Source organism: Lytechinus pictus, chromosome 15, assembly GCF_037042905.1.
Source record: "Lytechinus pictus isolate F3 Inbred chromosome 15, Lp3.0, whole genome shotgun sequence".
Lineage (NCBI taxonomy): Eukaryota > Metazoa > Echinodermata > Echinoidea > Temnopleuroida > Toxopneustidae > Lytechinus > Lytechinus pictus.
This window is the reverse complement of record NC_087259.1, coordinates 3402292-3474380: the sequence shown is the minus strand read 5'-3', so window position 1 is coordinate 3474380 and position 72089 is coordinate 3402292. Positions and strand designations below refer to the sequence as shown.

General features: G+C 36.3%; 2 long non-coding RNA genes across 2 annotated transcripts; one reads left to right on the top strand and one right to left on the bottom strand.

Annotated features, from left to right (window-relative positions):
- Positions 1 to 35951: 35951 nt before the first annotated feature.
- LOC135156813 (uncharacterized) lies at positions 35952 to 43597 on the top strand. The gene is made up of 3 exons (XR_010295859.1): positions 35952 to 36038; positions 41351 to 41534; positions 43311 to 43597. It is a non-coding gene; the product is annotated as an uncharacterized LOC135156813 (long non-coding RNA).
- Positions 43598 to 52004: 8407 nt separating this feature from the next.
- LOC135156889 (uncharacterized) lies at positions 52005 to 54379 on the bottom strand. Its single transcript, XR_010295930.1, has 2 exons — positions 54218 to 54379; positions 52005 to 52383 (listed from the first exon to the last, which is right to left on the bottom strand). It is a non-coding gene; the product is annotated as an uncharacterized LOC135156889 (long non-coding RNA).
- Positions 54380 to 72089: the final 17710 nt, after the last annotated feature.

Sequence of the window (72089 nt, the reverse complement as noted above, 5' to 3'; positions counted from 1 at the left end):
GAGAGGGAGTGAGGTTGTGCGAGCACGCACACGGTTTGTGAGGGTGAGGGTTATGGGTGTGTGAACTTGAGTATTTTGGGCGAAGGTGCATGTATTAACCCGTCTTCCCGACTCATAACAATCGAATGTGCTCGGATAAACACATACGGTATGAAGATAAACCATGAACACATGCACTTCCAATGGCATTCGTCCATTGAGTGAGGCAGAAAGAAAAGAGAAAAGATCGAAGAAGGGAGAGGAGAGTGAAATGAAAAACAGACGACAACTAAACATCATTAATCGTGTTAAAAACGACATAATTTTCCTACGAGACAATAAATGTGATAATTTCAAAGTTATTATGACTATTCAAGTTCAAGTTTATTTCAACCAATCAAAACAAGAGACATTACACAATTTAACAAAAAATGAGAACACATGATAAGTTTGGGGCCCCATAGAAGCAGAGCTTGTGAGAGGGGCCCCTTATACAATACATTACAACAAGAATGAGATAAAGAAATATTTACAATGATAATCTAGAGAGTAAATAAGAAAAATACATACAAAAATACACACACACATATGGTTTATCAAGAATCAGTTTAAGATATTTTGTAACCTTTCAAATAAATATTTTCGACATGAATTTTTAAATATGGGCATTGTTGGACTGGATCTAAAGCTTTGTGGTAACTTATTCCATTCTTTGGTACAAACTATCACAAACGAATTCAAAGCAGTATTTGTTCTTGTAAGTGGATGGTGGATAACAACAATTGAAGGAGACTAAATCATCAAGAGGCAAAATCTTCAATTGCAGAAATAAAGGAATACTTGGACATCTGTAATTCGAATATATTATGAGCCTCATAACTTTCTTCTGAAGAACTAGCAGTTTGTTTAAATAGTTCCTATATGTATTTCCCCATGCAACCATACAATAATTTAAGTGTGGCATAATAATAGCATTGTAAAGAGTTACTAAGGTCTGCTGAGGTAGAGAGAAACGTAACTTATAAATGACACCAACACTCCTTGATACCTTAGTACAAACATAACTGAGGTGATTTTTCCATGATAGGTGATCATCAACTACAACTCCCCGAAACCTTATATCTTGACTTCGATTGATCTGATGGCCTCCTATTGATAATGGATTAGTATCTTCATGGACTCTTTTACCCCTTGTTCTAAAGAAAACATATTTAGTTTTACTAGCATTTAATAAAAGCTTGTTACAGCAAAACCATTTGAATATATTTTTAATTTCATTGTTAGTTGAAAATATGAGAGTATGCATATCTTTGTGATGGGAAAGTAAGCGTCATCTACGAATAGTGAATAAGTAAACAATTTTGATGAATTTATAATGTCATTAACATAAATCAAGAACAATAAGGGACCCAGAACCGAGCATTGGGGTACACCACATTTAACCTCCTTAGATTGTGATTTAACTCCATTAATCATTACATACTGACATCTATTCTTTAAGTAATTTTTAAACCAACTTAAGGCTACCCCACGAACACCATAATGCTCAAGCTTGTACAATAATATATCATGATCGATAGTATCAAATGCCTTCGATAAATCTCGAAACACACCAATACAAAATTGCCCACTATCAATTGCATTTATAATGGTATTTACTAAATTCAAGACGCCCATACTTGTGGAGTACTTCTTTCGAAATCCAGATTGTTGTGGTATCATGATATTATGAAGTTGAAGTAAATCATCAATTCTTTTGTACACTATTTTCTCAAGAATTTTTGATAATATGGGTAACAACGCAATAGGTCTGTAATTTTCAATGCATTTTTAAATCCTGGGACTACTTAAGCTATTTTCAGTTTGTCAGGGACAATACCCTAAAACAAGGACTTATTAAAAATGTCGCATAAGGGATCAACAATGCATTGCATACAATTTTTTATGACCTTGGGAGAAATATCATCTGACCCGCATGCCTTCGATTGTTTCAAAGTCGAAACCAAATTAGAAATTTCACTATATTGCAAAACAAGCTTAAATTTGCTTAAAATCAATCAGAATTGCAATGAACAAAGCATACAAGTGGTCAGTGATGTAAACATGTCCACATAAATTGTAATGGAAAGTAAGATACAAACAGACAAAACTTAGTCTAATGAGTGTCAGAAGTATGCATCATCATGAAATCAAATCTATATGGAGAACAATTAACACCTTAAAAACTGCGGTGTTAAACTGACACCACTCAGGACCACACCCTAGAGATCGATAATGACACCAAAGAGAGTAATAGTAACAATGGGTCATTTCAAGTACGGTGTTGAAATCTGGTGTTGGTGTTGTGACAACACCAACACCAGCCACAACACCGTTCTCGAAATGACGTTGGTGTTGGGATTGACCTCGGAAAATATGACGTATTTCCGGATGTGATGTTGAGCGCTGTCTGCTGAACGACAATCTACGTGTATTCCCCATTCACCAACACCAACCCCTGTTATGGCACATTTTGGTAAATTTACATTTAAAAAGAATAGTTATCATTATTCTGAAAGCTTGTTAGAGTTCTATAAAAATAGACAACATTTGATGTATACGAACTAGATATTAACGAATCCCTCGTTAGTAACTTTACTAATTACAAATTCCATGATTGAAACATATATATATTTAACCCTTTGCGTGCTGATATTGCAATTTTGTACATTCGTACATTATATTTAACAATTAAAATAATTAGTTTTCTCTTCTACAGTCATATTACAGAAGCTTATAATTACAATAGTTCTTGAATAACATCTATATAATAATAAGTATCAATGGTGCAATATGGAAATTTTAAATTGAAGAAGATAACATGGAAACAATCGTCACTGTGGAGCGTTGTGGCCCAGTGGACTAGTCTTCGGACTTTGAAACAGAGGGTCGTGGGTTCGAATCCCAGCCATGGCGTAATTTCCTTCAGCAAGAAACTGATTCACAATGTGCTGCATTCAACCCAGGTGAGGTAAATGGGTACCGGTAGGAAGTAATTCCTTAAAACGATGTGTGCGCTATGAACGCCTAGCTTAGCCGGGTAATATAGGAGCGCCTTGAGCACCTAACAAGGTGGATATGTGCGCAATATAAATACCCTATATTATTATTATTAGTATTATTATCTCCCAAAATTAATTCAGCGTGCAAAGAATTTTAAAGGTTTTAACCTCTTAGTATCCAAGCATACTGCCATTAAAAGTAAAATATTTGAGAGATGGGTTGGACAACATCGCTTAGTATTCTGTTATGTTGACGATGAGGAATTTATTTAGAATGATTGAGCCATCGATTACCCGAAAGTCACATGTTATATTGTTTCGGGCCTCTATCATGTCTATATTCCTGCAAATATGGAAACCCGACTTCAAGTGCGGACCGGATTGTAGCAAGTAGAGGGCGCCATCAAAGTAGTGCATATCCCTTATTCCTGTCTTATTGTGCTTAAAGATTAATGACGTCGATTCCTGGGCACCATCATGGACAAGCCTGAGGTCTTTGTAGATGTAACTCTCTGAGAGATAGTCAGCAATGAAAATATCTGCAATATAACCGGTTTGGAGACATTTGTAAAAAAAAAAAAAAAAAAAAAAAGTAGTGTACTACGTACGCGCGGCACGGCTCTATGCGGCGCGTAATAAGCGCAAGATTTGTACGCGGTGCATCTGCTCGTAATACATGGTGCAATAACCGAGGATGAATAATTCCCTTTAAATACTACATACATTAAATCCTGTATGCTGATTGGTTTTAACAGCATCATAAAAGCATCATAAAATCACTCTTTTTCCCTCGGGGCCTGCCCCTCGTAAAAATAGCAATATCAGTTCAACCTCGGACAAACGGTTCCCGATATTCTTACTCAAAGCATGGTATATTTGTATACTATACTTTCGAAATCAAGGCCTTGTATATTTGTTTTATATCCTACATTAAATTAGAACAATATTTTTTGAGTATCTAGTTCTTGTACAAGTAGTTCATCCTTTTTAAATCTGAACCAAAATAGAGATAATGCGCTGCGCTGACTTTTCTTGAAGCCACGCGCTCAGTGGAATGCTGATTTGTGCCTGCGCCGTCCCAATACGGGACTTGACCGGTAGAATAATGTCACCGACCGGTGGTGCGCCTGAGAAATTTAATTATTGCATCATCTGTGTCAATGATCTGTGACGTCAATTCTATCATTGACGTCACCAAATAATAACTTCTCTTCAGTGTGTGTTTCATTTAATAGTGAGAATACGTTTGGTCACATGATGCTAGTTAGACCAATCAGTATAGGCAGGGTTTAATTCATGTAGGATTTTAAAAAGTTCATACAAAATGATGCATGCACATAAGTTCATATTGTGCGATCATTGATATTTGCGATCTATCCTCAGTCGATTTTAGGGTCTGTTCAATCCATTGCATGCCGTTAGGCTGAGTGCAACGGGTTGAACACAACCTCGACGAGAGTGGATATATCGCATAATGGACGAATGAAGAAATGCATCATTTGGTTTATATAACGCCTTTTCTAGCTCGTGATTTTTTGGACAAAATAGAAAAAAAAAAAAACAGATGGAATTCAAATACATTTTTCTTTGTCCGGCAACTAATTTTCTATGATAACATTATTATCAACCCCCCCCCCCCCTGAATGATATACAAATAATGAATGTTGATGTACACAAACATGCTCAGTGGTACAAAATACACGGTCACTGTGCAATGGAAAATAAAATTTGCACGCAGCATTAAATGGGTCAAATGTGGAGTAGCTTTTAACCAATCAAATTGCAAGAATCTTTATATGAGTGGTATTAAAAAAAAAAAGTATTCAATGTTTTGTCATTCGGTGCAAGTTAAAGCAGTGTATTTAACTATGCTTTGCGTCGTTGAATATCTTGGGATATTCGTCAGATTTCGGTGCTTTGTGTGAGTATGCTCTTGTACTGCAAAAGCAAATGATGCACAGCAAAATGCGCGTTTAAACACCCTATATAAATTTACATGGAGATGATAATGATATTCAGTCAGTCCGCAAGCCCCTGTGTTAATGAGCAAATGAGCAAGATTTATCCAAGTCCTCTCGTGGCTGAATTCATGTCCCTGCAAAATCTCGTGAATTGTGAGACTTTCTTTCTCAAAGAATTTAACCACTTTCTCCTTGAGTAATATTGAATATTTTGTACCATGGGCAAGAGTAAATGTTACTCTTTTATATTGGTCATTTCTTTTGAATGAAATATTTTGATAAATAAGTGAATTTTTTACCTGAAAAGATGCATCAAACATAATTTTCTTCCTCTGTTTTCACTTGCAAATTGTGCAACATTTTGTGTTTTAGGCACCAACATTATTTATATCATCAAAAAGCTCAAACTCTATACTTTCTTACAATGTCACTCTTGATATGTGGCATCTTTTAGATGGGTCAGCAGCCAGCTTTTTCCATCAAGATGCAAGACGAGATTTCTGAAATTTCTGAGTAACATAAAATCCAGAGTTCTGATTGGCTGAATACTGTTTTCAAAACAAACAGGCGCGGGTAATTTGAAGAGATTACCACATGGTGAGTGTGACCTTGCAGAGGCCCAGTGTGGGGAACATTGGAATTTGCGTGGGTGTGTGGTCTCTATGACCAACCAGAGCGCAGTATTCTTGTTTTTGAGCTGCAAAATGTACTTGGCCTATGAAAAGCTGGCTGCTGACCCATCTAAAATACATCTTCTTATTAAAATTATATCATATTAAAGCATAGATCCTTAGCTTTATCATGATCTAAAAATCATTTGTGCCCAAACAGAAATTAAGTGTGAAAACAACAACTTTTGTTGCATGAAAAAAAAATTTTGTTTCATGTTTTAGATCAAAAGTTTTTCCTATATTACAACATTTTTTTAAAAATCCAAACACATGACCTAAGAGAATGATTCTTCTTCTTTACAAAGATACCAAAAACATGAAATTTGGTCTATATTTAGAGCAGCAATGGCCGAATAAAAAGAGGTGTTTTGGTTCGCACCAATCTCATTAACTATACAAAAACCCTCTAGTCATGAATATCACTTGGATAAAAGAAGCTACTTTTTCAGGGCTTGCGGACTGACTGTATTATATTGAATAGCTCAGGATAGAATACCAGAAATATTCCAAGAGTAAGGGCAAATATTCCACGAATCGCAGATGAGTGGAATATTGGCACTAACTAGTTAAATATTTCTGGTATTTCATGAAATAAAGCCATTCAATGGGCCTGTCAGTCATATTTACGTCTTGCTTGTAAAATAAAGACGAGTTAGCCAAAATTACTTTTTTCTCATTCTGATATGATTTGTGTAAAATATTTGCACCACCATCGTGTATATGCACGATTAGAAGGGGGCGTGTCCAGCGTGCGTCTTTGAGCGTGTGATATAGACGGGTCAATATACGACCAAGAAATAGCTTTACCCAGAACAAATTGCAACAAATGATTCTCCAACGGTATTTTGTACTTTTTGATCTCAGGAATAACATACTAAAAATCTACCAAAATCCGCATCCGGGAAAGTGGTTATTTTCAAGATGACGTCCAAGATGGCCGCCATTCAGTGAAAATGGATACAACTGACACATTATCCACTCTAGAATCCTATTTTGGTACATATTCCATGGTCTGGGGGTACAAAAATTGATTTAGGCTAGAATGAATTATAAGTTCTCCAGTGTACCAGGAAAATACAAGATGGCGCCCAAAATGGCTGCAGTAGGCTGAAAATCCACAATTCATCTAAATTTGTTTTTAATCAATGGTTTTAAGGGTGAAATATTACATTGAAACAAGTTACAAGGACAGCAAGTGGTCTGGTGTGTCCAAAAATCCAAGATGGCTTCCAAAAATGGAGTTTAAAATGGCTGTTGATAATTAAAATGTACATAGTTCATTTCATATCCGCCTGGGACATAATGATTTTGGTGTCTAGACCATGATTTCAATGGTCAAATATGACATTGGGACAAGTAACAAGCACAGTGAGTGGTCCAGTATGTTAAAAAATCCAAGATGGCTTCCAAGAATGGAGTCGAAAATTGCTGTTGCAACTTTAAAAAAATCCGGCATAGTGTGCTCAATGTCCAGAAATATGATTTTTGTGTCTTATACCATGGTTAAACGGGTCAAATAATAATGTACATTGGGACGAGTTATAAGGAAAGTCATTGGTCTGGTATATGCAAAAATCCTCGATGGATTCTAAAAATCGATTCTGAAATGGCTGCTAATACTTAAAGCGGACATAGCTCATTTCATTTTGGCCTGGGATATGTGATTTTGATGCCTAAACCACTGGTTTCAAGGGTCAAGCAAAATCTTAGGATAAGTTAAAAGGACAGTCAATGGTCTGGTTCGTCCAAAAATCGAAGATGGCGTCCAAAAATTGGTCTTAAAAATATGCTGAAACCATGGTCTAGACACCAAAATCATATCTCATAGGTGGATTTTAAAGGAACTATGTCCATTTTTAAAGTAACAACAATAATTCTAGACTCCGATTTTTGGAAGCTTTCTTAGATTTTCGACATACTGGATCACTGACTGTCCTTGTAACTAATTTTCCGCCTTTTGAAACCATGATATTGACAACAAAATCATATGCCCTTGACAAATAAAACACGAACTATGTCCATTTTTAAATACCACCGCGGCTGATTGATACTATTTTTTAAGCCACCGTGGACTTTTGGACATATTTGACCACCACTCGTCCTTGTAACTGATCCAATTTATTATTTGACCAATTCAACCATGGTATAGGAAAAAAATCATATTCCCGGATATTGAACAAACTATGTTGGGTTTTTTAGTAGCAACTGCATTTTTTACTCCATTTTTGGAAGCCATCTTGGATTTGTAAACATACCGGACCACTGACTGTCCTTGTCACTTGTCCCAATGTATTATTTGACCATTGTAACCATGGTCTAGACACCAAAATCATATCTCCTTGGTGGATTTTAAATGAACTATGTCCATTTTTAAAGTAACATCAGTCATTCCAGACTCTGATTTTTGGAAGATTTCTTAGATTTTCGACATACTGGACCACTGACTGTCCTTGTAACTAATTTTCCGCCTTTTGAAACCATGATATTGGCAACAAAATCATATTCCCTTGACGAATAAAACACTTACTATGTCCATTTTAAATACCATCGGCTGATTGATACTATTTTTTAAGCCACCGTGGACTTCTGGACATATTTGACCACCACTCGTCCTTGTAACTGATCCCAATGTATTATTTGACCCATTTAACCATGGTATATGAAAAAAATCATATTCCCGGATATTGAACAAACTATGTTGGGTTTTTTAGTAGCAACAGCAATTTTTATGACTGTCCTTGTCACTTGTCCCAATGTATTATTTGACCATTGAAACCATGATCTAGACACCAAAATCATATCTCTCAAGTGGATGTGATATGAGCTATGTCCATTTTAAGGATTAATAGCCATTTTAAACTCAATTTTTGTAAGCCATCTTGTATTTTTGGACACACCAGACCACTGGCTGTCCTTGTAACTTGTCCCGACGTACTACTTCATCATTAAAACAATCGAATGGAAACCACATTAAAGCCACTTAAGTAAGTAATAGATTAATTGTGGATTTTTTTAGACTACGGCAGCCATTTTGGGCGCCATCTTGGATTTTCCTGGTACCCTGGAGTGCTAATATTCAATCTAACTTGTATTTATAAATTATTTTACCCATTGGACCATGGAATATGAACCCAAATAGGATTCTAGGGTGGATAGTGAGTGAGTTATATCCATTTTTTAGTGATTGGCGGCCATCTTGGACGCCATCTTGAAAATAACAATTTTTCCGGATGCAGATTTTGGTAGATTTTTAGTATGTTATTCCTGAGGTCATATAGTACAAAATATTGTTGAAAAATCAATTGTTTTGCAATTTGTTCCGGGTCAAACCATATATTGACCCGTAAAATATCAGAAACGCCACTCATTTACATCGAGAAAAAAAATAGTTACTTACCGCGAATGCCAATGGTTATATCCAACTTTTGATAACCCAATCGGTTGTAAAGACTTTCATCAATGTCTGCTTCTCCCAAACCCATCCGAAAAACTGCACTTGGCGTAGTCCAGTAAAGATGACTGTCAAGACGGACATGATTATTGAAACGAAATAATTACATTAGGGTTTATAAACGATGTGGTGGAGCGTTCTGGCCCAGTGGATTAGTCTTCTGACTTTGAAACAGAGGGTCGTGGGTTCCGAATCCCAGCCATGGTGTAAATTCTTTCAGCAAGAAATGTATCCACATTGTGCTACCCTCAACCCAAGTGAGGTTAATGGGTACCCGGCGGGAATAATTCCTTGAATGCATGAGCGCTGAAAGGCAGCTCGAGCTAAAGCCAGGGTAATAATAATAATAATAACGCGGAATATAATTTTTCTAGATTGATGGCGCTATATAAATGCCTATTATTATTATTATTAATGAGTAAGATGATTTTGTGAGATGTAAGTGAATGGTTCGAGGAGAATTTACTCGTGTGTGTTTGTGTGTGTGATTGTTTTTTTTTTATAGACATACATCAGTCAGAGATAATTATTCACGTCTTGATATCGACATTATTATAACATCACCATGCCAAAAACGTGACCGGTGCTCGAACATTTGCATTACTTCCCACTGTAGCTTGGATTACAGGCGCACGCCATATCGCCCAATTAATCACATGTTCATGTTATCTTCGTGATTTTAAACTTCACGGATCTCAAGCATAATGTAACCGATATTCACAGAGCTGGCTGACTGTAGTCGACATCGACTATTTTGTGGACAGTGGTGTAATGAGCCCCCTCCCTTATTTTTTCCACGGTGAGCTGCTTACAAAAACCATTGAAAACATATCGCTACATTGAGAAAGGAAAACATTCTAATAATCATTTCAAAAGGCGACTGAACGTTTGTTTTCAATTTTGAAACGCTGCATCATCTCTGAATACAGTATGATTTTAAAGACTGTTTAAACTCATTCCTTTCATCAATGTTTTTTCTCATATAATTTGCATTATGCTATATTCTAAGTTTTGGGAAGTTTATACTGTTTTCTGTGATGGTATATATTTTATTTTTAAAGCATCCTTATTCATGATAATATTGGGATAACATCTACCATTCTCATCACACCTGTAACCAGTGAGTAATTGAGTTTCCATTAAACATATTTCGATTGTTTTATCTTCATTTTGCGTTTTGGTTTGAAAAGAAACGTGGTTTTGGACACCATTTTATCTTCACCTGCTGAAAAAAATACTCGCTCAGCTTCGCTTACTTGCATATTAATGTGAATGGTAATGCAACCCGATTCAGTAGTTAATGTAAAAAATTGATAACCTTGAAACAGCCATGGAAAATAAAAATCGTGATAGGCCTTCATCATCACCATGATATGTGGGGTGGCCAAAACATTTGGAATTTTCAACTTAATAAATTTCCACCCCTCCCACCTCACTGCTCGGACCTAGATTTACGCCACTGTCACTTTTTAAAAATATCAATGAATTTACCTGTATTCTTCGTCAACAACAAGAGAAACTGGGAAGGCTGGTGCTCCTGGGGGATCATACTCATAACCGTGTGTAATTTCTTCTAAACTGGTATTCAGTTCACCCGCTTTAATTGACTGCAATGATATAAGTCGTAGGGGACGCCCATATGCCCTGAATAGTACCTCTGATTTTGCATCAAGAGCGATAGCTGAACCTGATGTAAACACAGTTAAGATATATGGTGAACATTAAGGAAACACAAAGGAAGGTGTCACGGTGTAGCAGTCCTGACCCTCGTCTTGTAATCAGAGGGTGGTGTGTTCGAATCTCTCCGTGGCCTTTGGCAAGGCGTTAATTCACACTGTATCGCCCCTCCCCCCCCCCCCAAGTGCTATACTTAGGTCATTGTGGTTGGTTTAGCCATTGACCTACTACTCTGACAGAGTAGTAGGTCCGTGCTATAGCAAGTATTCGCTTAACAGGCTGCTAAAAAGCTATGAATTCAGTGACCGGGTAGGAATAATTAAGAAGTGCTTTGAGCAGTCGTAGATTGATATCGCAGAACCCGGCGTAGAACATAAAAGCCAATTTAGTAACCCATTTCCAAATATAATTGTATGAATAATTGGTAATATTAAGCGACAAATTAACGTGCTATCCTAACTGGGGTAAACCGTCCATCAATGTTTGTCATCTGCTCCTCGTGGGAGGGTGGGGGGGGGGGAGCAGTAATGAAAAGTACTGGAATAATTTAGTTATATTATAAAAAGAAAGGGAAACCAAGGGGTTGGTGCAAAAAATTAATATTGATGAGTGATATTGTCCTTCAAGCACTTACAGTATTAAGAGTTAGGGGGGGGGGGAGAATCCACCGGGGAAGTTGCCATCCGGAGAAGTTGTCCTCTTGATGACTAATTGTCCTCCGTGGGAATTATCGAGGGGGGGGGGGAGTGTCCAGGGGAGTTGTCTTCCATGAGTTAATTTGGGTCTTCAAACTCTGTGGAATTCTCTTCCACAGAGTTTGAATACCCAGACATCAGTGACCACCTTCAAGGGCAACCTGAAAACATACCTGTTTAAGAGCTAGTACTTTTTGATAGACATTGACTTATTGTTCAGACATGTATTATATTAAATAGCTTTTGTTGTTGTTCTGCTCTGAAGCGCCTTGAGCATCTAATCAAGATGGAAAGTGCGCCATACAAATCTCATGTATTATCATTTTATTATTATCTCAAAACGGGACATTTTAAGGACGATATAAGGACAGTAGGGGCCCGCAGCCCCTCCTTCCTCTAAGTGTGGCTATATATACGGCTATGAACCAAGAAATTGCTTTCTTCATCAATCACCTAAAAATAGAATAAAAAATTCGTCAAAAATCGTTGGAATCATGGAATGGTGTATATTTACCATCATCCCGTATACAGTCTACAACAAACTCCATGCTAGAACCATCCAAGTTTGCGCGGTAAACTTTACTGCTTTCGATCCAGTAGACCTTCTTTCGTACAGAGTCAAAACATATGCAACCCGGCGTCACTGACCTTGGCGGAATAACACGAGTGAATTCTAGATTCGCTTGTAGAAAGTCAGCTACGTAGATACCATCTGCATCCGAAGATATCCCGATAAGTCTGGCATTAACTTGTATTTGAAAAAAAAGAAATATGTGAGTGAAATTATTTTAGTAATGACAGCAATTGATGAAAAACGGCCCCTGTATTGTTAGAGGTTCGACAAAATATAGGGCCTACTCTTAAAACAACAACAGCTAAACAGCAAACAGGTAATACTGGCTCATATTACCTGTTTGATTCTTGTGACCCAGTAAAATATGTAAATACGGATTTGTCTCACAAACAAATCGACCAATCAGATTAGAGAATTCATGAGAAATATGGCCTAGTAAGAGATAAACCCACACTCTCATGACAGCCGATTCATTTTCATGAATATAACAGCTATTCAATATTTTCTTAATCCGAAACTCGTCATTCTGAATAGATTACAAGTCATCTTAAAGAGATTATATTCACGCTGACATACAAAGTTCCAAGGATTTTGAATAGATCGGGGAATCAAATGACGTCACAAATTATCGTCAGTTTCATTGGTGGAAAGTAGTGGTGACGTACGAACAAATATAGGCGTCTCTCAAATTCTGGATGATTGATAACGCTGCCGGGCGGAGGTCAACATTTTCTGGTAAGAAATCGAATTTAATCTTCTTTGTTTTATAAGATCCGTTTACAGTTTTCAAACAAATTGGATCATTAACTAATTTAGCATTTGCGCAGCGTAAATACCCCTCCAATTTCACTGCAATTTTACGCCTCAAAATCAAATCAATTAGATCTACCCGATCACAGAGCGCAGACGATGCAACAGTTAGGCCTACCCTAACCCAGGGAGCTCCCGCCCGCGCAGCCGGGCGGGAGCCCAGAAGCTTACCATGTATTTGACTATAGTCACCGGACTAGGGTGATTTATGGTCTAAATATTTCTCCAAATGAATTATGAAAACAGAAAGTATACAATTACCACGATTATATGGATGAAGGTCTAACGAGTGGCAGTTTCCTGACATCTGGGCACAGACTGGAACCTCAAAAAAACGAAAAGTTCTCTCCTCTACCCCAGTCTCGATCGGCCATTTTGTTACGATTTTTAACAAAAATGGCCGATCGAAACGGGGGTAGAAGGAGAGAACTTTTCGGTTTTTTGAGGTTCCAGTCTGTGCCCAGATGTCAGGAAACTGCCACTCGTTAGACCTTCATCCATATAATCATGGTAATTGTATACTTTCTGTTTTCACAATTCATTTGGAGAAATATTTAGACCATAAATCACCCTATAGTCCGGTGACTATGGTCAAATACACGGTAAGCTCCTGGGCTCCCGCCCGCGCAGCGGGCGGGAGCTCCCTGGGTTAGTAAGAGATAAGATATTCTATTGAGCATGAAGACAAGGGGAGAAAATGGTAATATGATATACTGTCAAATTCTAACATATTACATTATTCGAGTTTTGTTCGCTTTGTTCGCTCGCAACTCTAGAGGAAATCTACCCCATATTCCATGTCTGGCCCGTCATTTTTGTGGGGGGGGGCTCATTACACCACTGATGTGATTGTACGCAGGTGCAAGGATTTCAAGGAGGCGGAGTGGGTGAGAGTGGGTGCTTGCGTGGACCGTTTCATGAAAGTTGTCAGCTCTGAAAAGTTGACTCTCTCTAACAGTTACTATTGTAACATTCAGAGGCCAGTGCATCTCAGCCAATCAAAACCAAAAATTTCACTGAAATTAACATCACTGACAACTTAGTCTGTGCTGACAAACTTACATGAAACACCCCATGAAGACGACAGAGAAACCTGCCCGAAAGGTCGAGTCTTCCCGTTCCCGCTCAACAGCTCCATTCGGCAAACTCATATCCCAAGCCAGCTTCTCCCATCTACTGAAGCCTGTCTCACCTCTCTTACGAAATATACCAGCCTGCCGCTCAATCCTACCTACTACATGTACCGCAGAAGCTTTCCCACTCTTTCTGGCTTACAGTCCTTTTGCGGACAATACTCGATCGAAGCAGAAATATATTCAAGGACATCTAACCTCCCATTTCTCGACTCTCCATTTCACTTCTACCTCTATCAACTTTTTTTTTGTCCTTTCCAGGACTTCACACATGGTTTTGTTTGTAGATGGGAGAGTGATCGTCAAACAAATCATTTCATGAATTTCAAAAGGTTTGTATACGCCCATCCTAGACGGGACGTATTATGGTATCACGTTCGGCGTCCGTCCGTCCGTCTGTTAACTTTTCCATGTAAACGCGATAACTTCAGTTTAACTTAACTTAAGCTCATATAATTTAGTGTGTATGATGCTAGCATGGATCCCCGGGAGCCTATTGATTTTGAGGTCAAAAGGTCAAAATTCAAGGTCACAGTGACCTATTTTCATCTTACCCTTCTGCAATCCTTGTAAACGCGATAACTTTTGGTTAACTTAACCTAGGCTCATATAATTTGGTGTATATGATACTAACATGGATCCCAGGAAGCTTATTGATTTTGAAGTCAAAAGGTTAAAGGTCAAGGTCACACCGACATGTTTTCATCTTACCCTTCCGAAGTCCTTGTAAACGCGGTAACTTTAGTTTCTTTAGTTTAACTTAACCTAGGCTCATATAATTTGGTGTGTGTAATACTAGCATGGATCCAAGGAAGCCTATCGATTTTGAGGTCAAAAGGTCAAAATCACAGTGACATATTTTCATCTGACCCTTCTGAAGTCATTGTACACGCGATAACTTAATTTTAACGTAACCTAGGCTCATATAATTTGGTGTGCATGGTACTAGTATGGATCCCAGGAAGCCTGTTGATTTTGAGGTCAAAAGTTCAAAGGTCAACTTCACAGTGACATGTTTTCATCTTATCCTTCTGCAGTCCTTGTAAACACGATAACTTCAGTTTAACTTGGCCTACGCTCATATAATTTTGTGTGTATGATATTAGCATGGATCCCGGGAAGTCTTTTGTTTGTGAGGTCAAAAGGTCAAATGTCAAGGTCACACTGACATGTTTTCATCTTACCTTCTGTAGTCCTTGTAAACGTGAAACTTTAGTTTAACTTAACCTAGGTTCATATAATTTGGTATGTATGATACTAGCATGGATATCAGCAATTCTTTTGATTTTGAGGTCAGATGGTCAAAGGTGAAGACCTTCCACTTTTCTTGCTTGACCAATAACTCAATTTTTCTACGTTAAAGGCGGGTGTATTATGTGCTCGCCTTAGCGACACTCTTGTTATTGCTTGAAGAGAACATAAACATACAGGGTCGTGTTATCATGGAACGAAAATGTAGAAGGGCCATTTATGCCTCCCTGAGGGCACTATGATATAATAGCTAGTCAAATGTGGTTTTTAGGCATAAAATTTTTCTTGAGAGAAATGTTATTATAAAAAGGATGCTAAAAGGGGAAATATATTTTAAAATGGATTTTGCTAATAAAAAATGCACTTGTAGAAGGGAAATGAGTCCAAAATAAGGAAAGTGGGCATTGATCGTGCATTAAAAGACTGGTTTTAAGTAGGGCAACTTATCTGTTACGGGAAAGCTAGGGCACCTATAAGAAGGCAGAAGGGTGCTCGATAACACATGATGGGTGCTTATAGGGTGAAAGGGGCACAGAACACGTTTGTAGAAGGGACATTTTCTTTCTTATATACACAGGAACACTTTTTAGTGCTTCAAAAAGTAGAGGGCATTGTGCACTCCTGCCCCCAGTTATTCCTATAAATTATAAAACGGTGTTCGTACTAGCTCCATAGGAAAGCTTTAAGATAGTAACTTGCTCCATTTCCGATCATTTTTTAACTCAAAAAATTTGTACAAACAATGAGATTATTGATTTGTGACCGCACCGATTGCAAAATTGGAGGTGAATTTACCCATTCTGCTGTTGGATGTAGCCGGCTCATCAGACAATGCAGACTGGCTTGAAATTATACCATTATTAGGCCTTTTATCAATCCCACACGTGATTTCAGCTCTATCAGACCCTGATCCTGTAAAGATATAAATGTCAACAACAACAACAACAACAAAAACCTGAATCATATTGACATTGGTAGCCATGCAATTGATCATGTATTAATAATAATAAAAAACGATATACAGTGCGTCCCAGAAAAAAAAAAGGAAACCGGAATTCGGTGTAATTTTTTGCCATCATAATTATATAAATTTGCTTTTAATGAAAAGATATGCCTCCTCTCTTGTCAATAGAGCCGTCTGCACCAGCCCGAGTTTTCAGATAATCTCGCTTTTTCTGATCCGGCAAATTATCCCGATCTGAACAATCTAAAGATTGTTTGTAATGGAGACGCAATCATCGTCGGAATCATCGCGGTAGTTCGCTAGATTAATCTTGAGATAAGTTGCACCAGCTCGAGTTTGCTCAATCTCGAGATTTTAGCTCGATCCGCAGCCCTCTTCACGATTAATCTCGAGATTCAAGAAACTTCATCTCCACCAGCGCAAGAAGAGCAATTCCATTGATGAGTGGATACCATGCGTGACCCCCCCCCCCCAAAAAAAAAAAAAAAAAAAAAACACGTTAAAAGGGTCTCTCTTTTTTCAAGATAGAGCACGTTATGTACGTAACGTAATAAGGGTGTACAAACACTAAAACAATGAAAAAAAAAGTATATATTTCGCTAGGAAAACTACGTGTTTACGGTCCAATTTGCGAGGGTATTACTACAAAAAGACTAAAATACATTATTAAGGATGTACTTTTTGCCCCAACATTACGTGTTTAGAGTCCGATTTGAGCGAGGTGTGGGAGGTGGGGCGGTACTTAACACAATGAAAGTAAAGGTAAAGCCGACGTCCGTGACATAACAATCAAAATATCGTTGTATTTGTTTAGGGGGTCAGTTCGGGGAATACTTGTCAAGTGTACCGTTTTGTTTCCAATAATTGTTAGGGGTATGCTTTCACACGCCAATACTTGTTAAGGGGTGCATTTTCAGAACGTGGAAAATACTTGTTTAGGGGCCTTTTCACACGTGAATCTTGAATCATCATTGTAATGATGATTGCTATTGTAATCATGACTGTAATTTGCGTTCGTGATTCTAATTATGTTCTAGTTTGGTTTCACACGTGCTAATTCTTCGTCATGAGCCTTATTTTCCACTGGAATCATCATTCAAATTACGATTTTTTTCACTGTGTGAAAGGGCGGTAGGGTGCTTTTCGAAACCCCATGGTCACGCATGGTATCCACCTGCGGGAAGTGTTCCCCCCCCCCCCCCCCGGGATCGAGCAAGAGTTGCTCTTCTTGCGCTGGTGGAGATGGGGTTTCTTGGATCTGAAATGAAAGTAAAGGAAAACCGACGTCCGTGATCGTTTTAAAGCAGCAAAGATTTGTTTCTTGATCACGTTGATTGAAGTAATCATTAAACATGCATGTGTGGCATTCAGTTGATTCAGATTATCCTGCACGCTGTGCCGTTGCTGAGTATCACCATTAAAAAAACTAGATCACACCTCCCGGTAGATTCCATTTTGCTTTTAAATTTTTCCATTTCTGCACATCAATTTATGATCTGTTAATCAAGATTTTTATTTAACTCTCTACAGTTTCAATTTTGGCACGTATTATGCCATAAAACGTGTTGGATCATGTTAAAAAAGTCATGTACGGATTTGAATATTCATCGTGTAATAAGAGGAAACTTGTCATTCGAAAACGCTAAAATCCAAAGCTGTAAAGATAAGTGGATCAAAACAAAGATTCGCATGCTTGTCTCACTGTAAAGAGAATGTCAATGGTAACCATAATCATTCCATCATTTTCTATTTCGAGAAGAAAAATGCGGTATCTAGTCCATAATGTGTGTACGTTGGCGTTCTCCCGGGAGATTCCATTTTGCTCTTAAATTTTTCCATTTCTGCACATCAATTTATGATCTGTTAATTAAGATTTTTCTTTAACTCTGTACAGTTCGGCACGTAATATGCCATAAAACGTGTTGGATTATGTAAAGAAAGTCATGCACGGATTTGAATATTCATGGTGTAATAAGAGGAAACCTGTCATTCGAAAACGCTAAAAACAAACGCTGTAAAGATAAATGGAACAAAACAAAGATTCACAATTTGTCTCACATGTAAAGAGATTGTCTATGGCTATATGTATGTACATAAAGAAAAGGCAGTACTGACCTCATAAAACTTACTGTCAAATTGTCTGCATGTATAGGCCTAATAATAAGGATATGTGTTCGATATAATCTGGCATGATTTCTTATTAATTTGAAACCAGTTCTGTATTTCTGAAATTCGCGCCAATACCCCAGTTCCTTTTCAAACATTGACTGCTCGCAGGTATGTTTATCGTTGCCTGGTCTGTTAGGTTAGCCCTGTTAGCGTTAGGAATCATCAATTCATTATGTATCATCAGTGCAGAGATATGTTTTGTAGTTTGACATGTACATGTTTCATCTGGGCCCCATATTACAAAGAGTTACGATTGATCCGATCAATCACAACTATGGACGGCCAGCAAAGTCAATATCTATTATGCATGTTTGATCAAAATATTTTGATACTATGATGTATTTTCACACATTCATTGTTTTCTTGAAAATTCACTGTGCTTCTTTTTTGTTTACAAAGGACATTTTACTCAAATTATACGGATTTTACGTGTGAAAAGTTTGACCTTCAAAACGTCTTTTTGGGACGGAGCTTACGTGCCCTTTCAAGCACTACCGTATGTAATACAATTGGCATGCACTCATCGTATCGGTGCAGTGCTTTGATTGACAGTCAGCATGACACATGCCGCTTTCGCTCGGGAATTTTGAGTTCAAATCACAGTTTTCGAGTGAGCGTGTGAAAGGTCCGATGATTCTAAAGACGAGTTGCAATCATCATTACAATGGTGATTCAAGATTAATTTTTTACTCATTTATTTTATTATTATTCATTTATTTTTAATCTATTTTTTATTATTATTATTATTATTTTTTTTTTTTTGGGGGGGGTTCACAATTGGGATTTTGGGCGGCCATCCACTCTCTTATGGAACACTAGGTTGATACATGAAATTGTTTCATCCCCCCCCCCCCCGTTTTTACATTTTTTGCATCAGTGGGTCAATAATATGTTGTTCTTGTTATTCAAGAAATAAAGTGTTCATCTTTCTAAAGCTGTAGTTGTTTTTTAATTTTAAATCGAGACTGTAGAAGTATTTAGCTGGGGTTTCTTGGATCTGAAATGAAAGTAAAGGAAAACCGACGTCCGTGGTCGTTTTAAAGCAGCAAAGATTTGTTTCTTGATCACGTTGATTGAAGTAATCATTAAACATGCATGTGTGGCATTAAGTTGATTCAGATTATCCTGCACGCTGTGCCGTTGCTGAGTATCACCATTAAAAAAAAATAGATCACACCTCCCGGTAGATTCCATTTTGCTTTTAAAATTTTCCATTTCTGCACATCAATTTATGATCTGTTAATTAAGATTTTTATTTAACTCTCTACAGTTTCAATTTTGGCACGTATTATGCCATAAAACGTGTTGGATCATGTTAAAAAAGTCATGTACGGATTTGAATATTCATCGTGTAATAAGAGGAAACTTGTCATTCGAAAACGCTAAAAACCAAAGCTGTAAAGATAAGTGGATCAAAACAAAGATTCACATGCTTGTCTCACTGTAAAGAGAATGTCAATGGTAACCATAATCATTCCATCATTTTCTATTTCGAGAAGAAAAATGCGGTATCAAGTCCATAATGTGTGTACGTTGGCGTTCTCCCGGGAGATTCCATTTTGCTCTTAAATTTTTCCATTTCTGCACATCAATTTATGATCTGTTAATTAAGATTTTTCTTTAACTCTGTACAGTTCGGCACGTAATATGCCATAAAACGTGTTGGATTATGTAAAGAAAGTCATGCACGGATTTGAATATTCATGGTGTAATAAGAGGAAACCTGTCATTCGAAAACGCTAAAAACAAACGCTGTAAAGATAAATGGAACAAAACAAAGATTCACAATTTGTCTCACATGTAAAGAGATTGTCTATGGCTATATGTATGTACATAAAGAAAAGGCAGTACTGACCTCATAAAACTTACTGTCAAATTGTCTGCATGTATAGGCCTAATAATAAGGATATGTGTTCGATATAATCTGGCATGATTTCTTATTAATTTGAAACCAGTTCTGTATTTCTGAAATTCGCGCCAATACCCCAGTTCCTTTTCAAACATTGACTGCTCGCAGGTATGTTTATCGTTGCCTGGTCTGTTAGGTTAGCCCTGTTAGCGTTAGGAATCATCAATTCATTATGTATCATCAGTGCAGAGATATGTTTTGTAGTTTGACATGTACATGTTTCATCTGGGCCCCATATTACAAAGAGTTACGATTGATCCGATCAATCACAACTATGGACGGCCAGCAAAGTCAATATCTATTATGCATGTTTGATCAAAATATTTTGATACTATGATGTATTTTCACACATTCATTGTTTTCTTGAAAATTCACTGTGCTTCTTTTTTGTTTACAAAGGACATTTTACTCAAATTATACGGATTTTACGTGTGAAAAGTTTGACCTTCAAAACGTCTTTTTGGGACGGAGCTTACGTGCCCTTTCAAGCACTACCGTATGTAATACAATTGGCATGCACTCATCGTATCGGTGCAGTGCTTTGATTGACAGTCAGCATGACACATGCCGCTTTCGCTCGGGAATTTTGAGTTCAAATCACAGTTTTCGAGTGAGCGTGTGAAAGGTCCGATGATTCTAAAGACGAGTTGCAATCATCATTACAATGGTGATTCAAGATTCATTTTTTACTCATTTATTTTATTATTATTCATTTATTTTTAATCTATTTTTTATTATTATTATTATTTTTTTTTTTTGGGGGGGGGGTTCACAATTGGGATTTTGGGCGGCCATCCACTCTCTTATGGAACACTAGGTTGATACATAAAATTGTTTCATCCCCCCCCCCCCGTTTTTACATTTTTTGCATCAGTGGGTCAATAATATGTTGTTCTTGTTATTCAAGAAATAAAGTGTTCATCTTTCTAAAGCTGTAGTTGTTTTTTAATTTTAAATCGAGACTGTAGAAGTATTTAGCTGGGGTTTCTTGGATCTGAAATGAAAGTAAAGGAAAACCGACGTCCGTGATCGTTTTAAAGCAGCAAAGATTTGTTTCTTGATCACGTTGATTAAAGTAATCATTAAACATGCATGTGTGGCATTAAGTTGATTCAGATTATCCTGCACGCTGTGCCGTTGCTGAGTATCACCATTTTAAAAAACTAGATCACACCTCCCGGTAGATTCCATTTTGCTTTTAAAATTTTCCATTTCTGCACATCAATTTATGATCTGTTAATTAAGATTTTTATTTAACTCTCTACAGTTTCAATTTTGGCACGTATTATGCCATAAAACGTGTTGGATCATGTTAAAAAAGTCATGTACGGATTTGAATATTCATCGTGTAATAAGAGGAAACTTGTCATTCGAAAACGCTAAAAACCAAAGCTGTAAAGATAAGTGGATCAAAACAAAGATTCACATGCTTGTCTCACTGTAAAGAGAATGTCAATGGTAACCATAATCATTCCATCATTTTCTATTTCGAGAAGAAAAATGCGGTATCAAGTCCGTAATGTGTGTACGTTGGCGTTCTCCCGGGAGATTCCATTTTGCTCTTAAATTTTTCCATTTCTGCACATCAATTTATGATCTGTTAATTAAGATTTTTCTTTAACTCTGTACAGTTCGGCACGTAATATGCCATAAAACGTGTTGGATTATGTAAAGAAAGTCATGCACGGATTTGAATATTCATGGTGTAATAAGAGGAAACCTGTCATTCGAAAACGCTAAAAACAAACGCTGTAAAGATAAATGGAACAAAACAAAGATTCACAATTTGTCTCACATGTAAAGAGATTGTCTATGGCTATATGTATGTACATAAAGAAAAGGCAGTACTGACCTCATAAAACTTACTGTCAAATTGTCTGCATGTATAGGCCTAATAATAAGGATATGTGTTCGATATAATCTGGCATGATTTCTTATTAATTTGAAACCAGTTCTGTATTTCTGAAATTCGCGCCAATACCCCAGTTCCTTTTCAAACATTGACTGCTCGCAGGTATGTTTATCGTTGCCTGGTCTGTTAGGTTAGCCCTGTTAGCGTTAGGAATCATCAATTCATTATGTATCATCAGTGCAGAGATATGTTTTGTAGTTTGACATGTACATGTTTCATCTGGGCCCCATATTACAAAGAGTTACGATTGATCCGATCAATCACAACTATGGACGGCCAGCAAAGTCAATATCTATTATGCATGTTTGATCAAAATATTTTGATACTATGATGTATTTTCACACATTCATTGTTTTCTTGAAAATTCACTGTGCTTCTTTTTTGTTTACAAAGGACATTTTACTCAAATTATACGGATTTTACGTGTGAAAAGTTTGACCTTCAAAACGTCTTTTTGGGACGGAGCTTACGTGCCCTTTCAAGCACTACCGTATGTAATACAATTGGCATGCACTCATCGTATCGGTGCAGTGCTTTGATTGACAGTCAGCATGACACATGCCGCTTTCGCTCGGGAATTTTGAGTTCAAATCACAGTTTTCGAGTGAGCGTGTGAAAGGTCCGATGATTCTAAAGACGAGTTGCAATCATCATTACAATGGTGATTCAAGATTCATTTTTTACTCATTTATTTTATTATTATTCATTTATTTTTAATCTATTTTTTATTATTATTATTATTTTTTTTTTTGGGGGGGGTTCACAATTGGGATTTTGGGCGGCCATCCACTCTCTTATGGAACACTAGGTTGATACATAAAATTGTTTCATCCCCCCCCCCCGTTTTTACATTTTTTGCATCAGTGGGTCAATAATATGTTGTTCTTGTTATTCAAGAAATAAAGTGTTCATCTTTCTAAAGCTGTAGTTGTTTTTTAATTTTAAATCGAGACTGTAGAAGTATTTAGCTGGGGTTTCTTGGATCTGAAATGAAAGTAAAGGAAAACCGACGTCCGTGATCGTTTTAAAGCAGCAAAGATTTGTTTCTTGATCACGTTGATTAAAGTAATCATTAAACATGCATGTGTGGCATTAAGTTGATTCAGATTATCCTGCACGCTGTGCCGTTGCTGAGTATCACCATTTTAAAAAACTAGATCACACCTCCCGGTAGATTCCATTTTGCTTTTAAAATTTTCCATTTCTGCACATCAATTTATGATCTGTTAATTAAGATTTTTATTTAACTCTCTACAGTTTCAATTTTGGCACGTATTATGCCATAAAACGTGTTGGATCATGTTAAAAAAGTCATGTACGGATTTGAATATTCATCGTGTAATAAGAGGAAACTTGTCATTCGAAAACGCTAAAAACCAAAGCTGTAAAGATAAGTGGATCAAAACAAAGATTCACATGCTTGTCTCACTGTAAAGAGAATGTCAATGGTAACCATAATCATTCCATCATTTTCTATTTCGAGAAGAAAAATGCGGTATCAAGTCCGTAATGTGTGTACGTTGGCGTTCTCCCGGGAGATTCCATTTTGCTCTTAAATTTTTCCATTTCTGCACATCAATTTATGATCTGTTAATTAAGATTTTTCTTTAACTCTGTACAGTTCGGCACGTAATATGCCATAAAACGTGTTGGATTATGTAAAGAAAGTCATGCACGGATTTGAATATTCATGGTGTAATAAGAGGAAACCTGTCATTCGAAAACGCTAAAAACAAACGCTGTAAAGATAAATGGAACAAAACAAAGATTCACAATTTGTCTCACATGTAAAGAGATTGTCTATGGCTATATGTATGTACATAAAGAAAAGGCAGTACTGACCTCATAAAACTTACTGTCAAATTGTCTGCATTTATAGGCCTAATAATAAGGATATGTGTTCGATATAATCTGGCATGATTTCTTATTAATTTGAAACCAGTTCTGTATTTCTGAAATTCGCGCCAATACCCCAGTTCCTTTTCAAACATTGACTGCTCGCAGGTATGTTTATCGTTGCCTGGTCTGTTAGGTTAGCCCTGTTAGCGTTAGGAATCATCAATTCATTATGTATCATCAGTGCAGAGATATGTTTTGTAGTTTGACATGTACATGTTTCATCTGGGCCCCATATTACAAAGAGTTACGATTGATCCGATCAATCACAACTATGGACGGCCAGCAAAGTCAATATCTATTATGCATGTTTGATCAAAATATTTTGATACTATGATGTATTTTCACACATTCATTGTTTTCTTGAAAATTCACTGTGCTTCTTTTTTGTTTACAAAGGACATTTTACTCAAATTATACGGATTTTACGTGTGAAAAGTTTGACCTTCAAAACGTCTTTTTGGGACGGAGCTTACGTGCCCTTTCAAGCACTACCGTATGTAATACAATTGGCATGCACTCATCGTATCGGTGCAGTGCTTTGATTGACAGTCAGCATGACACATGCCGCTTTCGCTCGGGAATTTTGAGTTCAAATCACAGTTTTCGAGTGAGCGTGTGAAAGGTCCGATGATTCTAAAGACGAGTTGCAATCATCATTACAATGGTGATTCAAGATTCATTTTTTACTCATTTATTTTATTATTATTCATTTATTTTTAATCTATTTTTTATTATTATTATTTTTTTTTTTTTGGGGGGGGGTTCACAATTGGGATTTTGGGCGGCCATCCACTCTCTTATGGAACACTAGGTTGATACATAAAATTGTTTCATCCCCCCCCCCCGTTTTTACATTTGTTGCATCAGTGGGTCAATAATATGTTGTTCTTGTTATTCAAGAAATAAAGTGTTCATCTTTCTAAAGCTGTAGTTGTTTTTTAATTTTAAATCGAGACTGTAGAGATATTTAGCTGATGGTGATTTCTACCAGGTTGCTAAAATGCATGAATACTTGTAAGCAAGCAACAAAAGGAAAAAAGGTATGAGGTCCTCTCCGAGGGACCTTGTAATGATGATAAATGACTCATCAAATGTCACTTGCGGACCAATTGGTAATTAAAACCAGGGCCACCGGAATTTGAAACCGGCTGCTCTATATTTAGGACTACGCTTTCACGCCCCCTTCCTTTTCTACCTAAATAGACCATAGAGACGCGGGAAAGATTTAAAATCATTCATTTACTCAGAATCCGGGCTCAGAATTCAATATCAACTTACCAAAAGGAGAGCACATGAAATGATGATGCAGTCCATGTTTCATTGGTCTCAAAGTCGTCGGTACGAGTTTTCCGTTGATGCGTATAGGTCGACAAAGGGGGTGACTGTGTTCCGTCGATGTGGTTTGGGAAGAAACCCTGTTGGGTTTCGATGCATTGGCTAAATATAGGCCTTAATATTGAAACGTTATGGGACAACAACTATTAAATAAACGGATGAACAGGTAAGGATCTTTTTAGACCATTACACAACTTAAAGCTCGATGATTTGAATTTAAAGCAAATGATTTGTATTTTAATCCTTTGAGATTAAAACACTTACCGAGGAGCCCCCAAATAAACAATGTCATCATTCTTCAGTAAAAGATTTATACATCAATTCTAATTATTCCTGGTTTACAGAATTGCTACCATTAAACTTATTTACATTTTACAAAAATATTTACATTCTTTATTCACAAAATATGGAAACAGAACTTATTAGTTTTAGGCAGAAAAATAGAGCGTACAAACATGTATACAAGTATATCATATTATTACAATAGCATTATTCTCAACAAATTTGAAAACAATTTACGACTGGGGATGTTTTCATATCCTTTGGCACATAAGTTAATAAAGTAGGGCAACAAAATGAAATTGATTGTTTCCCCAAACTGGTGTCATTTTTCATAGTTCGCTTTCCTCTGAAAAATATTCATTAAATCTATGCAGAATCTGATTGATAATTAAATCCCGCATAAACACATAATTAAATTGGTATTGAAAATATCATTTATTTTAGCTCATAAAATTAAGGACAAGAGTAAAATCTCATTAATCTAGCTATTTTTGTTGTTGTTATTGTTCTTTTAGTGGTCAAGACCTTGTAGTGGTCTGAGCTGTTTTGCACGCCCACCCCTACGTGGTGAAATAATTGAGTTGTATGCCACAAGAATGACTCTCTTTCTAACATAATTTTTCATTCTGTAAAGTATTTTTGCATTAACCACTTCGTTGAGATAGGCAAAGAGCAGAATGGCGTCTTGTCAAAACAGACGCTTTTGGGAATGCAGTAACCTACACTGGCGTAAGTCCTTGCGTCACACCTATTTTTCATGGGGAATGATCCAATGTTCCACTCCTCCTCCTGAACAATAGGTGTGACGTAAGGACATCCGCTAGTGGCAACCTTAGGTCGCGTTTCGAAAAGATTTGTTATAATGACAAATGCAAAATTTCTATAACATAATTATAATCAGCCAATCAGATTAAATGATTTCAGTAGCTGTTAACTGTTATTGTAAATTAGTTTTTATAAAAATATATTTATTTATTTATTTATTGGTATTCTTTTTACAGGTTAGTCCTTTCAATATCAAATATTGTTCTGCCAAGGGGCCTGTCCATACAGATAACATCAAAAATATACACAAATTACAAAGGAAAACCTTACATAATACATGATAATAAAATACAAAACAAAATAGTATTATACTTCGAATATTAATCACATTCACGTATAAACATCCACACACGCACACACACACCCTCACGCACACACACGCCCATGCAAAGATAGATATATTACATTAAAAAACAACACAAAACAAAAATAAAAAGATCAAGCTCGTTTGAGAGTAAAAAGCCTACAATACCTCTTAAATGAATGAGATGGTGAGGATACACGGATATCAGACGGCAAGTTGTTCCAAATGAGCGAATCATTATAATGTAGCGAGCGTTTAAAATAATCAGTTCTTGGCTTGGTTAAAAGAGTGGGGAGTGAGCAGCATATCGTGTATGAATAGAAACTTTCTCGGGATTATGATATTTTTCAAATATGATGGATTTGAATTGTTTTGAATTTTGTACATACATAAGACGGTTTGATATTTGATTCTTTATTTAACTGGTTGCCAGGAATGTTTTATGAAAAGGGCCCCAGATTGTGTGTTCGAAAACTTGGAACGTCTGACGCTGTCGAATGACAGAACTACGTCATCACTATATGCCGAACGGTTTTGAAAGTGTGGGGGCTGAGTCTATGGGGGACTGACCATTAACAAAATCACAATCTGGTCATTTTCACGTTTTTATACACGGTTTTTTTTAAGAAGAAAAAAGTGTGGGGTTGTTTTTTCTCTGCTGTGATGACGATGGCGGTAATGGTGGTTGATTGGCGGTGAATCCGCTTCTAATTCACTTTTTAAACAAATAGTACAAAGTTGAATATAAACAAAAAGACTTGTTTGGAGCTAACTTTCCTTAAAAACCCAAATAATTGATGGACAAGACATTTAAAGATTACAAACGGTTCTAGTGAGAAAGAGGGGAAAATACTAGACGCTCTGGATTATGGCAGAATTCAAAATTTCTTGTAGAATGTCATTGGCCCGTATTCTGAAGTCGGGTTTGACTTAAACTCAGGTTTTAAGTTGTGGTTTAAGTGTAAATAAATCACTAACAGTAGATATATCATATTTCAGCTCATTTTGGCTCTCGAATCATTCATAATTGTCTAGGAAGTATTAATTGAATAATCAGGAAAGAGCACAGTAAACATAAGAAAAATACAACTAAAATAAAAATTTGACACTTTTGGCTTTCCATAATTTTAGCTCAGAGTTAGACCATGGTCTAATTAAGTTAAACCTAACTTCAGAATACGGGCCATTGGATCTATGAGTCTGTTTCGGATATACTCTCTATTGGGGTAACAGGATGAACAAGAAAACTGAAAGATAATATTATATCACAATACCGTTTAACATTCCAGTGATGAAAAACGACATCCAATGCACCATCTTTCCCAAGTTGACCTGTATTTCAATTTTGAAAATAACAATAACGAAAATATTTTTTGACTTTCGCTTGTTGTACACCTCCTCTGACACTGCACTGATCACAGATAACAATTGAAATCATTACGGTGCATTCAACAATGTTAATCATGTAATCGTCATTCAGGTATATTTCTGGTAGACACCGATGTTTGAATGACAAAAATAAATGTAATTAACTGTAGTCAGTAGTGTTTGGATTAAGACATAACCTCAAAATCAACATTTTTTTGCTATTATTAGTTTATATATAAGTTCTTCGTATTGTTGATCTTCTTATTCTAGTTCTTCTTATCCTTTTCCTTCTTCTCCGAAATTCTTCCTTTCCCACCTTGCATGCCTTGTCTTTCTATTTACTCCTCTTCTGTCTTCTTATCGATGACATTACTTGTACTTGACATCGTATTATCATTTCAACCTTACCATTTCTTGGTCCTCTTCCTTGTTTGCAAATTACAACCTTCACCTCTACGTTGAAAAGGTGCTTTCACGTTCTTGTCTTCTTGAATACAAGAAGAGATGAAGTTGTTACCCAGATACCTGCGATCACGAGTCAGAGTCACTCCATCATCTCTGTCTGCTTGTCTGGTTGCAGAATGATCAGATGGGTTGAAATTGCACTTGTCAACGGCGCGGATGAAAAGTGGGCCCGGATGAAAACGCACGACTTTACACGCGACTGGAATGTGTTCATTGATGTAGGTCAGCTACATATAGGGGTATGGAAGCTTAAAGTGCAACCCAGATGTCAGATGTTCAGATAATCGCCTTGTAAAGTCTTAAACCCTTAGAAAACCTGATGGAATGACAAGATCTCTGATCTCGTCATGTCGACATCTCTGAACTCATTATTTGATATCATACAACAGCTTGAGAAATGTTCAAGTGTAACAATTAATTTAAAATAAGACAGAAATTTTAAAGATTGGAAATGTGTCGAATGCAGTTTTCCGACATAATTTCAATTTTATAGATACTATAAATGTGCTTGGTACTTTTTTGGGTACTAGATCAGATACTCTGCAAGTTAAAAAAAGAAGAAGAAATACTATCATCAATACAAGTTACTTTAAACATGTGGAAAATTAGAAGCCTAACTTTATTCGGTAAAATTCAAATAATTAAATCATTTGGAATATCCAAATTCATCTATTTATTTTCATCCACTCTTTTATCAGATTGGTTTCTTAAAAAGTTAGAGAGGGTGTTTTTCAGTTTTATTTGGAATGGACCCGACAAAATTAGTAGAAACGCCATGATCCAGGATCTATCAAACGGAAGAATTAAGATGGTAAATGTGTATTTTGCTGTTAAAGCCCAGCAGCTATTTTGGATAGAGATAATTAAACATGCGGATAAACAAGGATGGTTTCAAATTCTTCAATATTATCTTAAAAAGAACGGGGGATTGTTTTTATTCAACTGTAACTATGGTCATAAAATATTGAGCTTGGATATTCCTCAGTTTTATTAAAATTATTGTACAATATTGGGATTCTCTTAATGCGAGAAACAGAGAGGATAATATGAAGTTCCAGATTATCTGAAATAATAAACAATTGAAAGTTACGCGAGATATGATCTTCTTACGAAAATTGTTTTTAAAAAGAATTTTGTGTGTTAATGACATCCTTACTGAATTGGATGAAATGAAAAGGTTATTTGAGACACCAACGACTACTTTAGATTACAAGGAGTGTATTCTGCATTTTTAAAGACAAATTTTTCTAAAATATCATATACGGACTCATTTAAGAATGCAGCTATATCAAATATTATTCTTCCTGTTGAATTGGTACAGCTAAACAAAATAAAAAGTAAACATTTGTATGATCTATTAGTAGCAGAAAGATATGAGCGTCCAGTAAGTACGTTTAGACTTCAAAATAGATATGATGTTTCAGATAAAGAATTGGTATTGGCTCGTTAATCTATCCTTTTGAACACTATTGATGTAAGTTACAGAGAATTTGAGTTCAAAGTAATGAACGATATTTTAAACTTGAACAATAATTTGTATAAAATGAAAGTCATTACTTCACCTTTATGTTCTTTCTGTAATGCAGAATTTGAAACGATCGAACATTTATTTTGGAATTGTCCATTTACACAGTTATTTTGGAATCAGCTAGGGAAAGAACTCACTATGTTTGATTTTTCATTATTAACGGAAAAATGTGTAATACTCGGTATTTTATCTACAAAATGTATTCTTTTTAATCATGTTTTAGTTATTGCAAAGAAATCAATTTATCTTAGTAGATGTAAATCGTGTAAACCAACAGTTTCTGATTGTGTTGATTTCCTAACTAGATCGTATAAAATGGAAAGATTTATAGCTATTCGAAATAACAAAAGGAGTGTCCACAAACGCAGGTGGCGAGACATGATACAGTGGTTATCCACTTATGTTATGTAGCTGTTCTTATAATGTATCATTTGTATTGATTCAACTGCATTTAATTGAATGTACCTTGAAGTGACCAATAAAACATCATTTAAATACAAAAAAGACATCCCTTAGAAAAAAAATGAGAGGATGACAAGATCCTCGTCATGTCTACACCACGGTTACACTTCGTAATTCCGAAGGTTCGTAATGTCGAAGGTTCTTTATTCCGAAGGTTCGTAATTCCGAAACACGTAAATTGCCTATACCTCGATGTTCGTTAATCCGAAAACGAAAAAGGGTACGTTAATCCGAACATTTGTGACGTTATTCCGAAAACGAAATAAGGTTCGTTGTTCCGAAGGTTTGATAATCCGAAAACGAAATAAGGTTCGTTAATCCGAAAACGAAATAAGGTTCGTTAATCCGAAAACGAAATAAGATTCGCTATTCCGAAGGTTCGTTAATCCGAAAACGAAATAAGGTTTTTTATTTTGAATGTTCGTTAATCCGAAAATGAAAACTGGGAAAGCAGAGGAAGGGCAAGTGTGGTGGTGGGGGACACCGGCCGTTGCTGTTCAATTGTTATGAGGATGGGAAGGCAAGGGCGGCCGAACGAATTTTCGTTTTTGGGGTCAATTACTGTTAAAATGTCATTATTGCGAGATGTTGCGTGCGTGAATCACAAGCTCAAACTTTAGGGCATTTTCAATAAGAAATGAAAATAAAAAAATCCGAGCAGGTTTGTGCTATCATTAAACCATTAAGGTCCATGAATTAACTAAAGAGTTAACACGAGCGCAAAGCGCGAGCTAAAATATACCGACCAGAAAAGGAACATGTTAAGGACTGCATTTAGTGACCTCTTTAGGATACATAATTATTTTACCAATCGAATAATGCGAGTGCGAAGCGCGAGCTGAAAAATTGTAATATTCCAGCCAGAAAATTAATCTAAAATGTATATTAAAAAAGAGTATTTATTTTGAAAAAAGGGGATTTCCCATTTTGGAAAAATAGCAAATAGCATTTCCCTGTTATTTTTTGGGGGGATGCCAGTGTCCCCTGCCCCCCCCCCCCGGCGGATCCAACTTTCGCCAATAGGGGGGGGGGGGGCGCGAAATTTTTTTCACCCATAATTTCCCCGACCGGCAGCTCAAAATTTTTTGTTGAAAATATGATGGGCAATATGTTTGTGATCTTCAAAGCAAGATGCCCATGTAACTAGATAACAACTGCGAGCAAGAAGCGCGAGCAGAAATTTCAAATATAAGCTCTGACCTGATCTTAAAGGGAAATGTTAAAGAATGTTTGCAGTTAGCCATGAAGACGATACATGTTTCAACCAGGGGAGGCGGAAAGTATTTTCCTTTGGGGGGGGGGGGGGCAAAGCCAAAAAAGATGCACTTATATGCCAAAACGGGCATTTTGGTGCAAACGGATATTTTCACCATGAGATTATCATCTGTGTAAAGTTGTTTGTTTTGTCGTAATTAAGTTGAGGAAAGTTTTTTTAATTGATTTTTGATTGATAAGATATACATTCAGGTTTTATTTTCGCGATTAACGAACCTTATTTCGTTTTCGGACTCACGAACCTTCGGAATTACAAACCTCATTTCGTTTTCGGACTAACGAACCTTCGGAATTACGAACCTCATTTCGTTTTCGGATTAACGAACCTTCGGAATTACGAACCTCATTTCGTTTTCGGACTAACGAACCTTCAGAATTACGAACCTAATTTCGTTTTCGGATTAACGAACCTTCGGAATAACGAACCTTCGGAATATCCCAACCTTCGAAATAACGAAGCTACGGAATTACGAATGTATGCGCTACACCACATGGGAGAGATTAGTCTGGTAGGGAGGTAGGGTTCCCATGCACCCGAATGATATATTTTTTTAACCTACATTTTTGTATTCCTTAAGATGTTTATTGAATGAATTTTGATGTTCCCAAAACGAAATATTGTCCCATGGGGTTCAAATTCAAGATGGCGTCCAAAATGGCCGCCATATTCATGGGATTTGGATTTTCGTACATAGATTCCGACACATACATTCATTTGCCACAAAATTAGTGTCATATGAAAGATAAATAAATTTTCTACAAGTTGATACTATTCATGAGTGATGAAATGGTAATTCGGCTGAGATTTTAATGAGAAAAGCACAATTTTGAAAAAAAATTCCAAAAAATTTAAAATTTGTGAAATACATGATTTACCATAAATCTGAAGGAAAATAAAGGAATCGCCTCGAAAATTTCTAGAAAACTTTCCTAATATACAATTATTAAGTGGACGAAATTCCAAATTGATATCATTATTAGTCACAAACTTATTATGTCTCAAACTTGAAAATTCAATTTTCAGAAATTTTTCTTTTTTTACTGCATATCGGAGACTTGGATATATTAATGTATATTGTCACATTTTCAACCCAGAAAATGGAAAAAGGCCTTCATAAAATGCGAAATTATCTATTATTTTGTTGGTAGAATTTACGACAATCCCTTTATTCTTCGATTTCAAGTCGGTTGATATAGTTTTTAAAAGAATTAAGACTTTTGGCCAAAATTTGTATGTTTTTGGTAAAAAAAATTGCACATGCACTGTTATTGATCAGATTTATTATGAATATCAGTAATAAATGCACAATCTCAACACTCGATATGAAAGATGATGTATCAACGAAAATATTGGCAGGCTTCATGCCACCATGAGTATCTTCATTTGCTTCAGATAGAAGGAAAATATGCTGAATGTATTAAGCGATTTTGCGCTAAATTGAGGCCAAAAAGCAACCTCGGTGTGGCAGTCACACCCATGAAAACGATTGCAAAGTGATGAATGGTATGCCATTCAAATAATACAATAGCTTGGATCAGCCTTTCCCATCGATTGTGTTGGTATGACTAACACACCGTAATGTACAGTATAGAATGCGCATGGTAATAGAAATGTATCTGATTCAGAAGGATGTAAAGGGAAAAAAGGTGTTTCTGTTACATCATAAAGAAATTTATTTATTGAAGTCTTTTGGAAACATTTATAAGATACACTAGCACTGCAGGTAATAGAGATGAAGTTCTGACATATCAATACATAACTGAAAGGAACATGTCAAAGCTACCCCCACCTTATCTGTATTTTGAATATATGGCCTGTATTCCAAAATCAGGTTTATTTTCCAACACGTTCTAACTCTTTTCTAAATTTATGAAGAGCCAATATTCTGTTTATTGTATATCTCTTATGTTTACAGCTCTGTTCCGTTTGCTTTCATAATGAAGGAAAAAAACATCAATTATCATTCTCAGACAACTACGAACCATTTGGGGGTCAATATTAATGGAATTTGCTCTCCACAGTAAAAATCATTGGGGGTAATTCTGTCGTCAGTCAAAAAGTGATCATATTTGAAAACCATAACGTAGTTGAGATGACCGACGATCTGACATGGTATGTGATGGTCGTTTACCAAAACAAAAGAAATCACGATGAAAATAAAAACGTCGAAAGAACTAACCAATCAGCGAAATGGACACAGCACACGATACTGTCACAGATCCTGATCATTATCAGTCTAAAGGCAGTCTATCCAACTTTGCATAATTTGACATAATACATACCAATGGACCACACACAGTTGTAAATTCAGAAGGCACAGTAGCATTTGCTAACATTTACACATGCCCACAGAGCCGGTCAACATAAGCTCTACCTAAGAGTACTAACACTATCATAGTCCGTACGCCAAGGAAATATAAAGTTCAAAGTGGGAATCATTAGTGAAACAAACACCTGTAAAACTTGAAGCTTATGGTGAGATTCCAATTAAATGTAAAGGTACATGTACACTAATTTGACATAAAATGTTACAGTCCAAAATGGTCAACATAGACATTCTATGTACCAGATGTCAAGGTTTCAGCTATCCTTGGGTTGTTAGGTTGCACTGACCTTGGAATTATCACAATTTACTCAATGTACAATTATGACACTCCAACACCTAACCCTAAACCTGAACAAATACTTATCACAAGTGATGAGGATCTCGAACAAGCATTTCCAGAGCAGTTCGATGCTATTGGTAGTTTCAAAGGAAAAAACGATGCTTCATGTCAAGGACATCGCTAAACCTACCATAGATGCACCACGCAAGTGCAGCACATTAATTGAAGGACAAGATCAACGTGGAGGAACACGACAAGAATCGGTACTTGGTCATGGAGACGGCAAAGCAGGAAGCCTCAGTGTTCAACAGCTCCAAGTGCACAATCAAGAAAGAAGCTATCAACTTCTTTGGCTTTAAGTGCACTAGATCAGATATCTACTCAGATCCTAGCAAGGTAGAAGCCAACACATTACCCAAGTACTATTACCCAAGGACGAAGAGGATGATGTTCAGAAATGCCTAATATTGTTCAAATACCTAGCAGCATATATTCCTAATTTGTGGGAAAAGTCAGCACCACTTCGATAACTTCTCCACAAGGAAGTACCGTTCATCTGGGACGATGATCATGAACATTCCTTGAACAGCCTGAAATGTGCAGTATCATCAGGTGCATGCCTACAGTTCTATGACCCAGAGAGAGAGGCCTGTCGAGATGGATGAAAGATCTATGAGCATGCCTTGCTTCAGGATGGTAACTATGGGGCGCCAAGTGTCCGCCAGTGATTTCCGTCCAAATCACGGCATTCCGTACACAAAAAGTGTTTTTATTCAGACGAAAATCATTTCGTCATGACGCTTTTTTATTTCGTACACAAAATTTATTTTTTGTCACACAAAATAAATTTCGTCTCGACGAAATGCACGAAATCAATTTCGTCTAGACGAAATGTAATTCCGTCCACAAAGTTTATTTGGCGTGCCATACGAAATGAATCTTTATCAAACGAAATGGCGCACCAAATGTCAGATGGTAAATTCCGTCCAATTCACGCAATTCCGTACACAAAATGTGTTTTTGTTCATCGTCGAGACTAAATGTAATTGCGTCCACAAAATTTATTTCGTTGCGATGCGAAAATCTATTCCGTCGACGAAATCATTTTGTGTCAAAACCACAAAAAAATTTCGTTGACGAAATGATTTTGTGTCAAAATACAAAAAAATTTCGTCGACGAAATGATTTTGTGTCAAAACACAAAAAAATTTCGTCAACGAAATGATTTTGTGTCAAAAGACAAAAAAATTTCGTCGACGAAATGATTTTGTGTTTTGACACAAAATCATTTCGTCTCCTCTGTCTCGAAGGGGACATAAGAAGGTCGCTGATTGGCTGCACCTTGCTCAAGCTGTTTTCGCTCCGGGACGATCACACTTTTTCACAGCTCAGATTGGTGAACTTATTAGCTTAGATTTCACGTTATTCATGCCTACATGAGCTGCATACAACTGCTCTATAATCGGTAGGATGTGGACGGACATTGCATTCGTAAGTTCAGCTATGTTTTCGACTTCAAAATTACGTTGAAAAAAAAAAAGGGAATTCTTTAGTCGTTACCAAACTTGCATTTGCAAAAAGCTGTGTAACAATGCTAGTCCCGTATATTTAAGTTTATGTACTGTAGTCAGCAGACCATGGGGGGGGGGGGGGGTTGGTCTTTTCTGCACACCTAAAAAGTAAAATGGTTATGAATTATACAGGTTGAAGATATTAATGGCTTGATCTTAATAAATAATGTAAAATTCATTCCGAGCAAAATGCTGAAAATTTCATTGAAATTGGATGACAACAAAAGTTATTGATGCCTGGCCGTACATGCCGTATGAAACTCTAACGTTAGGCTACTCCACTCAGTGACTCACGCGTATTGCGAGGTTAGTATTAGTATACTAACCTCGCACCATTAACCACGTTTGGCAATGGATTTCTAACTAGTGGGTCACGCGTGCTGTGATCCCACTTCTGGTGTCCACAACACACAACTTCTATTGCTTGATTTTTCTGTGCGCAGCAGCATGTAATGAACCCTTGAGTGACTAGGCCTAAAAAACTCAGGCAATGGTTCGTATAGCCAGCCATTAAACACTCCACTATAGCCTATAGGTGAAGCGGAGGTTAGCAGTAGTGAAGTGTAGTGGAGCTTACACGAACCATCGCCTGCTGTACTAGTATAGTTGTGGTACTGGCCCTGGCCCCACTCATTACTAGTTCGAGGTTAGTTGCTACATATAGTTGCTACAGTACATGTATAGATCGACTATAGTACTAACCTCGTACACCGAACTGCATTTGGCCCTGGATTTCTGTGAAGTTGGCAAACATCGCTTCATTACAATAAAGAATTAATATTTGCCGAAACTCCTCGCTACTCACCGGGGCGCTTTGCGGTGAGTAGCCATAATACAAAAAGTCAATAGTATATTTTTAATTAAATCAAAATCATAAAAAAAAAAAGCAAATTTGATTACTTTGGAGTTTGGACTAGAAAGTGACTTCGCGTGTCTCTTCTTTTTACGCAAATAAAAGGAAGCCTGATGGTGGCGCTAATAAATTTCACAGCCTTGATTCAGGCTCGCTTCAAATGCAGCTCCTCGGTAATTATGCCCCCGCAGACAAAGTCCGGAGGGGGCATTAAACGTTGCCCCTGTCCGTTGATTCGCCCGCCCCCCCCCCCCACTTGGTTTCCGCGCAATAATAAACATATTGATTAAAAAAAAATTTGGTGTGTAGGTACATGACACCATAGTACAGGCTAACTTTGAATTCGGAGTCTGCAGGTCCAAGGTCACAGCTTATGAAAATATCTCCGAGTTGGTTTCCGCATGATGACTTATGAAATATTCAACAGATTTATAAAAATTAGGGTGTGTAGGTAGATGACACCATATACAGACTAAGTTTGGAGTCGGCAGGTCAAAGGTCACGGCTCATTAAATATGCAATTTAGTTTCCGCATGATTACTTGTGAAATATTCTACATATTTAAACGAATTTGAGTGTGTAGGTAGATGACACCAAAATACAGGTCAAGTTCGAATTCGTAGTCGGCAGGTCAAAGGTCACGGCTCATTAAATATGCAATTTAGTTTCCGCATGATTACTTATAAAATATTCTACATATTTAAACAAATTTGAGTGTGTAGGTAGATGATACCAATACAGGCTAAGTTCGAATTCGGAGTATGCAGGTCAAAGATCACAGCTCCTTAAAGATATCTTATGAAATATTCAACAGATTTTTAAAAAATTTGGGTGTGTAGGTACATGTAGATGATGATGATGATGATGCACAGCATTTTTACAGCGGCGTAACAGGGTTCGGTGGCCAGGGGGGGGGGGGGGGTAAGAGCCAAAAATTTCCCGGTCATATCATGGTATGAATAGGCGTAATGGTGTAGTAAGGCGACTTATTTGAGAAGGCCAGAACTTATCTTTTAAAAAAGTTGCGAGCGCGCGAAGCGAGCGAGCAATTTTTTTAATACCTTTTTAATACAAAAATCTAATTCTGTGATAGATTTTGACATGATATTCAGATAATAAATTTATTTAATTCTTCTCTCTTTAGATTCCTTTTTTGTCACGGTGGTCTGTACGCCACTGTGAAGAGGATTCTTTGCGGCAGTAGCGTGAAGAGTAAAAAACAAAACAAAAAAACAACGAGGAGCGCAGTATAGAACATGTGCCAAAAGGCTGCTTTATATATTTAAGTCCTGAGCGAGCGAAGCGAGCGAGAAAAAAAATCAACTTTTCATGAGAATCTAACTTTGAGCTATTTTTTAACATATTCAGTAATTAAAATCATATCCTACAATACTTTCCAACAAAAAAGGAGGTAATTCCTCCTTTTTTTGTTCTTGGCTGTAGAACTTTTTGGGGCCATGGCCCAACCCTTCCATACGCAGTGCTGTGCGTTTGGGGTCCAGGGCAGAGCCCCAGGAACTTCTTGATATCAAAGCCATTTAAACCTTGCAGATTTCCCCAATTTTAATCAAATCGCGGGCATAATATAGCTTTTACACAACACATTTATTCAACCCAGTTGCGTAATGAACCAAATATTTTGAGGGGGCAAAACATAGAAATGTGGGAAAAATTTGTAAAAAGTCGCCAGTGTGCAAAGCGAGCTGGAAAAAAGCTAATTATGTGATAGATTTTTCCATTATATTCAGCAAATAACACATTTCCTTGTTTTTATTCATTTTATTATACGTCATGTACGTTGTCTCCTATAAAATTTATTTTATATCCTCTTGGGTGTGGAACCACGACCCCCCCCCCCCCCGCCTGTATGGCAGTGATTGAACGTTATTGAACGGGGGCGTTATAGAGCCATTTGAAGATTATATTGTTCCTTTTCTTTGTTTTCTAATTTAGCTCTTGACTAATTACATTCTACCTTCGTTTCCCGCTATTGTTTGCCATTTTGTCATCTTTTAATTTTTTTCTCACCGTGCTATTGCATTACATAGGCCCTTTTCTCAATGATTTGTTATTTTTCAAATGTTAATTCTATCGTACATTTTCCCGCTTTCCTCCCTTTTCTACTAAAAACAGTTTTTTCTTCGTTGTCTTTTTCCTTTTCTCTTTCCATTTCCCTTTCCTCCTTTCCTTTTCCCCTTTCCTTCCCCTTTCCCTTTCTTTCTCCCTCCTTTTTTTCTTTTTCCCGTTGTTTTTTAATTTTCCCGGTGAAATCCGCCAGGGGGGAGGGGCAACTTGCCCCCCCCCGCCTGTTACGCCACTGCATTTTTATAGCACCATATATCTGTCAAAGACATTCAAAGGCATATTGGAGGAGCCAGCCAATCTGGGTCGCCTACAAGGGCGCGCACACAGAACTGTGACCCGCAGGTCTCTCCTCCCGATAACTGGTTGGGGGAATGCAGGTGGACCACTGCACAGGGTCATTTAATATGCGAGTTGGTATCCTCATAATAACTTATAAAATTTCAACAGATTTTTTAAAAATTGGGTGTTTAGATAGATGACACCATAATACATGCAAATGAGCCTCGAAATTCGAAAATTATAATATTACATAATAATTCATAGAAAATGAATTATATTGCACACAAGTGGGATAAATCATTCAATAGTAATTGTAATGCACAGAATTATACCAAGTGTTGGTAAAACATCACAAAACCATTCATTTTAAAGTAGTAAAATAATTGAATTGACAAAGATTCTACCACTTCAGGCCATCCATAATTGGACTTGTACTCGTTGCTTTCAGACCCTTATCAAGATTTTGATAAATTCTCTCTCTAATATATGCATAGAATTTATAAAATCGTGTGTTTCGGTATCTAAAGAGTTTATTCATGATGATAATATTTTGATGGAGTTTGGAATCCTAAAAACCTGTATAATTATCATCATTTTAGGAAGAAAGCCTGTATGGTTTACTTAAACTATTCAAATTTTATATCTGGGGATACCCATCTCAATGTCCACATACATGTGATTTTTTTTTTGTCATGAAATGAATTACTGATAATTTCATTTCCTCAGCAATTTAATGCCCATGTCTGCATGTTTGAGTATGTTTTATGCATATTTCGCCTCTGCTATTATTTTGATAGTATGTATTTCCAAATTCATCACAATAATTGTAAGTTTTATCATAATTTTACTTTTTGAAAATTATGCTATTTTTGTTCCACCAATAGTATCAATATGACGATATCAATGGATTCTAGTTAATCCTTTTGGGTAAGATTGGAACTAACTCTGTGTTTAATAGATAAAGATATATGACTAACTTGTCCAGGTAATGAGAAATGGGCCCCTGCTGAGTAGGCCTAGAGTTGTTATGCCCCCGCAGACGAAGCCCGGAAGGGGCAGTAAGCGTTGCCCCTGTCCGTCCCCCACTTGGTTTCTGCGCAATAACTCGAAAAATATTTAATGGATTTTAAAAAATTTTGGTGTGTAGGTAGATGACCACAAAATACAGGCTAAGTTCGAATTCGGTGTACGCAGGTCAAAGGTCACATCTCATTATATATGCAAGGCGGTTCAAAGGTCTAAATTTGTTAATTAATTATATATATGCATATTGGTTTCTGCATGATATTAAGTTCAATCATATTGAATGGATTTCTGATCGCGTTAAAGGGGAATCCAGCCTTGGCCATTAAATGTTGTGTTGGGAAGGAGAAAAATAAATTAAACAGAATGGTGAAAGTTTGAAAGAAATCGGACAAGCAATAAGAAAGTTATAGCTGCTTTAAAATTGAGATCACTAATACTATGTAGATTTCAAATTGGCAACTGGATAAGTAAATTATGACAAGGGGCAAGGACAACTTTCCCATAGGCCATGTACTTTATTATCAGGGATTAGTGGTTTTCTCCTAAGTACCCATTCCCCTGGGGCAGTAATCTAAATATAACCCAGGTAGTATATTGTTTTATGTCCTCATGAAAGAAAAATATTAATTTGAAATAAAACTTTTGGGAAAAAAATCAAATTTTCGCCATAATATGAATTGGAGTACATGGAAGAGTAGTCCTTGCCTTACATCACTATGACATCCCATATGCAGCCAATTTGAAGTCTCCATGGGTACAGTGATTACCAATATTTACAACTTTTAAAAATTCATAACTTTCTTGTTGTTTGTCCAATATTGTTCAAACTTTCACCTATCAACTTGTCTGATTTTTCTTTTCCTTATAAAAACAATTTTTTATTTGGGTTGGATTCCCCTTTAAGTGGGGGCATCTGTGTCCTTTGGACACGTCAAATTTTCTTAATTATGTGTAATTGATTTTATGACATGTGTTTACATTTGCTGCAGATTCCCATTCAGCCGTTGGACTGAACCTGTACTGTCTGTAACACAGTATGGATGGTCAATATGAAGCGAGGTACTCCGTTCTGATCATTTTGAAGATGGTTGCTTTGACAGGACTGGGCAAGTGACTCGTCTTAGACAGGATGCTGTCCCAACCATGTTTGATTTCCTGCCTCGTCTTCAGAAGGTACAGTAGATCTATATCATACATGTGTTCTAAAGAAATATTTTCTCTGTATTATCTACCTTTGGTTTGATAGAACATTGCTTTAAATATTCCATTTTCAGTAGCCAAATAGAGATGAAAATTATCCTATTTGGGAGGGTAACCATGGACCTGGGCCTATACTGTGTATTTACAGTAAACTCTTACTAAATGAACAAATATATTAAAAATTTGGTTTCCCTACATAATAATCCTGGGCTACTTTGAGATTGCATAGCCCGGGGGGGGGGGGCCTTTTTGGTCCCCCTCTTCAGATCTCCATGCACTGTCGATCGCAACGAAAACCGATGCACACGTCACCATCAATGTAATCTGCAAGCATGGAGCTCGACATTTTTTTGACCGCGTCACCCATTGACTTTTTACTTTCAAGTCTTAATTGCGCAACTTTTGAGACCAAAATTGTGACCCCCAGGTACAGGGTTCCGAAATTACGCAACATTCCGTAACTGCATGCAGAACCAAAATTGCTCAAAAACGTGTATTTGTGTACAAATCCAATGCAAGTAGTGTTTTTAGCCAAAATTTATAAAATGTATCATATTTTTCCTTTTACTGCTCAAAATCAATTAATTTTATCTTGTTTATGGTAAAAAAAACGTCTCCGACAATTTCCATTGAAAAAACAATAAAAAACAAAAAGTCGAAAAACACAGAAATACATAAGAAATTTAGAAAACAATAAAATACATAAAAAATGAATGTGATGTTGACAACTTTTTTAAAAATTAATTTAGTCAGATGCCTATAAAGAGTAAGTGAAACAAAAATGAGCATTTTAGGGGCATTATTTTGTTAATTAGAGCAAACTTATGATTTTACGCATTAATTAACATAATGAGCAATGAGATTTTTCGCAGATTTTGATATTATGGTATTGTAGATAATGCCATGGGTACCGCGCGTGCCAATTTTCGTCGCGATTGCGAGATCAACGGCCGAGGTCATAAGGGGGGCTGAATCAGCCCCCCCCCGTCTTCTTAGGCGTCGAAATAGCCCAGTCTATTTAGGGTTAAAGATAAATCCCTAAATAATTCCCCAAATTCTATGATTTCTAAACAAATGTGCTCCTGAAGAAATGGTAAATCAAATTTCTACTTTTATGTATTTTATTGGTTCTATAATTCCATACGTATTTCTTTGTTTTGGGGCCTTATGTATTTTATAGTTTTTTTTTCAATGGGATCACTTCGTGGCACTATTCCAATTATAAAAAGCAAGATTTGATTATTTCCAACCAATTAGTGCAAGAATAATGATGCATTTGTCAATTATGACTGAAAATAGAATTTCCATTGGATTAAATATGTATACAAAATAATATTTTTGAGCAATTTTCGGTCCAACATGAACTCATAAAATGTTGCGTAACTGCGTATCTGGGCGTCTCGAATTTTGTCTAAAAGCTCTGCGAGAATTGAACGAAAAAAAAAATTGTGGTACCTCGTTTCTCATTGTGGACTTATCGTGAAAAATGTAGATGGGGGGGGGGGCTTATTAAGCCCCCCCCCCCAGGGGCTAGATAGGGTTAATATATAATCATGAATATTAAAAAAAAAAAAACATTTATTTTGTTGCAAGTCACTGGAAAAGGTTTGATTCCTAAATAAATATTATTCTTCATGTATTATCGAATATTTAATTGAAAAATTTAAAGCTATCTTTTCATTCTTCTATCTGTTTTTGTTCAATATTTCTTATATGTTTCTTTTTTTTTAATTCATTCATCTCGTACAGAATTCACCCAAGCCAAGGAATTCCCCGAAAGAAAGACGTTTTGATTCAGCAAACAACCTCCCAGATACTGCAAAGTCTTCAGCACCTTCATTTCTCGAGGACCACTCCTACTCAATATCAGAAAGTCCAAGAGGGGTAAAGTGGAAGATAACAGCAATAATGGACTGTATTAAGAACTTGGAGAAGAGGCTGAAAAACACACACGAGAAGTCCCGCCGTGTACATTACTTGCTCTTAAGTTTGGACAAACATAACTTGCAAAACTTTACAACAAATAATTACCCCAATGTACATTCTGATTATTTAAAATAGCTCAATGAAATAGTTTATCAGTGGGCATGTAACAAAAGTGAATTCATTAAATTTGAACGTGTTGCAAAAATGATGTCTTACAGTATATTCATTCTGACTTAGAATGTCAGAAGAGAAAAAAGTTTGTGAAAAGTAGGAATGACGGCAAGATGACAGAAGAATAGAACAGGATAGAGCAAGGGGGACAGATAAAGGACAAGTCCACCCCAAAAATTGTTGATATGAATAAAAAGAGAAAAATCCAATAAGCATAACACTGAAAATTTGATAAAAAATTGGATGTAAAATAAGAAAGTTATGACATTAAAAATTTTGCTAAATTTTACAAAAGAGTTATATGCACATTCTGTACACAGTCAGTATGCAAATGAGGAGACTGATGACGTCATCCACTCACTATTTCATTTGATATATAGAATAAGGTATATTCTAATTTTCTCCTTGTCATGTTAAACAAAATTTTATTCCTCCCTGATCATGTGGAATTAGCATTATTCAATACTTTTTTGGTTCAGTAAAGTTTGTCCTTATGGTAAAATCTGTAAAAAATGAAATATTGTATAATTCAAACAATAAAAAACAAAATAAACAGTGAGTGAGGGACATTATCGACTGTCTCATTTGCATGTCACTGAGTTGTGAATATTTTTGTTTTGTGAAAAATAAGTGAAAATTCAAAATGCCATAACTTTCTTAGTTTACATCCCATTTTGATGAAATTTTCAGCGTTATGCTAGTTTGATTTTTCTCAATTTAACTGAACCAACAATTTTCTTGGGTAGACTTGACCTTTACTAATGAGCTGTTGGATAGAGACAAAAAGATGAATTGAGATTGAGGGTAATAGAGAAAGAGAGACAGGTGTGGGGGAGCCTTTGATGAATGCCTGAGAAAGCGAACATTACCATAATTTTTTTTTTGAGGATTTGGACAGTACTGAATAGTACATGTTTTTTCTGTTGGTATTTCTCAAAATATGTGTATGTTGTATGTAATGAAATGGGTATAATCCTTTTGTAAGATACACTCATTTAGAAAATATTAACTAAACAAAAAAAAAAGCCAAATTATATTTTACTTATCAGTCAGTCCGCAGCCCGTCCGAAAGTGCTCTATTTTATTCAGCGGTATGCATAGCCGTCCGTGGTTATGCATACGTAATGAGCTGTGAAGACGAACTTTCCGATCGGTGTTTTTTGCTCTTAGAATCGTTTATTCCTCACAAAATTGGTCTTATTTTATAGATAAAACTTTGAAATTTCTGATCAGCTAAATAAAATGCACATTCAATGTATTTTGAAGACCGATATTTAGCTTAGAAAAAATGATTTTTTTTCAAGAAATATATGTGAATAAACAGAGCGCATTTTTGCACCGAAATTACACTTGCGTCAAATTGATATTATAATCAATATAAAGCGTAGACATTCTTCTTTACGACTGAAAAAGAATTATGAAATTTCATGATGTAGCAAAGTCAGGAACCACAAAAAACCACGGCAATGTCCATCGCAAAATGATTGGAATTGCAGTAGAATAGCCGACGCGTTCTGATTGGTCAACAGCGGCGCACAGACTTGCAACATTTCATAAAGCTTTAAAAACCCAGTAGTAGTATGGAAGAGATCGATGGCTAATTGCGTAAGCGCATTGTTTTGGCGTGTGCAAGGACCCTGGTTCGAACCCGCCGGACTGTTTTTTTTTTTTTTTTTTTGGGGGGGGGAGGGGGGGGGGTGATGGGGATATGTTTATGCTTTTCTTTAAATCATATTCCTTCATCGTTCCTAACCAGCTTTATTCTCTTTTTACTTTCATGTGAAGTTCTATTTAGGCCTGTATTTATTAAATCATGGAGCTATTAATAGCTCTATGATTAATTCTTACTTCTTCTTAATCACTGCTTTTGATTTTCAAGTTCTTGATTACACTTATTTGGGCAGGGGTGGGAAGGGAAGTGAGTTAAAGGTCAAGTGCACATCAACAAAAAATTATTTGAATAAATACAGAAATTTCCCTTTTTTAACACAAAACAGTTATATACACAAAACAATGGTATGCAAATAGAGTTGATTATGTCACTCACATCACATTACTTTTTAAATTTTTGCTGCATTTTCATTATATAAATTTTAGCAAATTTGATCTAAAAAATCTTCCTCGAATCACAATAGGTTACAATTATGGAAACTACGAATGTTAATGGAGGAATTAAAATCCCTCTCAAAATTTGTTAATGAAAATTAAAATAAAATATACATGTCATGTACATGTATCAAACAAAAAAATACACAAGAAATTAGAGTGCTTGTGACATAATCGGGTCTGTAATTTGCACATTGACCAAGATGAGCATAAAATTGTTTTATAAAATTGGGCAAATTTCTCAATGTCAAAATAGTAATTTTTTAAATTTTGAATCATAGTTTTTATGAAATTTTCTGCAATACTTTATTTTTCTTTAAATTCAAATTAATTTTTTGGTGGGGTGGACTTCTCCTTTACTCTTTGCTTGGAATAGGGAATGCACATTAATATTTATCCACGAACAAAATTGTCTAAACATATGCAAATCCGTAATTGGACACATGCTCACTTTCCTTTCATCCAGGCCACTCCCTCACATCCACCAGGTTTACAGTCTTATAACAAAAATGATGAATTAATTATAATACCATCACACCATAGCTCCATGATCACACAACATTCATACAGTGCTTCACAACAAATATTTCACTTCTGTTCATATATGCAATAATTACTGTGGAAAACAAAAACAAGGCGTAACCACATTCAAATACCGTTTAAAAGGACAAATATATTATACCTTCGAAAAAAAAAATTGTGAACATACATGGCACTTAACCTTCAGCACATTAGATAACATATAACAGAGTTGCTTGAGAACAAAATATGATTATGGGGCATTGCAAGAAACTTATGTTCAATTTCAATTGCAAATCAACTACATGTTTGTGTTTAATCAAAGGACTTACCCTTAATTTTGGAACATGTGATTGAGTAGAAAGTTTCTTGCAATGCACTATTAGTAACATTAAAAATGTTCTTTGGTTTTGAATTGTGAATTTTTATTTTTGTCAAGCTGTATTCCTGTCCAAGTCAGTATTCTTAGTCCTCCCCAAAACTGTGCTCTAATTTTTTTGTTTCCAATATCGATAAAGATAAATTTTCTGTTGTATCAGTCCAAAATTTGCAAACGAAATAAGGGCTTTGTCGAAATCATGGTCTGACCATTATAGTACATGATGGACTCTCCCAGAATGAAGTAGCAAGCAGAGACCAGAGTCAGCAAGTATGCAGATCTGTGTGTAGAAGAGACAAAAAAGAGAGAAATAGTCTAAATTACTAAATAACCATTCAAAGTATGAATTATGTTACATGTACGTCAATTAAGAGACTAACTAAGTTAAGTCTAAGTACGTCTGTGACAGCCACAATTTTTTTATTTGAACAAAATGGTTTATAAATACTACTGAGTACGGTAGTACCAGACTTTTTAGTTTGACTTTAAACTGTTTATAGTCTCTAGAGTAGACTGTCTGAGCTAATCATCATTTAATTCTTAACCGCAGCCTGGGCTGGGGCAAAAATCATCATGGGGCTCAACTTCGACTAATTAAGAAAAAAGGTTAACAATTTTCAACATAAATCAAGAAATATCTCAATCTATAATAAAAACTTGATGGAATTCGGAAACCTGATAATCATTGAATAAAACTTTAGAAGGGATCTACTTATTAAGCTTCGTTTATATTGAGTCTTAATTAAAAAAAAACAAGTCCACCGTCCACAGACACATATAATGCGAGCCATCTGCCATTATTACAGAAGTTTCAACGTATGGGACCAAAGGCGAAATTCTACCAACCCGCGACGAACGTAATTTTGGCATTATTTCGCGCCATCGTGGAGTGAACGAGAAGGTTACTTCCGGGTAAAACGTAAATTTCTCGATTTTTAGGGTATCATTTTCTCTAAAATAAAAATATAAGGTGAGTTTGCGTCAAGTTGGTTCTGACATATTTTGAACAGTGACTTTTCTTCTTTCTAAAAAATCCTGATCGAAACAATTTGGTTATGTAGCAAAGTCAGGAACCAAAAGTGAAATTCCGACTACAAAATCGCAGTTAAAATATTACTAAAATAAGCATCAATTAAAGAGGTAAAAATGGTAGGTTGAAAATGTCGAAATATGGAAAATTATATACCAAACTGTAGATGAAGGACTTGAGAATAACTTACCACAATTCGTTTCGACGTAAACTGAAGTTAGCGACCAGTACAGAGCTATAGCTTCAGCCCCTCCAATTCAGTGGGAAAATCAAGCCAAATTGATCGCACGTTTTCCTTCGGAGACCGCTAGAGGGCCGCTGAATAAATTTCCGTGAATATGCTCATTATCGCGCGAGCTGCGGTCTGACTGTTATTTTCAACTGTTCAGACACTCTCATATCAAAAGTACCCCCCCCCCCTCATTTCAAGGTATTGGAGAGAGAGAGAGGTTGGATGAGAAATGGATTGGCTGTCTGCAGAAAAAAATGCAGGGGGAGCAAAACATTTTTAGGATATGTTCAAGGGAGCGAAGCGACCGAGCAGAAAAATTATTCTGGGGATATATGTGAGAGAGCAAAGTGACGAGAAGAACAAATACAGGGGCCAAAATATTTCGAGAATATGTGAGAGGGAGCAAAGTGACCAAGCAGAAGTAAAAGGAAAGAGGGACAAAAATTGTGGTATGTGTGAGGGAGCAAAGCATCCGATAAAAAAACCCAGAAAGCAGGTCAATCAAAATATTTTTCGAATTTGTGCTGGTGCGCGACACGTTCACTCCCGAGCGATAGGGACTTGTTTAAAAATGGCATAGGAAATATGCGTTTTCTATAATCATGGTAAACTGATAATATGGTAGAATTTAGGTGTTGTAAGAGTTAAATTCTGAATGAACTGTATTGGCTGGTTAGACATGCGCAGAGGATTATTTGTCTTTATCCATTTTTATTTTCACATTTTTCTTTTGTTTGATTTTATTTTCCAGGGGGTAAGCCCCCCTCCCCCCGTTCCTGTGGATACCAATGGGGCGGGGGCTTGGAATAGTGCAAGTTAGAGAGGGTGAATCTGAACTTTATAGATATCAAAAGAGAAAGAAAGAATTGTAAAATGAAAATGAATAAAAACAAAGATAGAGAGGGGGAGAGTGAGAAAGCAGGTGAACTTTCGAGGGGCATTAAAAAGTCTCAGATTAAAAACAACATTTTTGTTTTTGTAATTGTTTATTTTATTTACCCAGGGTCAGTCAAAATATTTTGGAATATGTGCGAGGGAGCGACACATTCACTCCCGAGCGGTAGGGACTTGTTTTAGGAAACATGCGTTTTCTAAGAATGGTGAACGCATATTTTAAGGTAAATTGCCAATTCGTCTACTGCCATACAGTCCACTCACCACATGGTCTACCTTCATTTTGTCTATAAATGCCATTTCGTCCAATAGCAATTTCGTTTACCACCCATTTAGTCTAATTCTATTAAGGCTAATGCCATCTCCATTAATCAGTTCGTCCAATGTTCATTTAGTCAAAGCCATGTTGGCTAATATCAGTTGGTCCAATATCCAAATTATCTACTGGATAATTGTCATTTCGTCTATCATTTCGTCCACCACCCATTAGGTCCAATAATCAGTTTGTCTAACAACCAAATCGCCCAGTTCGTCCAATTCTCAAATCGTCCAATAGTCATTTAGTCTAATAGCCAATTGGTCCAATAGCCATGTTGTCTAATACAAATATAATGCATCATCCGGGGGGGGGGGGACGAAATGACTTCTTAAATATACCTTGAAATTCCTGAAGATAAAAAAATATATAACTAGGCCTGCTATCAGGAATGGAATGATGCGGTACAGCATGCAGCCTCCTACCCCCCCCCCCCCCCGCTCTCTCTACCACATCACGCACACAAAAGGGGGAATTGGAGTGGTTAAAAATTATAAAATTGAAATAGGGTCCTTTGATTTGGAATTTACCCTCATTTCTTTTTTTTAACAAATGCACACCTAAAAATGATAATCATCACTCATCATATAACAATGATAATAATTGTAATAATAGTATTTAATGATAGTACTAATAAACAAGAAATGTACTATAATAATAACGATAACAGCCTTGGACGGTACAAAAAAAATAAAAAAGAGAGAAAAGTGGGAAAGGATGGGGAGAACATTACATAAAAAACATAAAATGTATTACAATTGAGCTTAACAAAACACTAATAAAAGATTAATCAAACGACAGGTGTAAATTAATAACAAATCACAAGAGCAACAGGAGTCGAGGTAGCAATACACAGGCACCAAACTAGAAGGACTGCTAGTAGTAGACTATTCCTATTTGATTGTAGACGAAACGAATATTGACCGGGATGGCAATTGGACCCATTGATGATTAGACCAAATGATTGTTAGATGAAATGGGTTTAGACTAAGTGACAGTGGATCAACTGCAGTTGGACAAAATGGAACATAGACAAAATGTAAGTAGACTAAGTGGTCAGTGGCCATTTGCCCTTAGACCAATTGGTTATTGGACTAAATGGTAATAGACATAATGAAAATGGACAAAGTGGCTATTGGACAAATTGGCCAAAAATGCAATTAGACCAAATGAAAGTAGACAAATTGGTTATTAGACGAACTAGCTATTGGACAAAATGGTAATTGGAAGATGTGGAAAAGGAACAACTGATGGTAGATGAAATTACATACCATTTGGTGAGTGGACAAAATGGCAGTAGACGAAATGGCAATAAACCTATTATAGGCCTACGGTAGAATTTAGGTGTTTTACGAGTCAAATTCTGAATGAACTGTATTGGCTGGTAAGACATGCGGCAAGGATCTGTGTCTCTTATCCATTTTTATTTTTCACATTTCTTTTGTTTGATTTCAGTTTTCAGGGGAAGCCCCCCCCCCCCCTCCTGTGGAAGCCAGTGGGGCTGGGGCTGGGGCTTAGAATAGTGCACGATAGAAAGGGAAAAACCGGAACTTTAGATATCAAAAGAGAAACAAAGAATTGTAAAAATGGGTGAGCTTTCGAGGGGCATAAGAAAGTCTGATATTAGAAACATCATTTTTATTTATTTCTTTATTCATTTATTCTGTTTTATTTACCCAGGGTAGCCTCTTCAGTACAAAACTGCTTTACAAGAGAGCACTGCACATCTAAATGTATTTATCAGCATTAATAGTTTATACATAATTTTTAAAATGAGCGCGAAGCTCAGGATAATGTTTGATATTCCAACCAGAAAAATTGGCATTTTAAGCATATAATCCCCTGCCCCATTGGCATCCACAGGAGGGTGGGCCTTTCTGCCTGGAAACTGAAATCAAAAGAAAAGTGTGGAAAATGGATGAAAGACAAAGATCCTCTGCGCATGTCTTACCAGCAAATGCAGCTCATTCAGAATCTAACTCTTAGAGCACCTAAATTCTACCGTAGGCCTACAATATGTGTTTACCATGCTTAGAAAATGCATATTTCTTAAGCTATTTTTAAACAAGTCCCTACTGCTCAAGAGTGAACGAGTCGCTTCCTCACACATATTCGAAAATATTTTGACCTGCTTTTTTTATCGGTTGCTTTGCTCCCTCACATACCCCAACAATTTTATGTCCTCTACATTTCTTCTGCGTGGTCACTTCGCTCCCTCTCACATATTCCCCAAATCTCTTGTCCCTTGCATTTTTCTTATCTGTCATTTCGCTCTCTCGCATATATTGCAAAATAATTTTCTGCTGTCGCTTCGCTCCCTTGCACATATCCCAAAAATGTTTTGCCCCCCCCCCCATATTTTTTTTTCTGCAGACAGCCATGTCCAGTTCATACTCTCTCTCCAATACATTGAAATGATGGGGGGGGGCACTTTGGATATGAGAGATACTGAACAATTGAAAATCAGTGAATTATTTGGCTTTTTTTTCTTTTGTTTAGTTAATATTTTCTGTGTGAGTGAAACTTCCGAAGGATTATACCCGTTTCGTTACATAAAACATACAAGTATTTTGAGAAATACCAACAGAAAAAAAATCCCAGATTCTTCCTGACTGTTCAAATCCTTAAAAAAATTATGGTAATCTTCGCTTTCTCAGGCATTGATCACAGGCTCCCCCAACACCCGTCTCTCTTTCTCTATCACCCCCATTCTTAATTCATCTTTTTGTCTCTATCCAACAGCTCATTCATAACTATCGCCTTGTTCTATCCTGTTCTATTCTTCTGTCAGCTTGCTGTCATTCCTACTTTTCACAAACTTTTTTCTCTTCTGACATTCTAAGTCAGAATGAATATACTGTAAGACATCATTTTTGCAACACGTTCAAATTTAATGAATGCACTTTTGTTACATGCCCAGTGGTAAACTTTTTCATTGAGCTATTTTAAATAATCAGAATGCACATAGCGTAAATTATTTGTTGTAAAGTTTTGCAAGTCATGTTTGTCCAAACTTAAGAGCAAGTAATGTACACGGCGGGACTTCTGCTGTGTGGTTTCAGCCTCTTCTCCAAGTTTTTAATAGTCCATTATTGCTGTTATCTTCCACTTTACCCCTCTTGGACTTTCTGATATTGAGTAGGAGTGGTCCTCGAGAAATGAAGGTGCTGAAGACTTTGCAGTATCTGGGAGGTTGTTTGCTGAATCAAAACGTCTTTCTTTCGGGGAATTCCTTGGCTTGGGTGAATTCTGTACGAGATGAATGAATTAAAAAAAAAGAAACATATAAGAAATATTGAACAAAAACAGATAGAAGAATGAAAAGATAGCTTTAAATTTTTCAATTAAATATTCGATAATACATGAAGAATAATATTTATTTAGGAATCAAACCTTTTCCAGTGACTTGCAACAAAATAAATGTTTTTTTTTTTAAATATTCATGATGATATATTAACCCTATCTAGCCCCTGGGGGGGGGGGCTTAATAAGCCCCCCCCCCCCCATCCACATTTTTCACGATAAGTCCACAATGAGAAACGAGGTACCACAATTTTTTTTTTCGTTCAATTCTCGCAGAGCTTTTGAGACCAAATTCGAGACGCCTAGATACGCAGTTAAGCAACATTTTATGAGTTTATGTTGGACCAAAAATTGCTAAAAAATATTATTTTGTATACATATGTAATCCAATGGAAATTCTATTTTCAGTCATAATTGACAAAGGCATCATTATTCTTGCACTGATTGGTTGAAAATAATCAAATCTTTGCTTTTTATAATTGGAATAGTACCACGAAGTGATCTCATTGAAAAACAAGTGGAACGCCTCTGGCAGTCTCGCCTGCATTACGCAATTTAATATAGCAGCAGTGCTAACTTTGAAAACTACTATAAAATAATCATTCACAAAAACATCATTCATATAATGACATAATACCACGTTCATTGACCATAAATGACATTTGAACGGAGACTTAAGACTGTCAACTACACCCATGTCCACATTTCATTCACTCTATCCATAAACTTTCAAAGTTATGATGGCACTTCAACAATTATCCCAACATGGCCTAAGTTCATTGACCTTTAATGACCTTTGACCATGGTCATGTGACCTGAAACTCGTACAGGATGTTCAGTGATACTTGATTACTTTTATGTCCAAGTTTTATGAACTAGATCCATAAACTTTCAGAGCTAGGATGGTAATTCAACAAATACCCCCAACTTGGCCAAAGTTCATTGACCCTAAATGACCTTTGACCTTGGTCATGTGACCTGAAACTCAGGCAGGATGTTCACTAATACTTGATTAACCTTATTCCCAAGTTTCATGAACTAGGTCCATATACTTTCTAAGTTATGATGTCATTTCAAAAACTTAACCTTAGGTTAAGATTTGATGTTGACGCCGCCGCCGCCGTCGGAAAAGCGGCGCCTTTAGTCTCGCTCTGCTATGCAGGCGAGACAAAAACCAATAAAATACATAAGACCCCAAAACTAAGAAATACGTATGGAATTATAAAACCAATAAAATACATAAGATTAGAAATTTGATTTACCATTTTTTTCAGGAGCACATTTGTTTAGAAATCATATAATTTGGGGAATTATTTAGAGATTTACCTTTAAAGCAGAGAATTCTATATTTAGGCATAAATTAGCATTATCAATTTATTAAAAATAAATTTAAATTCTGTAAAATCAGCGATACACCCTTAGCTCCATGCTTGCAGATTACATTGATGGTGACGTGTGTATTGGTTTTCGTTGCGATCGACGGAGATCTGAAGAGGGGGACCAAAAAGCCCCCCCCCCCCGGGCTATGCAATCTAAAAGTAGCCCAGGATTATTATGTAGGGTAAACCAAATTTTTAATATATTTGTTCATTTAGTAAGAGTTTACTGTAAATACACAGTAAAGGCCCAGGTTCATGGTTAGCCTCCCAAATAGGATAATTTTCATCTCTATTTGGCTACTGAAAATGGAATATTTAAAGCAATGTTCTATCAAACCAAAGGTAGATAATACAGAGAAAATATTTCTTTAGAACACATGTATGATATAGATCTACTCTACCTTCTGAAGACGAGGCAGGAAATCAAATATGGTTGGGACAGCATCCTGTCTAAGACGAGTCACTTGCCCAGTCCTGTCAAAGCTACCATCTTCAAAATGAGCAAAACGGAGTACAAAGCTCTTGGAGGAATTCAATGAAGCTCGCTTCATATTGACCATCCATACTGTATTAAAGTACCGGTTCAGTCCAACGGCTGAATGGGAATCTGCAGCAAATGTAAACACATGTCATAAAATCAATTACACATAATTAAGAAAATTTGACGTGTCCAAAGGACACAGATGCCCCCGCTTAACGCGATCAGAAATCCATTCAATATGATTGAACTTAATATCATGCAGAAACCAATATGCATATATATATAATTAACAAATTCAGACCTTTGAACCGACTTGCATATATAATGAGATGTGACCTTTGACCTTCGGACTCCGAATTCGAACTTAGCCTGTATTTTGTGGTCATCTACCTACACACCAAAATTTTTTTTTAATCCATTAAATATTTTTCGAGTTATTGCGCGGAAACCCAAGTGGGGGGGGGGACGGACAGGGGCAACGCTTAATGCCCCCTCTGGGCTTCGTCTGTGGGGGCATAAAAACTCTAGGCCTACATGTACTCAGCAGGGGCCCGTTTCTCAACACTTGGACAAGTTAGTCATATAACTTTATCTACCAAACACAGAGTTAGTTCCAATCTTACCCAAAAGGATTAACTAGAATCCATTGATATCGTATACTATTGGTGGAAAGTACATGAGACGTGGCCTTAGTCACAAAATAGCATAATTTTCAAAAAGTAAAATTATGATAAAACCTAATAATAATAATAATCCGCTTTTATATAGCGCTTAATACATCGAATGAAAAGATAGCTTAAAATTTTTCAATTAAATATTTGATAATACATGAAGAATAATATTTATTTAGGAATCAAACCTTTTCCAGTGACTTGCAACAAAATACATGTTTTTTTTTTTTATATTCATGATGATATATTAACCCTATCTAGCCCCTGGGGAGGGGATCCACATTTTTCACGATGAGTCCACAATGAGAAACGAGGTACCACAATTTTTTTTTTCGTTCAATTCTCGCAGAGCTTTTGAGACCAAATTCGAGACGCCCGGATACGCAGTTACCCAACATTTTATGAGTTTATGTTGGACCAAAAATTGCTAAAAAATATTATTTTGTATACATATTTAATCCAATGGAAATTCTGTTTTCAGTCATAATTGACAAATGCATCATTATTCTTGCACTGATTGGTTGAAAATAATCAAATCTTTGCTTTTTATAATTGGAATAGTACCACGAAGTGATCCCATTGAAAAAAAACAATAAAATACATAAGGCCCCAAAACTAAGAAATACGTATGGAATTATAAAACCAATAAAATACATAAGATTAGAAATTTGATTTACCATTTTTTTCAGGAGCACATTTGTTTAGAAATCATAGAATTTGGGGAATTATTTAGAGATTTACCTATAAAGCAGAGAATTCTATATTTAGGCATAAATTAGCATTATTAATTTATTAAAAATAAATTTAAATTCTGTAAAATCAGTGATACACCCTTAGCTCCATGCTTGCAGATTACATTGATGGTGACGTGTGCATTGGTTTTCGTTGCGATCGACGGAGATCTGAAGAGGGGGACCAAAAAGCCCCCCCCCCCCCCCGGGCTATGCAATCTAAAAGTAGCCCAGGATTATTATGTAGGGTAAACCAAATTTTTAATATATTTGTTCATTTAGTAAGAGTTTACTGTAAATACACAGTAAAGGCCCAGGTCCATGGTTAGCCTCCCAAATAGGATAATTTTCATCTCTATTTGGCTACTGAAAATGGAATATTTAAAGCAATGTTCTATCAAACCAAAGGTAGATAATACAGAGAAAATATTTCTTTAGAACACATGTATGATATAGATCTACTCTACCTTCTGAAGACGAGGCAGGAAATCAAATATGGTTGGGACAGCATCCTGTCTAAAACGAGTCACTTGCCCAGTCCTGTCAAAGCAACCATCTTCAAAATGAGCAAAACGGAGTACAGAGCTCTTGGAGGAATTCAATGAAGCTCGCTTCATATTGACCATCCATACTGTGTTACAGTACCGGTTCAGTCCAACGGCTGAATGGGAATCTGCAGCAAATGTAAACACATGTCATAAAATCAATTACACATAATTAAGAAAATTTGACGTGTCCAAAGGACACAGATGCCCCCGCTTAACGCGATCAGAAATCCATTCAATATGATTGAACTTAATATCATGCAGAAACCAATATGCATATATAATTAACAAATTTAGACCTTTGAACCGACTTACATATATAATGAGATGTGACCTGTGACCTGCGGACTCCGAATTCGAACTTAGCCTGTATTTTGTGGTCATCTACCTACACACGAATTTTTTTTTTATCCATTAAATATTTTTCGAGTTATTGCGCGGAAACCAAGTGGGGGGGGGGGCGGACAGGGGCAACGCTTAATGCCCCCTCTGGGCTTTGTCTGTGGGGGCATAAAAACTCTAGGCCTACATGTACTCAGCAGGGGCCCGTTTCTCAACACTTGGACAAGTTAGTCATATAACTTTATCTATCAAACACAGAGTTAGTTCCAATCTTACCCAAAAGGATTAACTAGAATCCATTGATATCGTATACTATTGGTGGAAAGTACATGAGACGTAGCCTTAGTCACAAAATAGCATAATTTTCAAAAAGTAAAATTATGATAAAACCTATATAATAATAATAATAATCCGCTTTTATATAGCGCTTAATACATCGGAATGACGTGTCTAAGCGCTTTACAGATATATTATTACCCCGGTGATCGGACTCAATCAGTCATTCCCGCACACAACGTGTGCACATCCTCCACTCCTTCGGGAGTATTCCAGTCAGTCGCCGGTGAGGCGCACAATGTACTGGACAAGCTACAATGACTTTAACATCCTACCGGGTACCCATTTAGCACCTGGGTCGAGAGTGGCAAAGTGTGGATTTACGCCTTGCCAAAGGACGCCAGACCGCGGTGGGATTCGAACACACATCCCTCTGATTACAAGGCGAGAGTGAGAACCACTACATCACAGCTCCTCCAAACTTACAATTATTGTGATGAATTTGGAAATAGATCCTATCAAAATAATAGCAGTGGCAAAATATGCATAAAAAATACTCAAACATGCAGACATGGGCATTAAATTGCTGAGGAAATGAAATTATCAGTAATTCATTTCATGACCAAAAAAATCACATGTGGACGTTGAGATGGGTACCCCCAGATATAAATTTTGAATAGTTTTCGTAAGTAAACCATGCAGGCTTTCTTCCTAAAATAAAATGATAATTATACAGGTTTTTAGGATTCCAAACACCATCAAAATATTATCATCATGAATTGTTCAACTCTTTAGATTATGGGGCGCCAAGTGTCCACCAGTATTTTCCGTCCATATCACGGCATTCCGTACACAAAATATGTTTTTATTCAGACGAAAATCATTTCGTCATGACGCTGTTTTATTTCGTATACAATTTTTTTTTTGTCACACGAAATCAATTATGTCGAGACGAAATGTAATTGCGTCCACAAAATTCATTTCGTTCCATACGAAATTAATTTCGTCGAGGCAAAATGTGTTTGCGTCCACAAAATATATTTCGTACCATACGAAATTAATTTCGTCGAGACGAAATGTAATTGCGTCCACAAAATATATTTCGTACTAACGAAATAAATTTTGATCAAACGAAATGGTGCACCAAGTATCCGACGGTAATTCCGTCCAATTCACGCCATTACGTAAACAACAAAAAAAAATATTTAGACGAAAATAATTTCGTCAAAGTGCAGTTTTATTTCGTATACGAAATCAATTTTTTGTCACACGAAATCAATTTTGTCGAGACGTATTGTAATGCGTCCACAAAATTAATTTCATACCATCCAAAATCAATTTCGTTGAGACGAAATCTAATTGCGTCAACAAAATTCATTTCGTGCCATACAAAATCAATTTCGTCGAGACGAAATGTAATTGCGTCCACAAAATTCATTTTGTTCCAGACAAAATTAATTTCGTCGAGACGAAATATAATTGTGTCCACAAAATTAATTTCGTACCATACAAAATCAATTTCGTCGAGACGAAATGCAATTGCATCCACAAATGAATCATTCCGTACCATACGAAATGAACTTTGCTGAAACGAAATGTAATTTTGTGTATGAAATTGCGCAGCAAGACTTTAATATGGAAAATTCCGTCCAATTCAACCCATTCTGTACACACTTTTTTTTTTACTGAAACCAATAGTCATTTCGTCATGATGCAGTGTGATTTTGTACACGAAATTTATTTTGTGTCAAACAAAATTAATTTCGTCGAGAATGGAATTAATTTTGTACCATGTAAAAAATTCCGTCGACGAAATAAATTTTGTGTCGCTTCTGCAGTATGGGTTGTAAGAAGGTCGCTGATTCTGCCTTGCTCAAGCCGGTTTGCCCCCCCCCCCCAGGCCCACCTCTGCTCCTGTACTGTACACGTGCTTGAATTGCTTGCTTGCATACGTTTTCCCGATATTCTCTGCACGATTCCATCTGATTACGCTGCGCATCTAGTCACTTTAGCTTACGATTGCCCGATTTTCGATCCCACAATCCATTTATTTGCGACGTTAAATATCTGGTGGAGCTGACTCACGTACGCTGGAGCTGTCATAAAATTACGACTTGGTTTTAAACTAACTTAATTGTGTTTCTGGAATTTCGTTCAAACGTTACAGTGCAGAGTAAGCTAGGCACCCAGCCGACCCAAGGCCAAGGCAGTACGCACGCGGTAAGTACCGGTATGGTACGGTAGCATCAGTTTGACATGCCGACCGAGATGGGCATATAAGTTATAACTGTTTTGTGAAATGAAGCGAAACTTTAAAATGCCATAACTTTAACATCCGATTTCGATGAAATTTCCAGTGTTGTGTTTATGAATTGTTCTCTTTTTATTGAAATTAAGTTTTTGTTGGGGTGGACTTGTTCTTTAAAAATAATGGAAATAGGGCATTCAATGTGACGACCTCAAAATGCAGCCTTTCTCATTAAAATCCCCGAATTGTGTGCAAAGTGAATGAGTGCGCAGACATGGGGTACCCAGTTGTGTGTCCGGACGATCAATTTTAGAAAGTAATTTGGAAAACTATACAAGCGAAGTTTCATCAATTTTTTATTAGTACAAAATGTTAGGAAATATTACAGAGAACAAAATATAAGATGATTACTTCCATGAATTCACATTTTTAGCGTAATCCAAAGACAAAAAAGAAGGCTTCAAAAATATATTAGAGTGTACGGTCACCCGACCCCCCCCCCCCCTATCCTACTAGACATTAACCCAGGGAGCTCCGGGCCGTTTTGCGGCCCGGAGGTAGGAGGTTATAGTTACGTATTGTATTACCGGACACTATCATGATTCCGGACGCACATAGTACTGCGTACGAAAACAATTTCGTACCTTAAGACTTCCGCAATTCAATTTCACAGAGCAATACATAGAACAACATTGCTAAAACAAGGCGAAAAAATCCACCTTTTACCTTATTTATCTCTAAAATGACAGAAAATGATTAAAATATCATATAAGGTAGTTTTGCATTAACAATTGATATATTTTCTGATGGAAAAATGGGCCTGATTTTGCCAAATTTCAGTCTCGTCTGCTCCTTTGATCGAATGATGAAGTGTGGTGTATTGTGGTTAATCGTCGACGGCTAGACTCGAGGTATACCGTGCGCGAGGTTTACCGTGACTAGAGCCGTCGATCGACAGCTCATCAAACCTGATGAGCGTTACGATACGAACGAGCATAGTATTGGAAAGTGCCATGGAACATGCAGCTAAGAAGTCAAAATAAAATTTATCAAACACGAATTTATTACCAACATCTGCTCAGATTTGATGTGAAAAAAACATAAGCTTAGAATTTATGCATGATATGATATATGAAGAAAAATTCACACAAATTCTTTCTTACATCATAATAATGAAGAATATCTTTACCCGTCCGGCACGCGTCCGGAATCATGATGTAATTTGTCGCGCGCGAAAATAACTGTTTTTCGTGGAGGGGTATGCGACAATTGCGATGCAAAGAAAACGGTTGGTAAATATAAAATAATTTTATCATATTCATAATTTTCATAATATTTGGAATAGCAAGTGCAAATATTTCTTGATTGTATTTCCTCTAGTTGTCATTTTTAAAGCACTGAAATAAAGGTGTCCGGTAATAGGATACACTGCCATACTTCATCAAAGTTGTCAGCACTGACTAAATGGTCGGTGCTGATTATTCAGTGAAATCCTTGGTTTAGATTGGCTAGTAGCACTGATGGCCTCTGACTGTTGCTATTGCATGGTATGATGGTAGGAGGATGGGGGGTCGGATGTCTGGACACTGTGTATTTTTTAAGCCTTCTTTTTTGTCTTTGGATAACACTAAAAATACAAATTTAATAGTTGTAATCTTCTTCTAATTTTTGTTCTCTATAATATATCATGACATTTTGTACTAAAAATTGAGAAGACTTCCATTGTAAATTTTTCTAAATGAATTTCTAAAGTTGATCGTCCGGACACACAACCTGTCTGGACACAACAACTGGGGATAATTGTCGTAGAAAGACAACTTGTCAGTGACATGACAGTGCTGACAACTTCATGGAACGGACCCCGAGGACTCATTCGTGCAGCCAGCATGTCAGGCAGACATGGGTATATGATGGTTACGGTCATTCAGGGCTCAATACATGCTGCCTGTACAGAAAAATCAAGCCATAGTCTAGAGGTTGTGTGTTGTGGACACCAGAAGTGGGATTGCAGCATGCGCAACTCACTTAGGGACTTTGAAATCCACTGCTAAGCCTTAAACTGACCGGGGGGGGGTTGAATCAACCCCCCCCCCCTCAACATTTTCTGCGATCATTTCGCCGCGCGAAATTTTTTTACCGCGCCACTCACAGAGTTTATACTTTTAAGTCTCGCGCATCTTTTCAGACCAAATTTGCGACGTGCGGGTACGCGATTCCGAAATTACGCAACATTTTGTAAGTGCATGTCAGACCAAAAATTGTTCCAAAACGTGATTTTGTGTACAAAGTCAATGCAAATTGAGTTTTCTCATCTTATTCATAAAGATATGATTATTTTTCCTTTAAACAGCTGAAATCAATTGATTTTAGCATAATTATGCTTTAAAAAGGTTGTGCAATAAATCTGGTGAAAAAAACAAAGAAAAACAAAAGGTTGAAAAACAATGAAATACATAAGAAATTCATAAAACAATAAAATACATAAGATACTGATTTCCAAACCGAAGTTTTTTTCAATTGCGATTGTTAAAAATGCTACAAAGAATATTGTTACCAAAAATTAGCATTCTAGGAGCTTTATTTAGTGAATTAGAGCAAAAAGTATGATTTATGCATAAATTAGCATAATTAATTTATATTAAATAAAATCTCATTATTTTGGAAAATTTTACCATACAGCCTTGTAGATTACATCGCATACTACCAGCGTGCAAATTTTTGCGGCGCTCGCGCGATCGGCGGCCGAGATCTCAGGGTGGGGGTTGATTCAACCCCCCCCCCCCCCCCGGCCACAGAACAGCCAAAAAAGCCCGGCCTAGTTAGGGTTAAGTACAGTAGGGGAGACCGGGTATAGTTGGAACATGGGGTAAGTTGATACATTGTAATTTTCTTTTACGCCTGTAAAATAAATTTATGCAATACTGCCCTCAATTTATTGCAATAATAATTCAACACTATTGTATTATTAATAGCAATAAATTGAGGGCAATATTGCATAAATAAAAATAAATACCAAAAGGGAAAGGAAGAGAGATGTAGTATAAATGAATGTGAGCAGAAGAGAATAACGAATAAATGAAAAGAACAAACAGAAGATATCAATGAAGAATGAAAAAAAGACAAACAGAAAGGAAGAAACAGAGAATAAAGAAAAATAGGATTGAAAAAAAATAAGGATTGAAAAAGAGACAGACAAAATAAAGGATGAATGAAAGAAAGGATGGAAACACTGGCGGATTCAGGGGGGCACAAACGGTCCGTGCTCCCCTCTGAAAAGCACAATTAAAATTTGTTATGTAAAAATGCCGTTAAATCAGAAGTGTTCCCTCCCCCCTTTCGAAACTTGACTCAAGACCTTTTTTTAGCATGTCAATTTTTTGTCCTTGGACGAAATCCCCTTAGATTTGGTTGAAACCCTTTTCTTTTGCTTGTCAAATTATTCCTCAGGGATAATGTGCCCCCCCCCCCTCCCTTTTTGATAAATCCTGGATAAATCCTGGATCCGCCCCTAAATAAAGAAAAATAGGAATGAAAGAAAAATAAGGATTGAAAAAGAGACAGACAAAATAAAGGATGAATGAAAGAAAGGGTATAAACTCTGGGGGATGGGGGGGGGGGGGCACAACTGGCCTGTGCCCCCCTCTGAAAGGCACAATTAAAATTTGTTATGTTAAAATGCTGTTGAAACAGAAGTCCCCCCCCCCCCCCTTCGAAACTGGACTCAAAACCTTTTTTTAGCTTGTCTAATTTTTCCTTGGATGAAATCCCTTTAGATTTGGTTGAAACCCTTTTTTTTTGCTTGTCAAATTTTCCTAGCGGATAATGTGCAACCCCCCCCCCTTTGAAAAATCATGGATCTGCCCCTGGGTGGAAAGAATAGTTTGTAATTTACTACCAGTGGCTATTGATTTTGAGCAAGAAAGAACACGGACATTGTGAGATGTGACAAACCTCTAGCTATCATGAATATTGTGAAAGATCAGAACGTTTTCAGAATACCACTTACCTACATTTTTATCATTTAAGCGCACTTTGCAACAGCAACAGTGTTCTTCCCCCCCCCCCCCCCCCACACCAACACCACACTCGCCCTTTCTCTGCTTTCCTGGTTTTCAATTTTTTTTTTATTGATGAATTCCCGGAATAAAGAACCTTATTTCGTGTTTGGATTAACGAACCTTCGGAACTACGAACCTTATTTCATTTTCAGAATATCGAACCTACGGAATAACTAATCCTCGCAATAATGCGACAAATGTTCGGATTAATGAACCCTATTTCTTTTTCGGATTAACGAACATTGAGTTATAGGCAATTTAGTATTTTGTAATTACGAAGCTTTGGAATAAAGAACCTTCAGAATTAGTAACTTGGAATAACGAAGTGTAAATGTCCCTGGTAACCCATTGCACCCATGTTTTGACATTTTATTATTTTACATGTATTCAAATGAATACAAAAGGAGAACATGTCTTTGTATGTTTAGCAAAGCTGCTAACAACTGCCAAATACTAGTATTCAATTATTTGGAAACGAACTCATTCAAATCAACTTGCCACATTACCCCTACATGTACCAAGACAATTCCTCCACTTGGATTGAACCAGTCAGTAGCAGCTCTCTACAGTGCATATCAAAAAAAAAGTTTACACTTTGAAAAAGCCCTGGGAATTCAAAAATATACAACATGTGGGTAATTTTTTCACATGTGATCTTGGGTTTGGGTCTCATCTATCCAATAAAAGTAAAAGTTTTGACAGAATGCTACACATGAGTGAGCACTGTCCATTTTAGTAAAGCTTGTAGAAATATGTTTGCGCAGAAATGCTCGTTTTCATGCTGTGTCAAGGGGAAAGGGCGAAATCAAACCTACCTTGCGAAACGTTTCTCATACATTTCCCTTGCACTTTTAATTAATTGAAATAAAACGGATACATTCAACCATCTTGTCGCAATTTTCAACCCAAATTGAAATCTCAACACTTATTAATCACAACCTAAATGTACTTGTATACCCTGTTTTATGCCAGCTGGATCTGAGGACATAACTGAATCTGAACAAAAGTTTATACCAGACATCTCCAGCATTTTCTTCACTTGGATTTTATCATTTAAAGTGGATTTAAATTTCATTTTCATTTTAAACTTGTTTCTTCACTCTTTTCCTGAGCTTGAAAATGACTAACAAAATGAAAGTCAAGATAAGTCATTTCACGTAAATCACAGCTCAGTGTAAGGCGAATATCGTCACGATGGCCTCGGCGTGTGGGGGAGTGGGGTGAGGTGCATTGCCAGGGGGGGGGGCACTTACATTGATGAGTGGATACCATGAGCGACCAAAAAACATGTTAAAAAAAAGAATGTCTTTTTCAAGATTGGGCGTACGTAATGTGATAAGGGTGTCAAAAAACAAAAATAGTGAAAAAAGGGTATCTATTTCGCTAGGAAAGATATGTGTTTATGGTCAGATTTGCGGGGATGATATAACAAAATTAAAATGTTTTATAAAGGATGTCCCTTTTTGCCCCAACACTACGTGTTTAGAGTCCGATTTGCGCGAGCTGTGGAAGGTGAGGCCGCACTAAACCAAAATTGTGTATTAAAAGGTAAAACCGACGACCGACGGACCCGTGACATAACAATTAAATATCGCTGTACTTGTTAGGGGTTCATTTCAGGGAATACTTTCCAAGAGTATCGTTTTGTCTGAATTTGGGGTATCTGTTGAATTACCATCTTAACTTTGAAAGTTTATTGAAACTTGGACATAATAGTAATCAAGTATCACTGAACATCCTGTGCAAGTTTTAGGTCACATGATTAAGGTCAAAGGTCATTTAGGGTCAATGAACTTTGGCCAAATTTGGAGTATTTGTTGTATTAACATCATAACCTTGGAAGTATATTGGTCTAGTTCATCAAACTTGGACATAAGAGTAATCAAGTTTCACTGAACATCTTGTGGTCATTTCAGGTCACATGACAAAGGTCAATAAACTTTGGCCGAATTGAGGGTATCTGTTGAATTAACATAACTTTGAAAGTTTATGGATCTGATTCATGTAACTTGGACACTAGAGTAATCAAGTATCACTGAACATCCTGTGTGAGTTTCAGGTCACATGATCAAGGTCATTTAAGGTCATTGAACTTTGGCCATTCTGGAGGTAATCATAAGATTGCTGTCGTAATTTTCAAAGTTAATAGATGTGGATATAGTTATAATCAAGTATCACTGACAAATTTTAGGTCAAATGATCAATGTCAAATGTCATTGAACGTAGGATTGTATCATTGTATGAATGGTGTTTTTTGTGAATAATCATTTTATAGTAGTTTTCATAGTCAGCACTGCTTCTATATACATTAAATTTCGTGATGGAGGTGAGACAGCCAGAGGCTTTCCATTTGTTTTTAGCTCATCCGGCCCGAAGGGCAAGATGAGCTTATGCCATGGCGTGTCGTCTGTCCGTAACTTCAAAATGCTACTTCTTCGCCATTTCAAGTCCGATTTCAATTCTGTTTGCTTTATATGATAGCACTAGGTGCTATCAAAACTTTTACACAGAATTTTGAAATTCATTAAATATGCTAATTTATGCGCATTTTTTTTTAATTAAAAAAAAATGCTTCTTTATTTGTTGACCGATTTTGATTTTTTCGCTTCCATCTGGTAGAGCTTCATGAGGTTCACCAAACTTCTACACAGAATTTTGAAATTTGGGCCAGAACAATTTTTATGCTAATTTATGCGAAATTAATTTATGCAAATTTTGAAAAATTCACATAAAATGCTTGTTCTTCTTTATTTGTTGAACGAATTTGATTTTTTTTCTTCCATCTGGTAGAGCTTCATGAGGTTCACCAATCTTCTTAATAGAATTTTGAAATTCTGACTAGAACAATTTTTATGCTAATTTATGCGAAATTAATTTATGCATATTTTTAAAAATTCACATAGAATGCTTCTTTTTCTTTATTTGTGGAACGATTTTTTTTTCTTCAACCTTTAGAGCTTCATGAGGTTCACCAAACTTCTTCGCAGAATTTTAAAAATTTTGTCTAGAACAATTTTTATGCTAATTTATGGGAAATTAATTTATTCATATTTTTAAAAATTTGAAGTAAAATGCTTTTTCTTCTTTAATTGTTGACCGATTTTTAATTGTTTTCTTCTTCCATTTTGTAGAACTTTATGAGGTTCACCAAACTTCTACACAGAATTACAAATAATTTTTTTTTCTTCTTTTGTTGATCAATTTCAATTTTGTTTGCTTTATATAATAGCTTGAGGTGGTGATACAAAATTTCAACATAGAATTTTGAAACTCATTAAATATGCTAATTTTCATATATTTTCGAATCTCACAAAAATTACTTATTTATTTGTTCATTGACTTTGGTTATTTTTGTTCCATCTGAGAGCTACATTAGGTTCACCAAGGTTCTACACAGAGTTAAGAAACTTGACTAGATAATTATTAATACTTAATTCATATGAAATTTATTCATAGATAACAAAAAAATGCTTCTATGTAATTTCTTCATTAATTTCAATTCTATATCCTCAATTTATGTCACCAATATAATTCACTACAGTGTCAACTGGACTGAAATTAAAATTGTGTTAAATTTTGTTGCGAGATGCCGGAAGAGCTCCACATCATTGATGTGCTAGTTTACACTTGGCGCGCCCATACGTGAACTGAACAAACAAATACATTCAATGAATTAACAAAACAAAACATATATGTAGGAAAATGATTGTTTTGGTAATTTGTTTCTGCATATATTTGCTAGAAATGTAAAAATTGAATTATCAATATCACCAAAATTAACATTCAACTACAAAATGAGTTACATGTAAAGGCAAAATCAAATTTCCTACACTAATTTGCATACCTAATTACCAAAAAATATTTAAAATATATTTTCAAAAAATTGTACTATTGTAGTTTACATCCTGTTCTCTGCTCGTGCAAATTTTTGTGGCAATTGTGTGATCATTAGCCGAGATCTGAAAGGGGGGTCGAATTGACCCTCCAGTAAAGGCTTGTCTGAAATAGCCCAGTTGAAGTATTTTTAGATGAGGACTGCTGCATTTGAAACGAAGGTAGTTACTATGCAAGCCTTTATCTTATTAACAATTTGACCTTGAAGAAAAATATTCATACTGGATTCATGGATTTGCTTTCAGACACTCTTGGGAATATTTTGTGTGAGTTTTAGAATATTTGAGGGGATTTGGGTTGACAATTTGTCTAATGATTTGATCATTTAATCACTCTTGGTGATCGTTAATTTGCACATATGCTGCTCCCAAACTATGGAATAGCCTGCTAATTGATATAAGAAGCTCTCCATCCTTGGCTCTCTCTCAAATCAAAATTAAAGACATATCATTTAGTTAAGAAAACATGCTGTGTAGACGTAAGGAAAAGAGCTCTGAACAAGCGCAGCTGAATATATCCATATTAAAGTTGCACTATACAAATTAAATGTTTATTATTATTATCATTTTACATTGACCCATTTACATTCTCATTTATGCTGCCTGTTTAAACAGTTCTGCTGAATGTAAAATCGATTTAACTTCCACCCGATATCAAATAAGTTTGACTATACATTACCACATTCTTTGTTATCTGGACAGATATGATGATCATCTTTTGATCTATTTGATCAAATACATCATCTAGAACCAAAATAGTTTTGTGTACATTTGTAAATTTGTTTTGTCATGCTTCTAGAAAATCAATTGTTCCTAATCCCATTCCTAATACATGTATTTGTTTGTTTATTTGTTAATAGATGGACACCGATAGATTGCGAGAACTATTAGAAGTCCGAATTCCTGTTGCTGCCATTGCCAGACAGTATGGACTCACTCGACAGCAAATTTACAGGCAGAAGAGAAGACATAATATATCAGAGGCATGATGACATAAGTGAAGAGGAGCTGACCGCAGCCATAATGGCCATTAAAGAAAGTCATCCAGAGTCTGGAGAGGTCATGGTGACCGGACATCTGCGCCAGAGAGGAATATTTGTCCAACGGGATCGTGTTAGGAATATCATCAGGGAAGTTGACCCTGAAGGTATCGAGAGGAGGCAAACGCGTACTATTCATCGCCGTGTTTACAATGTGCCTTGCCCACACTATGTGTGGCATTTGGATGGAAATCACAAGCTCATAAAATGGAAGTATGTAATCCATGGTGCCATTGACGGCTTTACTAGGCTAATCACGTTTTTTGAAAGTAAGTGACAACAACAGGGCAGGAACTGTATCAAGCCAGTTCCAGCAAGCTGTTAATGAATTCCAGTGGCCACTGAAGATCCGAACAGACCATGGAGGGGAAAACCAAGATGTATGGGGAATGATGCAGGAAAAAAACGGCCCACATTCTGTAATTGTGGGAAGCTCTGTCCATAACGAGCGAATTGAGAGACTGTGGAGGGACGTCAACGAGAGAGTCTCTTCCAAATACAAAACATTGTTCCAGGAGATGACAGATCTAGGGACCATCAACCCTGACAATGAAGTCGATCTCGCCTGTCTGCACTGGGTATACAAGAGACTGATACAGAGAGATTTGTCTGAGTTTGCAGGGGCCCACAATATGCATGGTATTTCTACCGAAGGAGGTATGTCGCCCATCCAGCTTTATGTAGCGAAAAGGCATCTGACAGAACTCTATGTTGGTGAACCTCAGGCAGAGTTGGGAGATGAGGAGATTCCCATCCATCCAATTGATTTAAACTTGCCCCTCCCTCATGTGCAATGCAATATTGACAGGCAGTTTTGTCCAGAACTTTGTGAAGAGCTGAGATTGATTGGTCGACCTGATTCGTTTCAAGGAGCTGAAGCAATTTTCCAGAGAGTAGTTCATAGAGTTGGCAGATTCATTGAACGGAATGGGCACCTGTAAATTATTTTATTTGCTCTTGTTATGATGTACATATACATTGTAACCCTATAATGCAGACTACTACACCAAACAAAATCCATTGAGTGACTGGCTGTTATGTATTTTAGTGTAGCAAAACGTGTGATTACTTGAATTGGGTTGAAGTTAATGTCAGGGAATGTTGAGATCTCATCAGGGAAAAGGGGGGATTTTTTAATATTGAAATGCAGTTCCTTTGGTATAACGGTAATGGTTTCTAAATTGGGACTTATTCCACCATGGACACCTTCAAATGTCAAATTGGGACTTATCATAAATGGTTGGATTCTACATGTTATTGGTACATTTTGGGGGAAATGGACAGTTCCACGGTGAAGGAGTGACATTCAGAAACAAGTTTGTAGCATTCAAACAAACATATCACCCATATAAATAGTTTCATGTATTTGCAAAGAAATGGTACCTGACATTAGTTTCTGAAACTCACTTTTTTTAATCACTGAATTCATGAGAAATGAATATTCATAAACATGGTTACGGAGTGATGTAAAATGGACATGCCTATTTGAGGCGAAAACATATTGCTCAATCTCTGTGAAATCTAAATGGCTACCACAATGTTGAGTTATTGATTGGATTTTATGTTTTTTTGCTTTAATATGCTGCATTGCATTAAAGAATTTGTACATTTTTTCATTAATTACACCTACATTAAAACATAAACCCACACCCCATTACGGAGTGAAGGTTATGGAGAGACATTTTAAATATTTACACAGGCGACATAAAATGAACTTATATTTTAAAATTTTCCTTTGATATCATGTAAAGTGATGACCTTCATATTATCCAAAAGAAAATTTTACAAAACAAGCAATAGTTTTCTGTTAAATTGAAATTAAGTAAAAAACAATGTATGTAGTCCAATGTATAGAATTCTTTGTATGGTTTGGATTCTCAAAAAATGAGATGCGTAAGAAAAAAAATTGTGGCTAATTAAGTTCCCCTTTTGTATTTATGAAATCCCATGAGTTTGGATAAAAAATTTGATCCAAATTTGAAAAAGAACCAATATAAATTTTTGGAAAATGTCCACTTTTGCTTGGAATTGCCTAAATGCAAAACGTGCAATTTTTCGCTTCAAGCAGATCTGCTAGTAACAACCCTAATAAACTGTAAGCCGATCTGATAGTCAATCTGTATTATCTGGCAGTCCTACCCAAGCTATTTTCCAATTTCAAATGCATTCATTACAGAGTTCATTTACCTTTTTGACCTTTGATTTTTAACTTGTCTGGCCATGACCCATATTTGTAATTTTTGTACTCACAGTGTATGTACAATGTACATGTATACATGTATGTACCATTGGTAAATATGGTTAAAGATTAATTTAATATCTATGTACAAAGTACAGCTTGGTTTTACAAGATCATTGACTTGTGAACTTTTAACCCCATATATGCAGGATTCTCATTGGCAAATAAAATGTAAGTGCTTCTGGCTGTATTACAATGTGTGTAATAATCTTTGCTTCCATAATGCTCATGCAGCAACTTTACATGTATGTTAGAAATATCAGTTATAGACCTTTTTAAAAGTCAAAATTATTTAAGGGAAAAAGCATGTCATGAACTTTCTTGCACCATTCCCAAACCTCAATGTGGCATCATTAATCTGACGTTAATAGGCCAATTAATTCTAACATGCTTAAAGCAGATAGATGCGTCTTCTCTGGGAACTGGATCACACATTTTGTTTCTGCCAAAAAAGACCATTCATCAGTCAACAAGTAAGCATAAACCGAATTGCATGTTTGGAATAATATGTTTGGAATATTCCTAATTTTTTTCTTTGCTTTTTTACCGGTAATTGCTTGAGTCCATGGGGGAGGGGTGGCCCCCTATCTATCTGTTAATTTATCTATCTTCTCTGTCTCTCTCATTCTTTATCTATCTATCTATCTATCTATCTATCTATCTAACATTAATCAAAGGCAATGAAAGGGCTAGGTTCTGATGAGTGCCCCAATGCCCTTTTTATTGCCCTGGCAAATGTACGCCGTAAATTACTTGCTTAAAATGCTAATTTGGTCTCAATCTAATCACACTGATTACATGCAACAACAATAAAAGGGTGCGATGTAATCTACCAGCAATTATAGTTGCGCTGAACATTAATTTTTTTTAAAGAAGAAATGTCATTTTTTATTGATTAGTTATGCTTAGTTTTAATTTTAATGTAATGTATTCATTTTTGTGTAGGCGTATGTGTGCGTGAGGCTGTGTGCTCGTGTATGTGGATGTTTATGCGTGAATGTGATTAATATCCGAAGTATAATACTATTTTGTTTTGTTTATTATTATCATGTATTATGTAAGGTTTACTTTGTAATTTATTGTGTATATTTTAAATGTTTTTATCTGTATAGACAGGGCCCCTTGGCAGAACAATACTCGTTATTGAAAGGGCTACCCTGTATAAAGAAGACCTAATAAATAAATAAATCAATATCAGACTCTTTTCACTCATCACTAAATGAAATAGTAGAATGTTTAAATTTGGGGTGTATACGTGTACAAAGAAGTTTTCCCCCAAAATGCCAATCAAAATTAAAGCCTGTGTTTAGCATTGGTTGTCAATGCCAATTTATGCCCTCAGAGACGAAGTGCGGAGGGGGCATTAAGCGTTGCCTCCGTCCGTCTGCCTGTCCTTCCCCCATTTGGTTTCCACGCAATAATTTTTTAAATATTAAAATGGATTTTAATAAATTTTGGTGTGTAGGTATATGTAGATGAAATCAGAATACGGAGTTCGCATGTCAAAGGTCACAGCTCATTAAATATGGGAGTTGGTTTCCGCATGATAACTTATGAAATATTCAACTTATTTTTGTTTTTAATTGGGGTGTGTACATGTAAGTAGATGACACCAAAATACAGGCTTAATTCGAATTTGGAGTCCACAGGTCCAAGGTCACAGCTCATACATGTAAGTTGGTTTGTGCATGATAACTTTGGAATTGTTCACCAGATTTTAAAAATGTTTGGTGTCTGGGTAGACGACAC